At 51.2% G+C, this 69,321-nt stretch overlaps 4 protein-coding genes and 1 long non-coding RNA gene across 8 annotated transcripts in view; 2 read left to right on the top strand and 3 right to left on the bottom strand.

Moving 5' to 3' along the window:
- KLF16 (Kruppel like factor 16) overlaps positions 1-1,700 on the bottom strand; it is a 9,142-nt gene extending 7,442 nt beyond the window's left edge. Inside the window, exon 1 of the mRNA XM_036241527.1 lies at positions 1,167-1,700. Coding sequence (XP_036097420.1) covers positions 1,167-1,623 — 457 coding nt within the window. The 5' untranslated portion in view covers positions 1,624-1,700. The remainder of the gene's footprint in view (positions 1-1,166) is intronic.
- Positions 1,701-12,706: 11,006 nt separating this feature from the next.
- On the bottom strand, positions 12,707-21,452 carry ABHD17A (abhydrolase domain containing 17A, depalmitoylase). The gene is made up of 5 exons (XM_036240899.1): positions 21,377-21,452; positions 17,131-17,666; positions 15,714-15,908; positions 13,368-13,547; positions 12,707-13,280 (listed from the first exon to the last, which is right to left on the bottom strand). Exons 2-5 carry the CDS (start codon positions 17,598-17,600, stop codon positions 13,055-13,057), a joined length of 1,071 nt encoding a protein of 356 aa, XP_036096792.1. The 5' UTR covers positions 17,601-17,666; positions 21,377-21,452; the 3' UTR covers positions 12,707-13,054.
- Positions 21,453-26,142: 4,690 nt separating this feature from the next.
- Positions 26,143-42,814, bottom strand: LOC118616102. The gene is made up of 3 exons (XR_004956528.1): positions 42,435-42,814; positions 39,620-39,739; positions 26,143-26,546 (listed from the first exon to the last, which is right to left on the bottom strand). It is a non-coding gene; the product is annotated as an uncharacterized LOC118616102 (long non-coding RNA).
- A 138-nt stretch (positions 42,815-42,952) lies between these two features.
- On the top strand, positions 42,953-67,089 carry SCAMP4 (secretory carrier membrane protein 4). Of its 3 annotated transcripts, none has more exons than XM_036241534.1 (7): positions 42,953-43,026; positions 49,041-49,088; positions 51,590-51,718; positions 52,041-52,197; positions 53,231-53,332; positions 63,913-64,030; positions 66,400-67,089. In XM_036241534.1, the coding sequence occupies exons 2-7, from the start codon at positions 49,082-49,084 to the stop codon at positions 66,577-66,579; spliced, it is 693 nt and encodes a 230-aa protein (XP_036097427.1). In that variant the 5' UTR covers positions 42,953-43,026; positions 49,041-49,081; the 3' UTR covers positions 66,580-67,089. The 3 variants fall into 3 exon arrangements, with proteins under 3 accessions (XP_036097427.1, XP_036097428.1, XP_036097429.1); XM_036241535.1 differs by lacking the exon at positions 42,953-43,026 and adding an exon at positions 43,048-43,084; XM_036241536.1 differs by lacking the exon at positions 42,953-43,026 and adding an exon at positions 43,267-43,286.
- On the top strand, positions 42,987-48,634 carry ADAT3 (adenosine deaminase tRNA specific 3). Of its 2 annotated transcripts, none has more exons than XM_036241533.1 (2): positions 42,987-43,026; positions 46,521-48,634. In XM_036241533.1, the coding sequence occupies exon 2, from the start codon at positions 46,538-46,540 to the stop codon at positions 47,603-47,605; it is 1,068 nt and encodes a 355-aa protein (XP_036097426.1). In that variant the 5' UTR covers positions 42,987-43,026; positions 46,521-46,537; the 3' UTR covers positions 47,606-48,634. The 2 variants fall into 2 exon arrangements, with proteins under 2 accessions (XP_036097426.1, XP_036097424.1); XM_036241531.1 differs by lacking the exon at positions 42,987-43,026 and adding an exon at positions 43,325-43,425.
- Positions 67,090-69,321: the final 2,232 nt, after the last annotated feature.

The following is a 69,321-nucleotide window of genomic DNA, read 5'->3' as shown; positions in this document are numbered from 1 at the left end:
TGAACAGCAAATAATATCCAGTGACCACACAGAAAAAGATGACTCCTTCTAAAAAAAATGTAGACCCCACCTCAAGTCCTGTCCTGGCTGTGCTCACAGATGGGCAAAGACTCCATCCCTGAGAACAAGGGACAGTGTATGAAGGAGAGGTAGGAGGACTGGGAAGGGGGGCTGCCATCACCTATGTGGCATTTGAGGCCTGGCCATTGGCCTGAGGTTGCCCGCTGTGTCTCTGCCACACCACTGGAGCCAACCTGCTTTCCTGCACCCTGTCCATGTGTTCCCACAGTAGGAGCATGTCCACTGAGCCAAGGCCCGCCATACCGGGTTCCAGCCCAAAGTCGCAGCTTAGTGGGCATTCTCAGGGTGGAGAGTGGGAACCTATGGGGAGGAGAGGGGACCCACTGCGAGACAAGGGGAGAGGGTGACAGAATTAAAGTAGAGTGAAAGGGTGACCAGCACCTTCAGGCCTCCAGTCTCCCCTAGCCCCACCACCACTGAGCTGTGGGAAGGGACAGTGTCCCAAAACCCTATCCCTCAACCCTGTGCACGCTCGAGTTCCACAGCAAGTGGAAATACCCCTCTCAAATCTCTCCCCTCCCCAGACTCAGGCCTCAACCTTCACTCCTAACCCCGTTCTCTGCCTTATTAAAACACTCCCCCTACCCTGGCCCCCCGCCAGGCACTGCGCCACCCTCTGGGGAAATCCACAGGGCCATTCCGGAGACAGTGACTTGGCTTTTCCTCCCTTTCTACAGTTAAGGAAACTGAGGCAGAAAAAAGAAAAAAACAAGAACCTCATGACTGGGTGCTCCAACCACGGGTGCACGCCACCCAGATCCGAACGCAACAGAAAATAAAAGAGAAAAAAAACACCGGGAAAGGGGCTGCCTGGAAGCCCCAACCCCACTCCCCGGCTGCGCGGCACCGTGCGTCCAGCCAGCCCCTGTCGATGCCGCCGCGCCGCGCCCGCCATCCGCGCGCCACCCGACCGCGTGGCCGCCACGCCCCCTGAGCGCGCCCCACCCACCAAGGCCCCGCCCTCCCGGCAGGCGCGGCGGCGGCCCCGGCGCGCCCCCCCACCCCGCCCCCGACGCGCCACGCAGTTTCGGGGTCCCAGCGGGGGAGGGGGCCTAAGAGGCCGCCCCAGGGCGGGCCGGACTCACCTGTGTGCGTCCGCAGGTGCGATTTGAGATGCGAAGACTTGTAATACGCTTTGGCGCAACCCGGGAAGGGACAGCGGTGGCTCTTGGCGGCGGCGGGCGCGGCGCCGGGGGCGCGGCCGGAGGACGGGGACGAGGCGGCTGAGGAGGAGGAGGCGGGTGAGGCGCCCCCCGGGGCCGCAGCGGGCCCACCTCGCAGGTCGGCCAGGATGCTGGCAGCTAGCAGGTGGGGCGCGGCGGCAGCTCCGGGAGCCGGGCCGGGGGCAGCCCGGGAAGACGGCGTTAGCTGCCCGGGGAGCCCGGGTGGGGCGGCCTCGCGGCGCGGCGCGCGCACATCCAGGCCGGCGGCGGGGCCCGCGCCCTCGGGGCCCGGCCGCCCGCGGTGCACCACGGCGCCGGAGGAGATGGCCATGAGCACGTCGGCTGCGAAGTAATCCACGCACGCTACCGCCGCCGACATGCCGGAAAAGGGCGCGCGGCGCGAACCGAACAGAAGCAGCGGGAACGGCGCCCGTCCGGCCGGTGTCGGCTGCTCGAGTGCGGGAGGCGGAGGAGGAGGAGGCCGGTGCGCGCCGCCGCCGCTGCCGCCCGCGCTCGACCTGCCCCGCCCCGCTTGACGCGCCCTGACGCACCGGAGCCCGCGGGGGTGGCCACGTCCCGCCCCGCCCGGAGGACGCCCCCTCGGGGCGCTGCAGCCACGCCCCCAAGCCCGGCGCGCCCTCCAGCGCCCCGCGAGCCGCGCGCTGCCGCCGGGGGCGGGGCTCGGGTGTATGAGGCCGCCTCCCTGGCGCGCCCCCTCCTACCCAGGAGCGCGCTTCGGCCTCCTGTCCTACGCTCTCCTTCCCACGCGGGGCTCCAGGCCCTGAGCTCAACCCTCCTGGTGTGCCCCTTCCCCTACTGCAAGTTTCCCAGTCCCCTCTCCAGAGCACCCCCTCCACACGTCAGTAAGCTCTGCCCCCTCTCCTGGAGCGCGCCCCGCCCTTCCCGGCACGCCCCTCCCTCCCTAGGCGGCCCCCTCCCCCTCCCGGCGAACCCCCCCTTCCTTCTCGGCGCGTTCCTCGTCCCCTCACGGGCGCGCCCATCCCACAGCGTGACGCGCGGCTGGCAGGAGACCGCCCCTTCCCCGAACGCTTCCACCCGAGCCCCGGCGCGCCCCCGTTAGCGATGGGGGAGATCTCCACACCCCACGTGGCTGGGTAGGGGTATGGAGGCGGCCAGCCCCGCCCCCGGGCCACGTGCGCGACCCTCCCCCCCGCCCGCCTCCAGGGCCTAGTGCCCTGCTTGACAGTGCGCATCTGCGCCCACCTCACCGCCTTCAGTGGTTGACCCGCCTTGCCGCTCCCCGAGGTTCCCCGGGGCCTCCCCTTTTTAGGCACCGGGAAGGGTGGGCCGCCCTGCCCTGTTGGATCGAACAAGCCTGTGTTCGTTCCTCTTTTTGTGCCCCATTTGGGAGTCACTTGTGCGCGCCTCATTAGGGTTAGTAGGGAGGACTGATGTGCTTTTGGGGAGGGCGAGAGTAGAGGGATCAGGAAAAGGAGCCCACCACGGTCACTAAGGGCTGGGCTCTGGGCGCCTTGACGAGGCAAAGCCTAGTCCTCCGGGACACGCTAGTCGCGTACATCGCTCCACGGCGCAGAGTTGGGACAATGAAAGTGGAATCTCTCCCCGCAAATGGCCGGGGCTCACAGGCCCAAAGTGGTGGGTGTTCCCAAGTGGGCAACCACGCCCCCGCCCCTTCCTAGGCTGGCGGTAGGGGCCATGCAGTAGCCTGAGTGGCCTCCAGGGGGCCTGCACGGCTTCCCTGCCCGGGTTCCAGTCACTAAAGCTGGCTCGGTTACTGCCCTGACCTGCATGAGGGCAGAGGCCATGCCCCTGGCCCCAGCCCCAGCCTGGAATTCTTTTCTTATCCTTCCACCTGCAACTCCTGTTAAATGACCTGACACGACTGAGCCCCTCTGCCCCTAGGCTGACCACTGTCCCCTGGGGTTCCCCACCACGACCACTCTCCCTACTGTGCTTGATGATGCAGCTTGTGCCAGCTCCGTCTGGCAGCCCTGAAGGAAGCGAGGGGCATGGAGAGTTGACTTAAAGCTATAGAAACGAATTGCAGCTCAGTGGGCTCCCTTTGATAGACAGGCCCACTCTCCTAGACCTGGGGCTCTGAGCCACTATCCAGGTGGGCACTCATTGGACACTTGGGGTCAGCATTCCTGCCGACCTGGACGTCCTCTACCTTTGAAGATCTAGGAGGTGGATCACCTGGGCAGGCCCCAAAACCCCCCATCTCAGCAACCCTTAGGGTCCTCAGTCCCCCCAGCCACAGGTGCTGCTCAGTCCCTAGGACCCAGCCACTCCAAGTCCAGAAGAGGCAGGCAGCACCTTTGCGGGCTCTCCCCACCAGGCACATTGGCAAACAGCAGGATGAGAAAGAGGCTGGTACCATTCATTCCTACCAAAATTTATTGGGCCAGAGGGAGCCCCCAAGGGATGACCTCCAGGCAACTGGAAGTCTGAAGATGGCATGGGTGGACAGGCACACGCCTGACAAGTGGAGAAGTAGGGGTAGTGCCCCAGAGGCAGCTCCACCTGGTGCCCTGAAGTGTGAGAACTCCTAGTTGATGTGTCAGGAATACAGGACAGCCCTTTTCCCACAGGTGGAAGAGGGCAAGTTGTGGCAAGGCAGGGGTCAGGGCTGCCATATTGGCTGTGCTCAGCAGGCTGAGTGGTCTGGGCAAGTCATTCTCTTGGAGCCTCAGTTGTGCACCACTCCCAGGGATAATGAGGGTCTGGGACCTGTGGCCTTCATCTATGGGCCATGTCAGCTGCTCTGCAGGAAGGAGGCCCCTGCTCCACCTATGGAGTTTCTCTTCACACCCAGGCCCAGGCCCAGCAGCATGTCAAAGCCCAATGACGCCCCTGCCCCCTGCCCCCTGCCCCTATCTGACCCCCATGCTCAGTTCAGCCTTGTACCTGGTCACTTTGTCCTCACTACAACCCTTCAGTTGTCACCATTTCACAGATGCAGAAATCAAGGTTGTGAGAGGGCTGAGCAGCAGCCTGTCTGTGTGCAGAGCTAAGTGGCAGTGAGGATTTGGGAAAAATACAAAGGGACATGGCCTAAGCTTACTTTGGGCTGGGCACCCACCTGGCATCAGTCCCTCCTTTCTCCAGACTTGTGTCCTTACCTACAAATGGGGAACCATCTTTATCTTTCACTGATAGTACCAAGGGGCTCAGGAAGGGGAACAGATGCAGCTAGGCGTGGAGGTGGAGGGCACGCAGGTGCAGGTGAGGGGAAGGCTACATAAAGTGAGATGCACCCTGGGACCCTTGTGCCCATAGGAAAGGTCAGGTCAGAACCAAGGCTGCAAGTGTGTGTGTGTGTGTGTGTGTATAGACACGCGGGAATAGCCATATCTTCTTTTAAAACAGTGAAGCCTTAATTTTGGGTTTTTTTTTTTAATCCTCACCTGAGGATATTTTTCCATTGATTTTTTTAGAGGAAAGGAGAGAGAGAAATAACGATGTGAGACACATTGATTAGTTGCCTCCTGCATGACCCCAACCAGGGTCAGGGATCGAGCCTGCAACCCAAGTATGTGCCCTTGACCAGGAATTGAACCTGTGACCCTTTGGTCCATGGAGGCCAGTGCTTTAACCGCTGAACCAAACTGGCCAAGCTGTTTTTGTTTTAATACTATTTTCTGTACAATTCAACTTTTACCCGTGTGTATTTTTTAATTTTATTTTCTGCAAAGGTCAATAGTTGTCGTGTGGCTCAGTGGATTGAGCGTCGTCCCACGGACTGAGAGGTCTCAGTTCGATTGCCAGTCAGGGCACATGCCTGGGTTGTGGGCTCAATCCCCAGTAGGGGACATACAGGAGGCAATCGATGTTTCTCTCTTTCTCTAAAGAAATCAACAAAAAACATATAAAAAATAAATGTCAACAGGTGTCTAGTTAGTGCAATTATGGGCCATGTGTCCTTTGATTTTTATACTTTCTGTATGAAAAATTATTTTCTAAATAAATCCCCCCTTTAGTGTGGGCTGGACTTAGGGACTTGCTTCCAAAGAACAGGGCAAGAAAAGGAAGGACAGTAATCTGCCAGGGGGATACTTTGCATGACCCCACTTCAGCCAGGTGGTCAAGGTCAACCTCAGGGTGATGCCCTGTGGGTGTCGGGAACTCCTGATGGGATGTGACTTGAAGGGCACCTCACATTGGTGTGCCCTTCCCCAAAACCCATGACCCCAAGCTATTCATGAGAAAACATGCCAGATTAGGGGACATTTCACAAAATGCCACCCAAACTGTCAAGGTCATGAAAAACAAGAAAAGCCCTGGCCAGTTTGGCTCAGTGGTCTCTCTCTCCCCCCTCACACCCTATCTGAAGATAAGTGGGAAAATATCCTTGAGTGAAGATTTTAAAAAAAGAAAACCAAGAAAAGACTTATAAAAGACTAAGGAGATGTGATGACTAAATGCAATGTGGGAACCTGGGTTGGATCCTGGGACAGATTAGGACATCAGTGGAAAACCTGATGAGACCGACATAGTCTGGCATGTAGATGGTGGAAATGCATAGTCCATTTCTTGGCTTTAACACAATGTTAACATGAGAGTAGAAGGGAACTCTATATTGTCTTTGCAACTTTTCTGTAAACCCCAAATGATTCCAAGATGAAAATGTTAAAAAAAACGTGGACAGTGAACGTGGGAGTCATTTAGTACTAATGACCACATGGATAGTTAGCAGCTTATATCAGAGGAACTGAACAGTCTCATTGCTCTCTAGGTACTTTACCAAAACTGTAAATGTTGTGTCCTTTGAACCAGCAATTCCACTAAAAAAAAAAGTACCCCAAAAAATATTCATAAAGAAGCAAGTATGTATAGTTGTGCTATTTGTAATTGGAAAGAAAAAAACTACCTCAACATTGGTCACTAAGTTATGGAGAATGTGTCTTGGGAGGAACAGGAACAGGGTCAGGAGGGAGAAGCCAGCTCCAACCGTGGGGGAGGCCCATTCATGCTGTGATCTCTGTGTTTTCGCCTGTATCTGCAGCCTGTTCACAGTGGTTACCTCTGGAGGGGCCTGCAGGGATCTGGCAGGGACATGGAAGGAGTCAGACGGGACATGAAGGTTGAGGAGGCAGTGGACCAGCTCCTCAGAGGGGCATGCAGGATAGACATGTCTATCCATGTCCCTATTTTGCCACCTGCCTGACACTGGTTTGTCCTGCTTGCTGCTCTGGTACAAATACTGCCCTGGCTGGTGAGGCTCGGTTGAGCATCATCCTGTGCACAGAAAGGCCACTGGTTCAATTCCCAGTCAGGGCACATACCCAGGTTGCAGGTTGGATCCCTGGTTGGGGTGCTGGGGAAGACAGCTGATCAATGTTTCTCTCTCCCTCCATCTCTAAAAGTCAATAAAAATATATTTTTTAAAATACAAAGCCGCCCTAGCCAGTTTGGCTCAATGCTTAGAGCATTGGCCTGTGGACCAAAGAGTAGTGGGTTCAATTCCAGCCAAGAGCATGTACCTTGGTTGCGGTTCATTTTTGGTCCTGGTTGGGATCGTGTAGGAGGCAACCAATTGATGTGTCTCTCTCACATTGATCTCTTTCTCCCTCCCTCCCACTCTGTTTGAAGATAAATGGAAAAATATCCTCTGTTGAGGATTAAAAAAACAAAGCCACCACCCCTCATCAAGTTTATGTTCCAATAGTATGCCTGCCTTTGAGATTAATGCACACTTTGTACTCTCTTAAGGCATCCGTGTTTATTTCCAACATGTGTGAGAAACTACTTACCATGGTCCCGAGATCCCTCACACACAGGAGCAGCCAAGAACTTAGTGGGACAATAGACGTGGCCAGGACACAGCCAGCCCCAGGCCAGGCCTAGCCAGATGGTGGGCATGCGACTGACCTACCTCTGGCACGACACACAAAATACACTAGCGCCCTGCTCAGAGCCACTGGGGACAGACCCAGGTCCCCCATTCCTTCTCCACTTCCCCCATTCCTTCTCCAGAAAGTGGGAAGGGCAGGATCTAGCTCTAACCTGATGTTCACTTGCTTCCTTTCATGAGGGGATTCCCTCCCAAGAGCTCCTGCTCACCCTCACTCCTTGGCTGGCCTGGAATTCCTGAACATAGAGGCTCACAGAAGCACAAAGAGGGTTTTCATCTGTCCAGCTCTGAAGGACACCCATGGACCTGGCCTCCGGGCCACCTCTCACAGGCCCATGCTCCTCTAGTTCCCACCTGATCTGCTGAAGGAGAAAAGCCCTCTTCAGGATGCCCTCTTCCTCCAACATGGGTCAGGGAGAGCTCTGCTAGGCATGCTGGGCCTCAAAAAAACGACCTGGGTCAGGCCCAGTCCCAAGTGTCACCAGCACTTGCTACAGACACACAGAACTGTGGTCTGTGCTCTGTCAGTGCCAGGCACTGGGGTCTGGCAGCTTACAGTTCACTGTCCAGCAGAGGCATGCCTGCAGCTCAAGCCTGTGAGCATCACAAGAGCCTGAGGCCAAAGCCACCCAGGCAGAGTCCCAGTGCTTGTCTCTGGGGGCAGCTTTGCCTGCACTGTCTCCCCTAAGTGGGGACAGTGGGGATGATGAACCCAGCAGCTCAGAGTTGGTTTTTTTTAACACGTGCCCCTAGCGGGAACCAAACCCGGGACTCTCTGGTCCGCAGGCTGCCGCTCCAACCGCTGAGCCAAATCGGCCAGGGCTGCCCAGAGTTTTCATAAAGATCAACTTGGCACATGGCAGGAGCTATGAAATGTAAGGAACGGGGGCTCTGATGATGAGCCAGCAATCCAGTCAGATGAATCTCACAGCCAACAGGTTGGTCTTACATCCCAACCATGAACCAGACAGATAAATGCTGCCCCAGTGTGAAGGGTGGTGCCCAAGCCTCAGGCCCTGAGTGCTCCAGGCCCTGAGGGGTGGCACCCTCTGGAGACTTCATCTCAGATCTGGGCCTTGCAGCGGCCCATGTTTGAGGTATGCCAGGCTAGGACCAAAGGTTCCACGGAGTTGTGGACTGCCCTCCTGGAGAGGGTGGGGTTTGTGCTCAGGGGCCCACTGGGTAGCAGGAGAAGGCCACTGCCAGGAAAACTTACAAAATGGAGAACCGAAAGTTGGCCCTTCTCCCAGGCAGCCTGGCCCATGGGCCATACCAAATGGAAGGAAAAGGGGGCACATTCTGGAATGTACCACTGGCTTCCTCCATCACTGCCCCTGCATGGTAACCCCAAGTCTGGGGAAAGGCCAAGGGCAAGCCCTTCCCCTCACAGGCACCTAGCATGGAGAGCAGTGTCTCAGCAGGCTGTCTCACCAAGGTCATACACTGATGGGGGGCGCTCATACTTCAATTTTCAGAATGCTTTCTATCATGAGTGTGTCTTGTAGAACTAGTATTGCATGCTGTATGTGAAAAGGATCAACTATTTATTATAAGATGACAATTTTCTCTCGACTTAATATATAAATCTAAGCAATCCCACTTTCTGCAAAATAGGTCAGGGTGGGAGAAGTTGATAAGCCCATCTGAGGTTGACAAGAAAAAAAACCCGTAGGAGTGAGGAAAGGAGATGGACCTCCAGACCTCAGGGATCAAGACAGTGAGGCTCAGGTTAACTGGGATGACAGCCTAGAACAACCCACATGCAGGCCAGGGCTCAGCGTACCATAAAGATGGCACTTCAGTGGGGAAAGATGGCTTTTTCAGGACATGTAGTTGGAGTAAATGGTTTGGAAAAAGGCAGCCTGTGTTCCCCCCTCACTCCTGAGGAGTACTTTCTAGAATTAGAGAAAAATTTAAATGATTTTTTAAAAACAAGAAACCATCACCCTGGCCGGTTTGGCTCAGCGGTTAGAGCGTCAGCCTGCGGTCCAGAGAGACCCAGGTTCGGTTCCCGCTAGGGGCACGTACCTCGGTTGCAGTTTGTCCCCGGCCCTGGTTGGGTCGTGCAGGTAGCAACCACTCAATGTGTCCCTTTCACGTCGATGTTTCTCACTCTCTCTCTCCCTCCCACTCTATCTGAACAAAAAATGGAAAAATGTCCTCGGGTGAGGATAAAATAAATAAATAAAATAAAAAAAGAAAGCATTACATTTCCAGAAGAAAATATCAAATGTTATATAATCTTGGAGTACAGAAAATATTTCTGAGCATGACACAAAATGCAAAAGCCACACATGAAAAAAATAACTTTAAATGCCTGGCAAAAATAAATAGCCCTGACTGGTTTGGCTCAGAGGTTAAAGCGTCGGCTCGTGGACCAATGAGTCCAGGGTCTTGATTCCAATAAAGGGCACGCACCTCAATTGCATTTCTTCCCCCACCCTGGATGGGGTCGTACGGGAGGCAACTGGTCCCTGTGTCTCTCTCACATTTGATGTTTCTCCTTCTGTCTCTCTCCCTCACTCTCCCTCCCTCCCACTGCATCTGAAGATAAATGGAAAAATATCCTTGGTTGAGGATTTAAAAATAATAAAAAATAAACAAACACCTGGCAAAAATAAATAAATTTGAAAGACAAAAAAAACCCATAATCCAAGTCAAAGATAAATGACAGAATGGGAAAAAACACACTTTAACAGACAATGGGCTAATTGCCTTAATATTGAATGTGTGCCTATTAAAGAATAACACCAACAACCCAATAGAAAAATAGGCAAAGAATATGAAATACAAACAGCTTTTAAATATAGGCATGTTTATAATAAACATAGGTCTTCCCAGTTTCAAAATGGTAGAAGTGATCAACATAAAAAATAAATCTGACAAAAGCATTAAGATTCATTGTACTTCTAGGAAATACAAATAAAGCTACAATGAAACACTATTTTATGCCTACCAGTTCTACAAGATCACACAATAGGGGACACTAGCCCCTTCCTTTGTTGGAAAGGGGACAATTTGGTGTAACTGGTTAAGAGATTATGTACCCAGTTAGAGATCTATAAGGCCTTTGACCCAGGACTTCTGCACCAAGGAATTCAGCCGACAGAAATACAGTCATCTCTCGCCACCTGGCACTTCGATGTTCCTGGCTTCACTCTATCGCGATTTTTTCAAATACACTATACTATGCTATGCTATGCTTTGCTATACTATACTATACTATACTACACTACACTATACTAAATTTGATAAAACCGCAATAGAGTGAAGCTGCAAATGTCGAAGCACCAAGTGGCGAGGGACAACTATATAAATAAAGAATCCTACTTAGCAGAAATTCATTTTCGGGGTAGAGTCTGGAACTGATTAACCACGATAAACGAGGGCGACTGTATTCCTACTTGGCTATAAGTATAGTCAACCTAGCATCACTTGTTACAAGACTGGAAATGACTTAAATTTCAACCAACAGGAAACAGGAAGAATGCACAGTATTAATAAAATATGGTACAGCCATGAAAACAAATGAGTCCATAGAAAACACCCTCCAAGTCATATCACATGAACAGTGAGTGACACTTTGTACAAACACATTAGATATACGTGCATAGACGTTCTTTGTTGAAACATGAGAAACTGGCTTATCTCTGCCCCAGGGGAGGGGAACCAGGTTTTTGAGGTCAGGGGTGGGAATGACACCGAGTTTTACCCAATACCCTTTCATGATCAGAATTTTTTTACTCTTTATATCCGAAAACATTTTTGTTCAGTTGCTTTGAACTTGCTGTATTGTGGGGCCCTGTCTCTCAGTAAACTTATATGTTGATAGTTTGAAAAGACAACATGCTCTGTGACAAGTGCAGTGCCAGTGGTCAGTGGGAACACAGGGCTGAGGAGTCAGGAGGAGGGTTGCTTTGGGGAAGAAAACAACTGAAGCAAGAGAATAAGAGGAAGTCAGGCTTGTAAGAAAAGTTAACTATGCTGGGGGCCTGGACAGAAGACCAGGGCTTAGTGAGGGTTTGTCAGACTCAAAGACCAGTCTGTGCAAATGTCCTGAGGTAAGAAGGGCAACCGATAGCTAGTGCCACAGATGTTCTCTGCTCTAATGAGTACACATCTCACGTTCAATTTGGCTTCTAAACGTCCTGTATTGTCAAAAATGATCCCAGAATCCCAGCCACAGGGGCCTGTGGGGCTCAGGAGGGGCGAGGGCATCAGCACCTTCCCCGCCCATTCCCAGACTAGGGCACTTTCCAGTTATAGAGATGGGTAGAACGGGACTCCATGAGCTCAAGGGCTGTGTGGATGTCAGAGGAAGAGGTCGATAGAAGAGGTGTCTCCCATGTGACTGCCAGTTAGTCACCTCCCGTTGGATAGTGACACTCTTTATGCGCCTGGCTCTCTGAACACCCAAGTCCCTCATTTCCCATCACGAGCAGCAAAAAGCCCTGCGGAGCAAAGTACTAGGAGGTCAAACCCCGCCGGATTGACGGGGAGCAATCTTCCGCCACCTGATCCCGCTAGTTGTCAACACTGAGACTGGCGGAAGCGACGGGACACGGCGGAATTGCGTGCGGCCCGACCTTGTTGCAGCCTGTTCTGCATGTGGGGATGTCAAGGCGCTTGGGTACAGAAGGGAACCGTCGGGAAGGTCGGGAAGGTCGGAAAGGGCAGGGGCCGGGCGGGCGGTGTCCAAGCCACCACCACTTACCGGCGAGGCTGCGACCTCCTCGACCATCCGCCACAGCTTCCGGGCGAGCTTCACGTCACTTCCGCCACCGCCCAGACCATGCACGTGACTCAAGCTCCGGGTGGCTCCCAGGCTGAAGCACCGCCCTCTCCTAAAGGGGCCTCGCAAAGCCAGCGGCCTCGGTCTACAGCCGGCTGGAAACAAGCAGCTCCATGTCCTGGCCCGCCACTGCGCGATACTACAATACAAGCTACGCCGCCGCTGACCCCGGGGTGGACAGTAGACTCATCTCCGAGGCCTTCTCTACTCTAGTGCTTTGTCCCTGGAGGTCGCAGGAGGCACTCTGGGCCTGGTCTCCAGCTGGAGTCCAGAAAGATTCAGAACTCAAGGGCACCCCAGGCAAACACAGTTCAAAGGCCCGGAGGCGCATTACAGAAACCGAGCCCTAGGGTAAACCCTTTCCTGGGGAAGACCCCCGCAATACCTTAAGCCCTACCACTGCCTCCATACCGCGGGCTTCAGCCTCCCCATTTGCAAAGGAAGTGACCTGGCCCGACCCCTCAGGATCTGGATAAGCTATTTTGGCCCTCTGTAAGGACCACCTCCCAGGACGGGCGAGACAGGAAGAGCAGCCTCGTGACTGCAGCGTCCTTATCTACAGTCCTTACCCATCATGGGAGAGGAAGAGTACCTCACTGGGGCCCCAGAGCAAGTCGAGAACAGGCCCGCTGCAGCCACTCACCCCAGCCCCCTAGAGGTGTCTTGAAAAGACAGGGAGCCCACCACTCTCCCAGGAGGTACGCCCAATCTAGGCAGGTAGGTTCCTGGGTTCGCATGCTGCGGCCCCGCCGCCACAACTCAGAAAAGAGCAGGCTCAAAGGGTGCTCCAGTTGAGACCTGAACCCTACCCCCTCTTCCACAGGGAGAGTGATGATGGTATCTGCATTTGTGCTGAACTTTTCTGAGAGTTTGGGGGCAAGCCCAGAACCTTCTAAGAACTCACAGAACGCCGGGGAGAGCACACATGAGCTATGAAAGCAAAGAGAGGAACGTTAAAATTTCAAACCTTTAATTTTTCTTTCGTTTTGCTTCCAAAAGGAAAGAATAGCGTGGCACTGCCGCTTGCACATCGTCCACAGCCCCTGGATCAGGGCAGTTCCGACCCCAAAGCCAGCAAGCTACCTCAGGGGACTGGGGCACACATGCAGCCCCCAGGGCCAGGGCCGGCGCTGCCTTATTGCTGAGGTCTGTCCCGCCTTGGCTCGGGGCACAGCAGCTCCATTAGGCGCGCAGGCTGGGCAGCTCCTGGGAGATGAAGCGGCGCAGGCGCTCCAGGTACTGGCTGTAGAGCTCAATGTCGTTGTGCCCAGCGCCCTCCACCCACAGTGGCTCCACGGCCTTGGGGCAGCGCTCATAGAGCGCCAGCCCGTGAGAGAAGTCGATCACCTCGTCCTCCGTGCCATGGATGATAAGCACCGGCGATGTGATCTTGGACACCTTCTCGATGCTGCAGGGTGGGGCGTGTTAGGCCTCCACAGCCCGCCTCACCGAGGCCCCGCCCCCACCCAGGTTCCCAGGGCAGCCCAGCGCTCACTTGGGGAACGCATCGAAGCAGTAGGTCTTCTTGGTGTCGGGGAAGGCCACGCGCATGCCCGAGGTGAGCGGGGAGTGCAGCACCACTGCGGCGCACTCGTAGCGCGAGGCCAGGTCCACGGTGGGCACTGTGCCGATGCTCTGCCCGTACAGAACGATGCTATCCGGACTGATGCCGTACCTGGCAGCGGGGCAGGGTCAGCTGCAACTGCAACACCCCCCTCCCACAGTCTGCCCTCCTTGGGCAGTATTTCCTGGGACAGCCTCTAGGCAATTAGGCTGGTCCCAAGGGCCCTCCCCTGGCCCCCAACAGAGGTGGTCCACTTAGTAGGGAGGCAAGGCCCCCAGCAAGTGTGAAAATAACTGCCCGTGCCCCCACCCTCCCTACCCTGCCACAACCCCAGGTCACCTGGCCCTACCTTCAGTTTCTCCAACAGGATCTACTCATGGCTAGGAAGTGCACCTGGTAAGGGCCTACATGCCTGTTCCCAACCACACGGGAACCCAATTGTCACCCTCCCCATGTAGGTGGCCTCCAAGGCTCTCCTCCAATACATCCAACCCCAATCCCAAAGATATCCCTCTTCCTGGTAGATGGGGGCCAGGGCAGTTCTGCATTTCACCTGAGGAATATACCTGAAAAGCCAGACTCCAATTCCCTGTCTATAGGGGCATCCCTATCTGTCCCTGTCCTGGTAGCACTCCACGTTAACCCCTGCCTACTCCCAGGCCTCAGGGATGCCACCTGGCCACTCCTCCTCAGCCTGTGCCCAGGTTGCCATTGCCACTGCTGTGCTGAGCACCAGCACAGCCCTATCACCCAGCACCAAGTAGGGACCCAGCACAAGCAGTCCCTGGACATCAGGACATCGCCACCTGAATAAACTCAACAGGTGCCAGATGGAGCGGGGCTCTTGGACCCCAGGTCTCTCCAGCCCCAAGCACTGCTTGGGCCCAAGCCTCCTGCTGCTTCTAAGCTGCTGAAGCTGAGGGACCAGGTCTCTGGAAGTCAGTGCAGGTGACAGGACAGATGGACAATGGACAGAGCTTAGAACCCTCACCCCACAGTGGGGTGTGATTCTGCCAGCAACCCCCAGTGCGAGCAGAGACAACAGGAAGGGCTGAAGCAGTCAAAGGCAAGTATATATCTATCTATACCACACTACCCAAGACAGCTCCTTGGTACCAGGGGACCCTGCTCCCAAGGCCTGCCAGGTGCATCACTATGAGCCCCATCTCCCCAGAGCAGACTGACTTTGGGCCCTGAAGGAGAGAGTCCAGCAGGTCAGCCAGGCAGGGCTAAGGTAGGGCATCCTCCAGCAGACAGTGGACAGGGTGCCACCTCCAACAATGGCAGGACTGACCTTCTAGAGCAGAGCTGGGCACAGGGTGGCATGCTGAAAATGCTGGCTCAGAGACCAAGTGAATGTGCTTCAGTGAGTGAGTATTAGGGCGGGAGGGGTCTGCCCAGGATCTGAATGACCAGGATGGTTGAGGTCCAGAGAGGGAGTGAACATGTCTGAAGTCAAGCATGTGGGTATGTCCTCTGCTTGCTGACCTCCCACTGACCCCAGTGGCCAGCGGCATTCTCAGAAGCCTACTAGTGCCAGGGTGTGCCAGGCGCCCGCAGCAGCAGCAACAGCAGCAGCAGTACACTGGACAGCCTGGAAGCTTCAGTTCCTGCAGCAGCGGCAGCAACATGGCCTCAGTTGGTAATGCTGTGGAGCCCCAGGACTGTGGAGGTAGTGGCAGCTGCAGGGGGCTCCCCAAGACCTGTGCTGGGCAACAAGCTTCCCAACAAAACCCTCTAGGCCTAGAGGAGCCCAAACCACCATCCCCAGTCTAAGGCCAAGTTCCAAGGCCACAAGCGCCTCAAAGGCGTGCCCTGAGAATCCCACTGTGGCAGCCCAGCCCAGCCTCCTTTGGCCTTGGGGCTCTCACAGTTCATTCACAGAGCCCTTACATGCTACCTCCTGGACCAAGGTCCTCTGCCTAACGTTTCTTCCTGGTGAAACCTCCACTCCCCTGGGGACAGCCCCAACCCATTCCCCACCCTGCCAGAAAGGTTTGAGGTTTGAGGACTACCCACACACCAGCCTGCACACCAAGTATGCCTGCTACCATGCTGAGGAGACACAGGTCAGGCCTCATCCTCTGGACCACTATGGCCGCTGTCAGCTCCCTCTCCAGCAAGGCCACCCACCAGGACCTGGCCCGGGCTTCCTCCCTCCCCAGGGAGGTTGGCCCAAGTCCCTGGTGGGTGCCTTCCAACCCACCCTGTTTCACAGGGTTTGGTCCCTTCCAAGGGGACACTCTAAGATGACCAAGTCCCAGGCACACAGCTCACCGAGTGCGCAGGGCCTGCCAGGCGGCATCGATATCAGCATAGAGGTTCTTCTCTGAGGGCCTGCCTGAGCTGACGCCATAGCCCGAGTAGTCATAGGAGAAGATGTTACAATTGATGCGTGTGCCCAGGCCAATGTAGAAGCTGCTCATCTGGCCTAGATCCACAGCATTGCCATGTGAGAAGAGGACTGTGTACCTAGGGGGGTGGGAAGAGACAGGTCAGAGAGCAAGGGAAAGAGGGGACTACTCATGCCCCAACCCAGGAAGGGACAGGAGTGCAGGGGAAATACAGACCTCTGGGGACACAAAATTGCCTAGCTCCTCCCACCTGTGTGATCTCAGGCAGGGGATGGCCAGCAAAGCCTCAGGCTTCCCCTCTGTGAAATGGGGCACTGGGACTGAGCAGAGAGTGGGCCCAGCCGCCTTTCCTTGGGTCCATTTCTTTTGGAGGGACTCCAACAGCCCCTGAGGATGACAGGCTCATGGACCCGCTGTTTAGAACCTTCCTGGAGAATGAGATTGCTTCACTGTAGACATGGCTGTCCCCTTTCCTCCTGATAGCTGGCCCCCTCCCCTGCTCCACAAGTGATTAAAGCCAATCCCTGTTCATAGTGGTGCGGGTTTCCCTCTCCTGCAGAAAATGACCATGGTCACGGACTTATTTCAGTCCTCGTGTCCCATGACAGCCCTGCCAAGCTGTCATTAACAGGGCCTGCCAAGATCCTGCCAAGAGCAGGCAACCAGATGACTCCTTGCCAGTGGACTCTCACAGAGTCCTCTTCCTCCAGCACCACTGGGTCCCAGCTCCCATTTCCGTCAACCCAGCCAGGCCCAGAGGAAAAGTAAGAGTTCGCCCTTTGGACTTAGACCTGGAGTCAAAACCTGCCTGGTGTAAGGCAAAAGCATCCGGAAGGCCCAGTTCTGCCCCACCCCTCATGCTCAGGAAAAAGCTGTTTGCAGGTCCTGTTAATGGGAAACCAGACTGGGCTTGAGCCACCAGCCTGACTTGGGTACCAAAATTTCACTGGGCACCAATCACCTGAGAGACTCTGCTCCTTGTGGAACAGGTGCTGTGACATAGCTACTTGAAGCCATTTCCCTGAGCTTCAGGGTCCTCCTCTGCAAGATGGGTTCCTGAGAGGGCTCTTGGAGCTATACATGGAAGGGCACCTGGCAGTAAGGGCACCTGGCAGCTAGGCAGTGGCTGTGAGCAAAGTGAGGCCCACACTTGGTAGCTCTGGTCAGCCAGCCCTTGGCAAGAAGCATCCCCAGGCACTCACAACCCCTGGTGGACTCTCATACCGCTTTGGTATTCCAGGAACCCTGAAGATGAAGATGAGCATGAGACACTCCCTGGGTCCCGCCCCCTCCATCCTTCCTGGCTCTGGGTCTGTCCAGGTCAAGTCCTCAAGGCTCACCTGGCTCCAGGCACACAGCGCACATACATGCAGGCAATGCGGTTGCCCCGGCTGCTCTTGGTCAGGAAGACCTCAACAGTGTCCAGCTCACGCTGGCTATACTGGAAATCAGAACGCTCCATCAGGTGGAGCTTCCAGCGTCCAGGGGTGCCTGTGGAGGCCCGCAGGGTCCCTGAGGGGGCGGCCCCAGCCCCACCAGGCCTGGGCTCAGGCTCAGGCACCAGCGAGTAGGTGGGCTCCGGCGGCAGGAAGGCGAGCTTGGCGGCAATGCGACCAGGGCAGGGCGGGCAACAGAAGAGGCAGCAGAGCTCAGTCACCGACAGGCCGTTCATGGCGGGCACTGGGCCCAAGAGCAGGCCTCTCTCAGCAGTGGAGGGGTAGGGGTGCTCTGAGATGTGGGCAAGGGGAGGGCAACCCCCAGCCACTGCCCCAGACAAAAGCCCTGTTAGGAGGCAGCAGCCCAGCCCCATCTTGGTCCAAGCTGAGCCCTCGGGAGCCCTGGAGCCTCACGTCTCCATGTCCTGCACAGGGAAGCCCTGCAAAGAACAGCAACATGTGAGTTCCCTCAGGGCACCAACAGAGAAGGGGACCCAATCTCACCTGGCCTGAGCCTCTTGGCCTTCCCCAAAGCCCAGTCTCCCCTCTCTTGATCAGATTGCTCCACCCTCCACCCACAGACCTACAAGCCCAGCTTGCCCTCCAAGGGGACCACACACCTCCAGAAAGACCTCTGTGGGACCCAAAGCTGATCTGTCCCTGCCTGCTACCACTCTTCTTCAGCTTACAGTAACCAACTCTTGCCATTTACCCTGGCCCACCCCAGCTCTCCTCCCCCAGCTCAGCCCAGGGGAACCCTGTCACTACCACCCCCCATGCGTCTGTCCACAGGGCTGGCCCAGACTCCTCCCCACCCCTCGCCCTGCCTATCTGTGCTATCCTTCAAGGCTCCAACTGCCACCCTTAGGTGACACAGAGCAACTGAGGCAAGGACAGACCCAAGAGCACGCTGATGGGGGAGGTGGCTGGCCCACCTCAGGATATGAGGCAGGACAGTGAGTGAGGCAGGATAGTGATGTCTGGAGACAGAGGAGCCCAGGCAGAGGAAATACAACAAACAAAGGCTCTGGAAACAAAAGCAGGATACATCTAAGGCTATGAGCTGAACAATGGCTCGCCCCTGTGCTGGGGGCCAGGACCAGGGGCCAGGCTGCTGAGGGGGTGGGGTCACAAGAGCTAGAGCTCCAGCTCTGGCAACTTCAGGGTCTGGGACCTTGGGCAAGAAGCTTACCCTCCTGGGACCTGTTTCTTCACCCATCAACTAAGACACCATTCACCTCACAGGGGGAGTAAATGAAATGAAGGGTTTAGTGGTGGGCGGGGGCATGGCTCAGAGAAGCTCAAATGTTCTTCCTTCTGGTAGAGCGTTGTGAAACCCTGTATTAAATAGACTACAGCTAAATTGCTAAAGCAACTACAATCATATTCAGAGCTGGCAATGGAGAGACTAAGAAAAAAACAGGTTTGAGGAAACCTGACCACTTACTATGCTTTTCCTACAGACCAGACTGAGGGAGGGAGACACTCAGCTTTAGCATCAGAGCACCTTTGCACGTTCAGTTTTGAGGCCACAGCATTTGAAAACCACTGAGTCAGGGACCCTCAAACTCAGATTAGATCAGAGAAGTCTGAAGCCCAAAACACACCTGCTCCCTCCAGACCTGTGACCTGAGACTAAGGGCTGGAGAGAGCCACATCCTGCTTTCACCTGGATTCAGGTCACACAGGGGAGTGAGAAAGCTGCAAAAGCCAAGGTGGGGACATGGACGACCTCGAGGAGTCCCTGAATTTCCAAGCAGGATGCATACTTTATGTGCAAGCATTTTTCAGAAGAGAGGGTCTCTCATACTGGTTCTCAGATGCAGGAGAGTGTCCTCAATGGAAACACTTGCCAATGTCTGGAGGCATTTTTGGTTATGAGAATTGGGGGAGGGAGCTCATGGTATCAAGAGGGTAGAGTCCAGGGATTCTTCTTCTTCTTCTTTTTTTTTATCCTCACCTGAGGACATTTTTCCATTTTTTGTTCAGAAAGAGTGGGAGGGAGAGAGAGAGAGAGAGAAACATCGACGTGAAAGGGACACATCGAGTGGCTGCCACCTGCACGACCAACCAGGGCCGGGGACAAACTGCAACCAAGGTACGTGCCCTTAGCGGGAACCAAACCCGGGTCTCTCTGGACTGCAGGCCAACGCTCTAACCACTGAGCCAAACCAGTCAGGGATGCTTCTTAACACCCTACAGTACACCCACCCAAGAAATGATTATCTGTCCCCAAATGTCAACCATTCTTAAAGAGGTGCAGGCCCCAACAGGTGATAGTCCACTGCTGCAAGCAGGGACTGAAGGGTCTGAAGCCTGTGTGGCACTGTGTGAGCTGGTTTTGCGAGGAAGACCTGGCTGAGAGCCAGTGGACAGGTAGGAGGCCCACAGCAACCCTAAGGATGAAGGAGCACACCAAGGTGACCAAGCCACACTGACCAAACCAGGAACCTGGCTGTAGTCCTTGACTCCTCCATATTGTCTCTTCCTCTCTAACTGCCACTTGGTCTCTTCCTCTGTCATCACCTGGACTTAGTCTCCTTCCTTTCTGGTCCCCCCTTGACTACCATCACCCTACTCCAGGCCATTCTCCCCACCCCCAGCAGCTGAAGGAACTTTTCACAACACAAATCTGATCACGCCACCTCCCTTTGGGATGCCTGTGGCCTCCCTCCCACTACTTTCAGAATAGGGATCAAATCCCTCACCACAGACTGCCAGGTTGGCAGTCAGCTGGGGTGACCTCTCCAGCCTCATTCATCTGGTATTCCACTCCCCCTCATTCTCCCCAGATGAGCCACACTGCCCACACAAGCCTCAGAGCCAGAGCCCACACAGCTTCCCTCCTGGGGACCCCTTTCCCCAATCTAATTTGATGGTCCTTGCCCTTGTTCTTTTCACCACTCAGATATCACTTCAGTGCCCTCAAAGAAGCCTAAACTGGGACAGGTATCCCCACCCTCATGTCCAACATGCTCTCATAGTTCCTGGTTCCAACCAAAGAAAAATTCCACGAGGGCAAGACCCCTATCTGCTTTTGCTCAATAAACAATGGCTGAACGAATGGGCAAATGACAAGGGAAAAACAGGAAATGGGAAAGCTACAGAGTTTGCCAGGTTTGACAGGGAAGGGAAACAGTCTCTTCTCACGCCATACACAGCTGGGACCTCCTGCACATCCATGATGGATGTCACCGAGTGTGCCCCAAGAGCCAGGTCTCAAACTGGGCAGTGCACATCCAGGTGCCTCCCTTACTGGGCACACAACCCCGGCACTCAAGCACATACTGGGAACCCTGCTGCCAGGCCCCTTAGAGGCTGGAGGTCTTAAGAGGACCTATGAAGAACCAAGGCAACTGCAGGACTCTAGGACGACCTAAATACTGACGACTGTGACCGCACCTCACCCAGCCAGTCAGGGTGGGAAAGCTGTCTGGAAGGTGCGGTCTGAACGGTGGAGAGAAAGTGGTTATGTGACAGGGGACAGGGCAGAGAGAAGAGAATGGGTAAAACCCTAGAGCTGACAGCACGTTCCAGGAACTGCGGGTCCTGGCTACAGCCGACACTGGAAGAATAGGAAAGCAGAGGGGTCCCCGTGAAGGCCAGGGTCGTCGGGCCATGCCTGTGGGCCCTGCTGCTGCAGAGATTGGAGTTCATCCTGGGGGAAACAGGGAGCCCCAAAGGAGTCCTGGACTGGGGTTAGAGGCTGTGAATGTTCCTTGAACTGGAGCGGAGCCGGGGAAGCCTACGATGGGGCAGAAGCGTCTGGGAGGTTTAGGAAGCAGGGCTCGGCTACGAGCTGCTGTGGCGGCGGGCCTGAGTGTTGGAATGGAGAGCCGGTTCTGGGGCAGGGGCAGAGTCTGCGGCTCGGGCCGCGCACTCTCGAAAAGCAGGGGCCACATCCCGGGGGTGGGGGGGGGGCGTTAACCCCACATCCGAGGGCTTAGTGGAGGGAGCACAGGGCTCTGCCGGAGTCAGGAAACTGGCCCGCGGTCCTCGCTCCAGGTCTGGGGTACCTCGAACCAGTACCGTGGCTACCTGGGGAGTGTGGGGTCGCGGGGGAGTCCAGCCGGGCTGCTCGAATCTCGCGGCCGGGCCCGGCGCCCCAAACGGCCAGGGGCGGCCACGCCCGACGCTGTTAGGCACTCACCGCCGCGGCCCACGCACCCCCGTCCCGGGGCCACACTCCATGGCTCCCAGCCTCCCGCCCGTGCGTCTGCCGGTCCCTCGGCGCCGCGGCCCGGCCTCCTGCACCGCCGCCGCTGCCGCCGCTGCCCTGCGGGCGGAAGTTAGTCTCGCTCCCGCCACCGTCCCGGAAGTGACACACAGGCACGCGCGGAGATGGGAAAGGCAGGAGCCCAGACCTGGGCCCCCGGCGCCGGAGTGACGCACGTACAGGGGCAGGACTAGGTTTCTGGGGGCGGGGCCTGCTGATGGATAGCACCGGTGTTGGGGCGGAACTGAGCTGGGGTGGGCGGGACCGAGTTGTGGGTCTTGGTTGTGGGCGGGGCTGGCTCGTTGCCGTGAAGGGGCGGGGCCGTGATGGGCGGGACTGACACGGGGGTGTACAAGGCCCGAGTTCCAGGTTTCAGCTTCAGTTTGCAGGAGCCGAGTCTCCCTATAAAGCATTCGTTCCTCGTTGTTTTAGTCATTCCACGGTGAGGACTAAGGTGAGGCGAGTGAGACAAGGCTGTCAAAATGCAGGGTCGGATTCTGCCTTTATTTAAAATCATATTTTGCTTCTCCTGAGTTCTTTTGCACGTGTTTCATCTTTTAAAATATTGAATGAAAATACTATGAATTTTGGTAGCTGGTTTTCTGGCGTCCCTTGAAGTTTCGTGCCTGAGGCAAATGCCTCGCATTCCTTACCCTAGCCCATCCCAGCTCTGCTCTTGCTGCATGGAGAGGATAAGGATTGGGAACAAAATGGGGGTATAACTGACGGTGACTGAAGTGGCCAAGCCAGGCCTTTCTGAGGAGGTGACAGTGACTGAGGCAGAAAGGCTGCCGAGGCCAACCGGGCCCAGCTGGAGGCAGGACTGTGAATTAGTTGGACAGTCTTGCCCTTCCAGGCCTCCTGCCTTTGTATATACCTTTCCCCCAGCCTGTGTGCCTTTTCCAGCTCAAAATGCCCCACCCCAGCAGACAGTCCCCAACCCACCCCGCTCCTCCGCAGAGACTCTATAATCGTTAGCTTCATTTACAAAGATAAACTTGAGGCCCTGGGCTTCCCTGCCAGCCCTTCTCCAGGGCCCCATTCCTCCTGTCACTTACGTGGAGAGGACCCAGGCACAGGAGTGGTCACTAACCAGAGCTGGTTTCCAGCTGGTTTCCTCTGGCCTCCAGCTCTGCCCCCTGACCTGGGTTCAGCCACCACTTCCCCCACCTTGTGCTAGAGGGTTGCCCAGGGGTGCTCCAGAGTCCCCCTGCCTCTGCTGCCCCCACCCCCCTCAAGGCTCCCAGCATCAGCTGAAGTTCTCCTGAGGCCCAAAGGTCACAACCTGGCCAGGTTCCTTCTGATTTCCTTGTGACTTCAGGCGCTGGAGCAGAAAGAGGCCTGTCCACAGCCTCCTTCCCCAGCCCCATCTTCCCATCCAGCCCTTCTCCCCATGGGTTGGAAAGGGCCGGAGCTGCAGATGCATCAGAAATCCCAGCTCCACCTGTACTAAAGGGAACACTGGCTGACACTATGAAGGGGGTGGGCCCAGGAAGTGGAGAGAGGGTTTAATTCCCATCCAAATGTTTCTTGTCTCTACCCTAACCCAGTTCCCCCACCGACCAAAGGGGACTCTGCAAAGATAAAGGCACTGTTGTAAACTTCCCAAAATATCAGGACAGTCACCTTTTCTCCTCCTCTCCCAAAGGCCCTGAAAGGTCCAGCCACTGGCCCATTTTTACCCCTTCACCTCCCACCCCTTTTCCCCTTGCTTTCTCTCCCCTAGCCACACTGGCCATGCCAGTTTCATTCCTACCTGAACAATTCTGCATGAGCTGTGCCTCCTGCCTAAGTGTTCTGTCCCCAAATAGCCACATGGTTGGCTTCTTTTTTTTTTTTTTAATCCACACCTGAGGATATTTTTCTATTTATCTTCAGATAGAGTGGGGGGGAGGGAGAGAGAGAGAAACATCAATGTGAGAGGGACAATCGACAGGTTGCCTCCCACATCATCCTGAGCAGGGCTAGGGACAAACCGCAACTGAAGTACGTGCCCTTGACTGGAATCAAACCCTCGATTCATTGGTCCATGGGCCGACGCTTTAACAGCTGAGCCAAACTGGCCAGGGCTTGGCTTATCTTTATGCGTCCTCTCTAATGTCACCTCTTCAGAGAGCCCTCCCTGACCTCCTCCAAAGTCCCTACCACATGCACCCCTGTCCCATCACCTACTTATTTCCATCAGAACTTGCCATCTGATATCATTTTATTGAGCTGTTTCCCTGTTAATTATGTCTTCCCCATATTTCATCCGATTCCCAGAGCAGTGACCCAGGCTCTCATCCACCATGTTCCCAGCTGTCCCCCATGCTGTCTGATGAATTGATAGGTGCATAACAAACGGGATAAAAATAACTCCCCACCCAGGGGATGGCTTCTGTGAGGGTGGATGGAAGTTCCAGCACAGACCTCAGGCGGTCCTTCACTTTCTCCCAACTTGAGATGCTCAACCTGTCTGGAAAGTAACTTGGCCACAGGAATTAATGGTTCTTAAAAACGCTCACGAGGGGGCCATGAATTCCAGCCCCTAGCTGTACAATATGGAACCATTAGCCCCACATGGCTACTTATTAAATGTAAATTAATTGATTAAAAAATCAATAAAATTTGCCCTGGCTGGGTGGCTTAGTTAGTTGGAGTGTCATCCCGTACACGAAAAAGGATGCAGATTCAATTTCCAGTCAGGGCACATACCTAAGTTTTGGGTTCAATCCCCAGTTGAAGTGCATACGAGAGGCAACCAATTGATGTTTCTTTCTCACATGGATGTTTTTCCCTAACCCTTTCTCTCTCTAAAAGTCAATAAAAATATATCCTCGAGTGAGGATTTTTTTTTTTTTTTTTTTTTAATCCTCACCCGAGGACATTTTTCCATTTTTTGTACAGATAGAGTGGGAGGGAGAGAGAGGAAGAGAGAGAGAGAAACATCGATGTGAAAGGGACACATCGAGTGGCTGCCACCCGCACGACCAACCAGGACCGGGGACAAACTGCAACCGAAGTACGTGCCCTTAGCGAGAACCGAACCCAGGTCTCTCCGGACCGCAGGCCGACGCTCTAACCGCTGAGCCAAACCGGCCAGAGCTCGAGTGAGGATTTTTTAAAAAGCCAATAAAATTTAAAAGTTAGTTCTTCAGTTCCAGTGGCCTCATTGCAAGTGCTCAAGAGCCACATGGGACTGGTGACTTCCATATTGGACGGCACAGATGGAGAACATGTAAAGAACCATCACCTGGATGGTTCTAGAAGCACCAGTCTATACAGTGAGCTCCACCAAGAAAGGCAACTGTTGTGTCCCCAGTACCCAACTCAGGGCTTAGCATTCAGTAGGTGTTCAATAAATGTTGATAGAAGGAGAGAAGAAAGGGAGGGAGAGAGGGAGGAATTCTCCTTCTAAGGATCCAAGTAAACAACATGAAAGACAGCAAGATCTGTTCATAGATGTCCATCCCTGCATTAATTATAATAGTGAAAAACAAAAATATCCTTAAAGTGCAGCCAGAGGAGACTAGATATAAAGATTATGGTCAAGCCCTGGCCAGTGGGGATGAATTGGTTAGGCATTGTCCCATATACCAAAAGATTGCTGGTTCAATTCCCAGTGAGGGCACATGACTGGGTTGCAGGCTCAATCCCAAATAGGGGCATGCAGGAGGCAGCCAATCCTATGTTATGCTCTCACATCAATGTTTCAATCTCTCTCTCTCCCACTTCCTTCCTCTCTCTCTAAAAATCAATAAACAATTTAAAAAATTATGGTCAACCTGGTGCACGCCCATGCCTTTCCCGTTCCACCACCCCCCCCCCCCCTTTTTGTTAATCCTCACCTCCTAAGGATATTTTTTCCATTGATTTTGAGAGAGAGTGGAAGGGAAGGAAGGACAGGGAGAGAAAGATAGAGAGAAACATCCATGTGAGAGAGACATATCGATTGGTTGCTTCCTGCACATGCCCCAACTGGGACCGGGGATCAAACCTGCAACCCAGGTACGTGCTCTTGACCAGAAATCAAACCCGAGACTCTTCACAGTGCAGGCCAATGCTCTAACTACTGAGAAACACTGGCCAATGCCCATTCCCCTCTTCTCCCCCACCTCAGGCACATTAACTTTGCCTTTGCCTCTCCTCTGTAACTCTAAATAAATTTGCTCTTTTTAAAATCTCAATTTTTGCCTGGCTTTTGTGGCTCAATAGTTGAGCATTGACCCATGTACTAAGAGGTCACCAATTTGATTCCCAGCAGGGCATATGCCCAGGCTGTGGGCTTGAATCCCAGTGCGGGTCATGCTGGAGGCAGCCAATCAATGTTCTCTCTCATCAATGTTTCTATCTCTCTCTCCCTCTCACTTACTCTCTCTCTCAAATCAATAAAGAAAAATTATGTTAAAATAATCATTTATAAATAAAAAAAATAAAATCTAATTTTTATAAATTTTTAAAAAATTATTGTTTATTTTAGAGAGAGAAACATCAATTGGTTGTCTCACCTCTCTTATGCTCCTGACCAGGGATCAAACCCACCACCTTCTGGTGCACGGGAGGATGTATGGTCAACCCTTGATAGAAAAAATTGCAGCCCTGAGGTATGAACATCAATATGAGGCTGTTGGTTTGTTTTTTTCAAAATAGTTTTACTTTTATGATTTTATAGGAAATATATTTACATGGCTCAAATTTCAAAACATCTTAAAGGCTGTTCTCCAGGAAGCAGATGATCCCAGCAAGGCTGTCACAATTCCCAGTAACTCCTGACACAGAGCTGGGAAACCCAGCATATGTGTGGCCAAAGAAGAGACCCTTCCACCTTTTAAACTTTTTTTTTTTTTAAACTCACATAATAGCTTTCAATAAACACCATGCAGATAGTTACTTCTTCTGCCTTGGCCCATCTGCATGGCTCTCATGGAACCCCCAGGGCTGGCCCACCGCTTACCTCTTGTTGGACGTGGAGGTTAATTCCCGATGTGGCCAGAACAGAAATGGCACATGAGGCATTTCACCACTGAGGGCGGGACCCAGAGTGAAGATTCCTGAAAGCAGAGGCTACTAGGGAGAAAGTCCACCCAGCTGCATCCAGGAAACAAAGCAGTCGTAGGTCTCCCCTCTGTGAAAAACATAACACAATGGGAACAGGGATGATGTCGGGGGATGAGAAAACAGGTGAGGTTTTCTCTTCGTCACATTTTGACATCTTCTGATTTTGTTCTGGTTTTGCTTGGCAAAGGATGTATTGCACTGTTATGATCAGGAAGAGGTTGAAATAAAGCTAGATGGCTAAAAGAAGACTAGCTAGCCTTGGCTGATGGTTCTTTCTCTTCTCTTTCATTCATGTTTCTCTCTCTCTCTCTAAAATCAGTAAAAACAGTCCTGGCTGGTTTGGCTCAGCGGTTAGAGCATTGGCCTGTGGTCCGGAGAGACCTGGGTTCAGTTCCCACTAAGGGCATGTACCTCGGTTGCAGTTTGTATCCGGCCCTGGTTGGTCGTGCGGGTGGCAGCCACTCGATGTGTCCCTTTCACGTCGATGTTTCTCTCTCTCTCTCTCCCTCCCACTCTATCTGAACAAAAAAATAGAAAAATGTCCTCAGGTGAGGATAAAAATAAATAAATAAAATAAAATCAGTAAAACATTTTAAAAAGTAATAAAAGAAGCCCTGGCAGGTTTGGCTGAACAGTTGGAGCATCCACCCATGGACCAAAGGGTCTCAGATTTGATTCCTGGTCAAGGGCATGTACCTCGATTGCAGGTTCAATCCCCAGCCCTGGTCGGGGTCAAGCAAGAGGCAAACAACTGATGTGTCTCTCTCACATCAGTGTTTATCTCTCTCTCTCCCTCCCTCCCTTCCACTCTATCTAAAAATCAATGGGGAAAAAAATATCCTTGGGTGAGGATTAACAACAATAAATAAATAAAGACTAGCTATTAAAAAGTATGCTTATGGCCTTGACCCAGTGGCTCAGTTGGTTGGAGCATCGTGCAGAAGGTTGCCAGTATGATTCCCAGTCAGAGCACATACCCAGGTTTCAGGTTCCATCCCTGGTCACAGCTCTTTCGGGAAGCAACTGATCAGTGTTTCTCTCTCTCTTCCTCTTTCTCTCACTCTCGCTCTCTCCTTCCCTTACTCTCTTCTAAATAAAAATAAAAATAAGAAAACATATGCTCAGGGGAGGATTAAAAACATTATGCTTATGCTTCTCAGTAGGTACCCAAAAGAATTGAAAGCAGGGACTTATACATGAATATTGGTAGCAGTGTGATTCACAATAGCCATGGAGAGATGAACGGATAAACAAAATCTGGCCCATCCATACAGTGGAATATTATTCAGCCTTAAAAAGGATGACATTTTGACACCTGCTACAACATGAATGAACCTTGAGGACATTAGGCTGAGTAACATAAGCCAGGCACAGAAGGACAAATACCGTGTGATTCCAGTCACTGGAGGTCCCTGGATGAGTTGGACCCATAGACACATAAAGTGGATGGTAGGAGCCAGGGGTGGGGAGAAAGGGATGGAGATTTAGTGTTTAATGGGGACGGAGTTTCAGTTGGGGAAGATTTTGGAGATGAGAAAGTTCTGCACATGAGAAAGTTTTGGAAATTGATGGTGGGGATGGTTGTATGACAATGTGAGTGGACTTAATACCACCAATTTGGGCATTTAAAAATGGTTAAGATCGTCTGGCCAGCCCTGGCCAGTTTGGCTCAGCGGTTAGAGCGTTGGCCTGCGGTCTGGAGAGACCCGGGTTCAGTTCCCGCTCAGGACATGTACCTAGGTTGCAGTTTGTTCCCGGTCCTGGTTAGGTTGTGCGGGTGGCAGCCACTCACTCGATGTGTCCCTTTCACGTTGATGTCTCTCTCTCTCTCTCTCTCTCTCTCTCTCTCTCTCTCTCTCTCCGCCCCCCTCCCACTCTATCTGAACAAAAAATGGAAAAATGTCCTCGGGTGAGGATAAAAAAAAAAAAAAAAGATCATCTGGCCAGCGTGGCTCAGTGGTTGAGCATCAACCCACGCACCAAGAGGTCGCCAGTTTGATTCCTGGTCAGGGCACATGCCCAGGTTGTGGGTCCAATCCCCAGTAGGGGGCATGTAGGAAGCGGTCAGTCAATGTTCTCTCTCATCAATGTTTCTATCACTCTCTCGCTCTCCTTTTCTCTCTTTCTAAAATCAATAAAGGCAAAAAAATTTTTTAAGTGGTTAAAATTATGTTCATAGCAGCACTATTTACAATTGCTAAGATCTGGAAACAACCCAAGTGTCCATCAATAGATGAGTGGATAAAAAAGCTGTGGTACATTTACACAATGGAACACTATGCAGCTATAAGAAAGAAAGCTCTATTATCCTTTGAGACAACATGGAGAGATCTGGAGAGTATTATGCTCAGTGAAATAAGCCAATCAGAGAAAGACAAATACAACATGATCTCACTTATTTGTGGAACATAATGAACAAAAAAAGCTGATGAACAAAATAGACCCAGAGATATAGAAAGAAGTATGGTTCAGACTGACAAATATTAGAGGTGGGGGGCTAGGGGAGGGATGAGATAAATCAAAGAACTTATATGCATGTATGCATAACCAATGGACACAGACAACAATGCTTGGCTTGGGGGGTGTGGGATAGGGAGGAGGGCGTCTGGGTGGGAAAAGGAGAAACATCTATAACAAAATTAAATTTATTAATGAAAAAAAAAAATGGTTAAGATGGCCCAACTGCCCTGGCCGGTTTGGCTCAGCGGTTAGAGCATTGGCCTGCGGTCCAGAGAGACCCAGGTTCGGTTCCCGCTAAGGACATGTACCTCGGTTGTAGTTTGTCCCCGGCTCTGGTTGGGTCGTGTGGGTGGCAGCCACTCGGTGTGTCCCTGTCACGTCGATGTTTCTCTCTCTCTCTTCCTCTCTCTCCCTCCGGCCCTGTCTGAACAACAAAAAAAGATGGCCCAACTGGTGTGGCTCAGTGGACTGAATCATGGACTGAGATGTCCCGGTTTGATTCCCGGGTTGCAGGTTCGATCCCCAACCCAGACTGGGGTCATATGGGAAGTAACCAATAGATGTGTCTCTCTCACATCCATGTTTCTCTCTCCCTCTCCTTCCCTCCCTTCCACTCTATCCAAAAAAAAAAGTCAATGGAAAAAATATCCTCTGGTAAGGATTAACAACAAAAATGTTAAGGAGGTAAAATTTATGTTATATATATTTCACCATAATAAACTAAATGACAGTTTATAAAACCATGAGGTAGGGGGAGAGACGCAGGTGCTTGGGGAAGTACCAGCTTCAGGCTCTGAGACCTGTGCAGTCACCCAGGGCCCTGAGTTCAGAAGAGCCCACCCATGACTTAAGGCCCTGTAGCTGCTGTCTTGAACTTACTAATGATTTTTTGTTGTTATTAATCCTCATCCAAGGATATTTTTTTCCATTGATTTTTTTTCTTTAGAGAGACTGGAGAGAAAGGAGGGAGGGGGAAAGAGAGAGACATCTATGTGAGAGAGATACATCAATTGGTTGCCTCCCGCACTCATTCCAGTGGGCTAGGGATTGAACCTGTAATCCAGGTATGAGCCCTACTGGGAATCAAACCTGCCGACACTCTAACCACTGAGCAACACCGAAAAGGGCCCTAATGATTTTTTAACAAGGGGTCCTGTGTTTTCATTTCAAACTGGGATCTGTAAACTATATGGCCAGTCTTGGTTTGGGGAAAGGACAGGGAGGCCCAAGGTCAGGGTCTCAGTCCGCGGGGCTGGTGGAGAAGCACCTCAACTTGCAAGTTGTCTGCCCCACCCCCAAGGCAGAGAATGAGACCCAGTCAGGAAGTGGGTTCCTGGCACAGCCAGGAAGGAAGTGGGGGCGGGGGTCTCCTAAAATAGCAGCAGTTGCTAGCTGGTTGGGTGGAGGGTGGGGAGGGGTGGTTGAACTGGAGTGAGCCAGCCCCCCAGGAGGCATGGGGGCTTTCCTGCAGAATCCCCTTCCCCAACCCAGCCCCTCTCCTTCCATCTACACAGGTAGAAATAACTTTTAAAAAATTAAAATATAACTTACAGACCATAATGTGCACAAATTGTATTTGCACAGCTTAATTAAACTGCACACGTACAGGTAAAACCATGGACACAGTAAAAACACCAGTGGATTCTGGGGGTTTGAGGGAGGGGTGGATGAGCAGAGCACAGAGGATTTTTAGGGCAGTGAAAATGCTCTGTATAACATTATAATGATGGACACATGTTATTATACATTTGTTCAAATCCATAGAATGTACAACACCAAGAGTGAACCCCAGTATAGATTATGGATGTTAGATGTTAGGTGATAATGATATGTCAGTGTAGGTGCATTCTTGTAACAAATGTCCCACTCTGGTGGGAGAACATTGATAATGGGGGAGTCTGTGCATGTATTGGGGCAGGGGTATATGGGAAATCTCTGAACCTTCCTCAAACTTAAAAAAAATCCTCACCCAAGATTATGTTTATTGATTTTAGAGAAAGGAAGAGGGGGGAGAGAGAAACATGGATGTGAGAGAGAAACATTGATTGGTTGCCTCCTGTACATGCCCCTACCAGGGACTGAACGCACACCTAGGTAAATGCCCTGACTGGGAATCGAACCCAAAACCTTTTGGTGTACTTTCTGTAAAGTTACATTATGTTTTTTCTGTTCTCTTTTGTGTTGGCTACTTTCACTCCACATTGACTCCGTGAGATTCAGCTGCAGGGTTGTGTGTCTGAGCACTCATTTACCTTTTCTTTTTTTCCATTGATTTTTAGAGAGAGTGGAAGGGAGGGAAGGAGTGGGAGAGAGAGGGTGAGAGAGAAATATCCATGTGAGAGAGATACATCAATTGGTTGCCACCCGCACGTACCCAGACCAGGGCTGGGGAATGAACCTGCAACCCAAGTGCGTGTCCTTGACAGGAATCCAATCCACTACCCTTTAGTCCATGGGCTGATGCTCTAACCATTAAGCAAAACTGGCAAGGGCTTTTACCTTTTTCATTGCTGCATAGCATTCCACAAACATACCACTTTTCTTGATGCATTCTCCTGCAGATGGACACTTGGGTTGTTTACAATTTGGGGCTATTATGAACAAAGTTGCTGTGAACATTCATAGGTCTTTCACTGGACAAAAACACTCATTTTATTGAGCACTATATTAGTTTGCTGGGGCTGCCATAACACAGTAGGATGGATGGGATGTCTTAAACAACAGTCATTAGTTTTTTCCCAGTGCTGGAGGCTGGAAGTTCAAGATAAGGTTTCAGAAGAGCTGGTTTCTCCTGAGTCCTCTCTCCTTGGTGTGTAGTCAGCCATCTTCTCCCTGTATCTTCATGTGGTCTTCCTTGTACTAGTCTGTATTCTAATCTCCTCTTCTTATAAGGACACCAATCATGTTGGATTAGGGCCCACAGCAATAACTTCATTTTATCTTAATCACCACTTTAAAGACCCTGTCTCCCAATACCGTCACATACTGAGGTCCTAACAGTTAGGGCTATCCTTTCAGGAGCTGATTTGCTGGGTCATAGAATATACATGAGTTTAGCTTTAGTAGAAATTGGCAGAGGGTTTCCCAAGTGGCCAAGTTCTCAAGCTTCATCTCCTCCACAAACCCCAGTGCTCCCCAAACTTTACCCTGTGGTATCTTCCTGGTTTGCATATGTCCAGCCAGGGCCTGCCTCAGGACTTTTGCACGGGCTATTCCCTCTGCCTGGAACGCTCTTCCCACAGAAAACCTCTCATCATTCTAGGCTCAGGGAAAGTGTCATGTCTGCAGAGATGCACTCCCTGACCACTCCATTTACAGCCACTTGATCACCGTCACCATGAAGGCAACACCTGCATTCAGCTCTCCAAAGACAATTTACTCCATTGGAAATTATATCATCTTTATTTTATTTTACTTGGTGCATAGAAGGCATGCAATAATTCTAGTCTCCTCAGCATCCAAGCCATTAATTAGGAAAATGCTAATCAAAACCACAGTGCATGGCACATCACCCCACTAAAAAGGATAATGACTAGCATTGGGGAGGAAATGGAGACATCAGAACCCACACATGAGGTAAGGGGATTGTAAGGGGCAGCTGCTGTGGCAAACGGTGCAGCAGCTCCTCAAAAGGTTAAACATAGTCATCCTCTGATCCAACAAGACCTTTGCCCAAGTTCCCCCACTATGGTTAGCATAGGGCAGGATTTCTTTCCCTTGGCACTATTGACACTTGGGGTGGATGATTCAGTTACCTGCGAGGGCCAGGGGGTGGATGATTCTTGGTTGAGAGGCCATCCTGGGAACTGTGGAGGGTTGAGCAGCGTCTCTGGACCCTACCCACTCAATACGGAAACACTCCCAGTCGTGACTACCACAGATGTCCCCAGACATTGCAAATGTGGGGGAGCAAAGTCCCTGCTGCCCCCAGGACCTGCTCCTCAAACTTGAGCATGCACCAGAATTCCTTGGTGGCCAGGCCTAGCCGAGTTTCTGATTCAACGGGTCAGGAGTGAGATCTAAGAACCTGCATGTACAAAGGAGCATTTATAAAGGACCCCAGCTGCTGCTGGAGCCCACATGGAGCCCCACTGCTGACACACTGCCCATGACCTGCAGGAACCTGCAGCCCAGTGACAGTATAACTCCGAGAGGCAAGTGACAATGTCTGTGGCTGTTTGGGGAAGTGCTCAAATAATTGTTGCTTATCCTGTCTGAAGCCTAGGATTCAGTCATGCCATCTTTGGTCAGTAGGTGGCGACACTGACTGCTTGATATTTGGAGGGTTCTCGGAAGAAAGGGTGGCAGGGCTGGGGTGGGGGGATGCATGGGTAATCCCACTGTCTTACCAAAACAACAACAACAACAATAATAAAAAGAACAACTTTGTTTGTTCATATGCACTGAGCGCTCACTCTAGGCCAGGCAGTGGAGATCCACAGTCAATAAAATGTCTAGCCCTTGTGGACGTTCTTTTAAAAAAAAAATTTTTTTTCCTTCATTGATTTTTAGAGAGATAGGAAGTAAGAGGGAGAGAGATAGAAACATCGATGAGAGAGAACATCTATTGGCTGCCTCCTGCATGCCCCCCACTGGGGATTAGGCCCACAACCTGGGCATGGGTCCTGACTGGGAATCGAACTGGCGACCTCTTGGTGCATGGGTCGACGCTCAACCACTGAGCCACACCGGCCGGACTGAACATTCTAGATAAATAAGACATCACCAGGTAATTATAAGTACTGGGAAGACAAAATAAAGAGTGGGCCAGGAGAGAACAGGACTACTTGGGTGGGGTGGCTCCCCCTACACCCCAGTCCCACATGGCCAGGGCTTTTGGGAGAATCTGCTGTGAAACTGTATGCCCAGTGGGGTGCATTTCCAGCCCCCTGACCCATGAAGGCTGCTGCACTTATACTGTCCTATAGAATTGTTGTAAGGATTAAATGAGATAATGTAAAGTGTTTAGAACCAGAATGGTGTCTGATTCCAAAGAAGTACTCAGTAAATATTAACTATTTATTAGTTAGCAATAATGGCTATTATCATTGGCTACATTATATTATTATATCATTAGTGTCAGCCTCTGGGACCTGGGAAAGCAGAGAACCAGCTTGGTTACTATTGTGTGCAAACTAAAGGTTAAAGGGCTGTAAGCAAAGAGGTTGGATTTTAGAATTTGGTGACACTTGAGTTTGCTTTTTGGAAAATTATGTTTTCAGGCCAGGGGAAGTGATGATGCTTGGTGGATGATGAACTATGTGTGTGTGTGTGCACATGTGTGATGGGTTTGTGGAGCCCTCTAGAGTTTGGGCAGGCAGGCAGGAATTCATTTATTAAGGGGCAGCAAAGTGTCCTATAACCTCCAAGATACAGGCAATGGCACTTTCCACTCCTTGTCAGGGTCCAGCTGGCTTTGACTGGCCTTGCTGGGCAGTTATAGGAAGTCCCCCCTCCCCCCACCTCAATCTCTTTCAGGAAGGAGTCTGGCAAGAGGATCACCACAGAAGTGGGAAACACCTGGGGCCCACATGACTGCCCCTTGCAACCTCAGAAAGTCAGTAGGATGATAAGCTCGGTAAAAACAGGCTGCACAACTTGTTGGGAAGAACATGGAGCTGGTGAAGGCTTGTAGGGAAGCCTCCACCTCCCATGGACTCATTTCTTGATTGCCTTGCAGACATGGACAAGCTTATGGCTACCCAGCCGGTCAGCAGATGACCCAAGCTTCTGACTGACTCCAGGGCACTTTCCGCTGCCATTAAGCTTACAGTTAATTTGGGAAACCAGTTCCACATTTTTCCCAACCTTTTTTTTTTTTTTTTCATTTATTGATTTTAGGGAGAGAAGAAGTGAGAGGGAGAGAGAGATAGAGACATCGATGAGAGAGAACATCGATTGGCTGCCTCCTGCATGACCCCCACTGGGGATCTGGCCCACAACCTGGGCATGTGTCCGGATCTGGAATTAAAATGGCGACCTCTTGGTGCATGGATCAATGCTCAACCACTGAGCCACACCAGCGGGACCCAACTTTTTTTTAGCGGGAGGGAGAGAGGGAGGAAGAGAGAGAGAAACATCGATGTGAGACAGACACATGGAATGGCTGCCACCCACATGATCCGAACCGGGGCCGGGGACAAACTGCAACCGAGGTACGTGCCCTTAGTGGGAACCAAACCCAGGACTCTCCGATCCCCAGGCCAACGCTCTAACTGCTGAGCCAAATGGGCAAGGACTTTCCCAACCTTTTGATGCTGGACACAAATCTGTTGCCATGACTTTTGAGCGTCATGTTACTTGTGAAAGGTTCTGGATGATGAACATCAAAACAAAAGGGACTCTGCCCTGCCTGGGTAGTTCAGTTGGTTAGAGTGTCAACCCAATATGCCAAGGTTTTGGGTTTAATCTCTGGTCAGAGCACATATGAGAAGCAATTAGTGAATGCATGAGTAAGTGGAACAACAAATTGATGTTTCTATCTCTCTCCTCTCCAAAATCAATCAATCAAATTTCTTTTAAAAAAAGGGACTTTAGCCCTGGCCAGTTTGGCTCAGCGGTTAGAGCATCGGTCTGTGGTCCAGAGAGACCCGGGTTTGGTTCCCGCTAAGGGTGTGTACCTCGGTCGCAGTTTGTCCCCGGCCCTGGTTGGGTCATGCGGGTGGCAGCCACTCGATGTGTCCCTTTCACATCGATGTTTCTCTCTCTCTCTCTCCCTCCCACTCTATCTGAACAAAAAATGGAAAAATGTCCTTGGGTGAGGATAAAAAAATAAATAAAATAAAAAAGGGACTTTATCAGTGGAAGCTTTTGGTTTACAAAGGACTGAAATCATGACTCAAATTAGCTTAAAAAATATAATAAAGCAGAGGAGAGGTCAAAGGCATCTGACTCAGGTACGGCTGGATCCAAGTGCTTAAACAATGTTGTCAAGGCATTGACCATCTTTCTGGGATCTCCTCTCTTCTGTTTTGGTTTCATTCACAAACAAGCTCCACTGCTGTGTGGCAAAAATGATTCCTGGCAGTTCCAGGCTTACACCTTATAGCACATGGAGAGTAACTCTGCTTATATTTCAAAGTCCCAGGGATGACTCTCATTGGTCTCACTTGAGCCACATGTCTATTTCTGAAACAATCACCATTGACAGGGGGAGGAAAATGCTCTGATCAACAGGGCTGAGTTGGCCCTGGGGTCCTGGCATATGAACTGGGAGTGGGGGAGGATCCATCTACCTCAAAAAACTGAAGTGCCACATCCAGAAGGGAAGCTGGATGCTGAGTGGGCAGAATGTAGATGCCACTTGTAGCAGGGCTTCCACTTTAGGGGATGTCAATCCACTTCCATTCCCACCCCAATTCAAGTCCTAGAAACAGAAGCTTAGGTGGTTCCTTCGCCTCTTTCTGATCAGGGCCAAATGCTGAATAATTTTCTGCTGTGCAATGAACGAGAGTGTATGTTTTCACTCATCTGTTGGTAAATATTTAAGTTTCCACCCTTTGGCTGTTGTGGAGAATGCTGTTGCGAACATGGGTTGGGTGTACAAATCTCTGAGTGCCTGCTTTCAATTTTCTTGGGTATATGTTTAGAGTGGAACTGCTGGGTCACAGCAATTTAACTTTTTGAAGAACCACCAAACTGTTTTTGAAAGACTGCTGCACCATTTTACATTCCTACCTATATGTCTTTTTGCATTTTGAGAAATGAAAAACAGGCAGAAAATTACATTGAAGAGATTCTTTTTTTAGGGGTGGGGTTCATTTTATTACATGCAGAAAATTTAGACATTGTTTTTAATTACATGCTAATCAAAGATCATCATCAATTTTATTTTTTTTATTACTCAACAAATAGGTCCCTTTATATATGTTTTTATTAAAATTTTTTTAATCCTCACCCGAGGATATTTTTCTATTTATCTTCAGATAGAGTGGGAGGAAGGCAGAGGGAGAGAGAAAGAGAAACATTGATGTGAGAGGGACACATCGACTGGTTGGCTCTGCACGACCCCGACCAGAGCCAGGGACGAACCGCAACAGAGGTACGTGCCCTTGCTGGAATCGAACCAGTAACCACGGGCCAACACTCTAACCACTGAGCCAAACCGGCCGGGGCTGATTTTTATTTCTTTAGAGAGAGAGGAGGGAGAGATAGAAACACTGATGTGAGAACTATCCATCAGCTGCCTCCTTCACCAACCCCCTGGGGATCCAGCCTGCAACCCAGGCATGTGCCCTGACCGAGAATTGAACCAGGACCTCTCAGTCCATGGGACAATGCTCAATCCTCTGAGGCACACTGGATTGGCAACAAACGGGTCCTTTTAGACCTGGATTTTTTTTCTTTACTTAGAAATGGGGTTAAACCAGGGTTTTGCATCTTCTGCACTGTGCACGTATTCGGCTGGTTCTGTTTAAGGGGAGCATCCTGTGCATAGTAGGGGGCTAAACGGCATTCCTGGCCTCCAGGTTTTGATGCTAGGTGTACCTCCCAGTCGGGATAGCCACAAATGTCCCCAGACATTGCCCAGTGGCCCTTTAGGGTGGGGTGGGATAACTGCTCCTGGTTGAAAAGTCACTGGTTTAAATCTTTTAAACTAGAATGAATAACTGGATTTGTTCATAAAATAAGCATGTTTTGTTTAGAGAGTCAAGAAGTCCCCTTCGCCTACTGTACAGATAGGAAAACTGAGGCCAGGAGTCAGCCAGAATTAGAATCTAGCTCCATCCAGTGGGGCAGCCCCTCCAGAACTGCGTGGCAACAGCAAATTAAGCTCGGTGAATGACTGCAGCGGGTGTCATTTGTCCCTCTGACTCAGTCTCATTTTCTTTTCTTTCTATCCTCACCCAAGGACATTTTTCCATTTTTTGTTCAGATAGAGTGGGAGGGAAGGAGGGAGGGGGGAAGGGGGGAAGAGGGAGAGGGAGAGAGAGGGGGAGGGAGAGAGAGAGAGAGAGAGAGAGAGAGAGAGAGAGAGAAACATCGACGTGAAAGGGACACATCAAGTGGCTGCCTCCCGCATGACCAACCAGGGCCGGGGACAAACTGCAACCAAGGTACGCGGGAACTGAACCCGGGTCTCTCTGGACCACAGGCCGATGCTCTAACCACTGAGCAAAACCGGCCAGGGCTCAGTCTCCTTTTCCACTGACTACCCAAAAGGCTGAGTGTCATCGACCGGGGGTTGCAGGGAAGGTTTCCACTGTGAGATACCCAGGGTAAAGAAAGCTCTCGGAGCCGACATCAGGAGGTATCAGCATCAGCTACTTTATTCCAATACCTTTTATATCATCGAGCAGTGGGATGATATAAATGGGGCGATGCATGGCACATGTGTCCTAGGTCTTGCAGTATCAAGCTTATGTAAGGGTTCTGTTACATAAGAAAATATGGTCTGCGCTTGTGCAGCCAGTTCCGGAGTCATGGACTGAACCACCGCCTCTATCGGCAACAAGCCAAGTTCCTGGGTCCTCACAGTCCACCCCCTAGATGCTGGGGTGTTGGGACTTGACCATAAAGTATTTCCCAATGCACAGAGCACACAACAGTAGTAAAGGGTGCAGCACATAACCAAGAGACCACCAGCAAGGCTCACCAAAGTCACTAAGAATTCCCATCAAGGAATTCCCCAATTTGGTCCACCATTGTGTCAGGGGTCTTCCTGGAGAGCCTGTATTGCTGAAACTTCAGCATCCATTGCTCTTAAAGATTCCTGTATTTGCTGCTGGTGGTCTGGGATATAGACACAGCATTCTACATGCAAAAGGGCACAAGTTCTTCCCTGTATACTGCCCAACTATCAGTGCACATGACTCTTTCATTAACACTATCCACATAGCTCATAGTTCAACCCATTGACTCCAGAGTCTGGCTCCCGTATCATACCAAAAAGCATCTGTAGCCAGTTGCAAGCCACTGCTGCCCACGTTGGCAGTTGGCCCCGGCAAGAACCATCAGTATACCAGATGTCTGCCAGAGGGGGAGACTTTCCTTCTTCAAAGGGGCTGGGGCTTTCTTCTGCTTCTGCAGAGGGCTCTTCCCATTCTGCTTTAAATTAGATAGGTCCTAGCAAGGAGTGCAACTCCTGTATTAAAGGGTTGGTAGAGAACCGGGCTCTCTGTTCCAAGTACGTTCCCCACTTTTTCAAAGCGGGGTTTGGGCCACTCCCACGCGTGGTTGGGTAGCCCACGACCGGAGCCACCCCTCCACTGGGTAGGCTGTTTGTACTGTGTCAGGACAAGGACCAGTGATACTTTCACTGGCCAATAGGCCTGCATATACCACTGTCAACAGCTTTCCAATAAGAGAGTACCGACTTTCAGCTCCCTTCCACAATTGGGACCAAAACCCAATAGGGCTTTTCCAAGCCCCTTGTTTCTGCCAGAGGCCCCTGTACAGTCAGGAGAAATGGCAAAGCTGGATCCACAACTCGTAATATCTGCGCTTGGGCCACTGCCCATTTTGTAGCCAGAAACGCTTGCTCCACCTCGGGGGACCAGTCCCAGGCCTCCCTCTTATGGACCACGCAGTGGAGGGGTTTTATCAGGATGGCTAAATGGGGTATAAAGGTTAGCCAGAACCCTAGTAGTCCCAAGTATGTCTGCAATTGTTTCACTGTTTCTGGTCGGAGATAGGCTTGTATCTTATCCATAATCACCTCTAGCATGACCTTCATCTTACCTGACCAAACAACACCCAAGGACTTGACAGAGTTTCCAGGCCCTTGGACTTTGTCCTTGTTGATGGCCCACCCCTAGCCTGCCAGGGCATCTCGAAGGCTGCGTGCTCCAGCATCTAGCTCTGCAAGAGAATCAGAAATTAACATTATATCATCAATATAATGGAACAGGTATACATGTGAAGGTTTGTCCCAGGACACTAAGTCCTGGGCTACCAAACCATGACAGAGCATTGTACTATGTACTTGGGGTAGGTAGTACTCGGGACCATCCGTTGCTTTCCTTCCCAGGTAAAGGTGAACTGTTCCTAGCTCTCAGGGTCAGTGGGTCTATGAGAAAAAGGTATTAGCCAAATCCACAACATAATGAAACCATCTGATTCTTGTGACAAGTGGTCCATCAATTCAGTGATATTGGGTACTGCCGCATGTAAGGGCAGGGTAACCTTATTCAGTTCATAGTAGTCCACAGTTATCCTCCATGCACCATCAGGCTTTTGTACTGGCCACACTGGGGAATTATAGGGGCTATGCGTCGGGCGAATAATCCCTGCTTCTTCCAGTTTTAGAATGGTTCGTCCGATTTCTTCATGGCCCCTGGGATAGTCGGTACTGTTTCATGTTGACTACCCAAGTTTTGCAGGAGCCTCAAGGGAGCGTGGTGTGGGTGGCCTCTAATAACTGTCTTTACCACACTCACCTATAGACAAAATTCACCCTGCGTAGTTTGGACTGCAAGGCCTTGTAGAACATCTACTCCCAGTATATATTCAGCAAATGGCGAAATATACACCTCATAGTGGGTTGGTGGCAAACATCCGACACCCAATGTAAGGGTAACTTAACGTACTCGGATTTGCCTTCCACCATATCCCCCTATCATGGCACTAGGGCCCTGGAAATGGTCCAGATTCCCATAAATCAGGGTAGAATCCGCCCCTGTATCCATGAGGGCCAAAACGCGTTGACCAGTAAACGCGTTCCGGGTGGACCAGTAAATAGTCACTTCTACATAAGACCTCCAGTCATCTGGCTCCCCCACCAACTGGGTGCCTTGGCCCAACCCCTAATGAGGCAGGTAGTTAGCCTCTCATTTCTTAGTTACAGAGGGCAGGGGAGTGTATTGTTTTTCAGGGCGCAGCTTCCACCAAAGCTAACAGCTATCTTCTCCTTGGCCAGCCCAGCTGCCAGTAGGTCACACCACAGCTGACACTGGCTTAGCTTCATTGGCCCATTCTTGGGTCCGCGGCAGGTCCCCTTACCTGTGGCATTTGTAGCCAGCCTGGCCCAAGATTGCTTAGTCTTGCCTTCCGTAAGCCCCGTAGCTGTGCTACCTGGCCTTGTTTTCACACTTTCTTTCTTTTTTTAAAAAAATATTTTTATTTATTGACTTTAGAGAGAGGAAGGGAGAGAAGTAGGGAGAGATGGAAACATTGATGAGAGAGAACATCGACTCGCTGCCTCCTGCATGCCCCCTACTGGGAATTTGGCCCACAACCTGGGCAAGTGCCCTGACTGGGAATTGAACCGGCAACCTCTTGGTGCATGGGTCGATGCTCAACCACTGAGCCACATCGGCTGGGCTTGTTTTCATACTTTCACATCCCCCAGCTGCGCCAAGGCAGTGGTTACTTCACGGACCAGGCGATCCGTGTAAGGGGCGAACAAAGTTGTCATAGTCCCAAAAGTCCCTGAAGGGCCATTCGCTAGCACCATGTCCTTCACGCGAGCCATAAACAGCTCTTCATCAGGGCTGCTGTACTGCTGTGCAATCATCTGGCTCGTACCCATCTCCCGTATGACTTGTACTAAATCCAAGTAGTAGTCCACTTACTCACGTGCTCTGGGAGATCTCCAGCATTTTCCCACACCGTTCTGGCAGCTGCCATCAACCAATTGACCAGTGTCCTGTTACTGGTTACTGCTGCCGCAGCAAGGGCATGGTGGTAATACTGGCCAATTGCCTCATCTCCATGGGGCTGAGCTCAGTATTGTTTGTACCATCATCCCATAAGCACAACAGCCAAGGTGGAACAGACTCCCCCAACCACTGCTTACACTGCTTCGCTAAGTCCCTTAACTCCATGGCAGAATACGTTGTATAAAATGTATGCCGGGCCCTGGCCGGTTGCCCAGTGGTTAGAGCATTGGTCACAGGACCAAAGAGTCACAGGTTCGATTCTGGTCAAGGACATGTACCTCAGTTGAGGTTCGTCCTGGGCCCTGGTAGGGGTCGTGCAGGAGGCTACCAGTCGATGTGTCCCTCTAACGTTGATGTTCCTCTCTCTCTACCCCTCCCTCCCACTCTATCTGAAGATAATATAGAAAAATATCCTTGGGCGAGGATTAAGAAAAAAAAAAGTATGCCAGGTCGACTGCCGAGGTCCTGCCAGAGGTCCTGCCAACCCCGCTCCCGTTGCTAACCCTTCCGGGCAGGACTGCTAGGGGTTAGAAGTCACAGCTGACTCAGCCGGATCCAGAGCATGCGCTCAGCCACCGCCAGGCGCTGCTCCAAGTCCTCCTCCTTCCACTGTAGCTGCTGCACTTGATTCGTGAGGTTCTGGATGTCTCGACTGGCATGACGCAAGACTGCCAGGAACATCCAGGCGACTCGACCTGCGGCCTCACCATGCGCCCTGGGAACATTTGGTTCCAGCATTTCCAAAGCATTCCGAACCTCTTCAAGCCGGGAAAGTGAAGCGTCCCAATCTTCCCAGCTCGTCCAGGCTATTAAGTACGCGGCCACCGGGTACCAGAGGGATGCTGGGGCCACATCCCATCCACCTGGAGCTGCTCCTCTCTAGGGGCTGTACTCACCTCATCCTGCCGACTATGCCAAGCGTCATGCACCGGGGGTTGCAGGGGAGGTTTCCGCAGTGAGATGCCCAGGGTAAAGAAAGCTCTGGGAGCCGACATGAGGAGGAATCAGCATCAGCTACTTTATTCCAACAGCTTTTATATCATTGTGCTGTGGGATGATCTAAGCAAGGCGGTGTGTGGCACATGCGTCCTAGGCCTTGCAGTGTCAAGTTGATGTTACATAAGAAAACGTGGTCTGCACTTGCGCAGCCAGTTCCAGGTCGTGTCCTGAACCACCGCCTCTATCGGCAACAAGCCAAGTTCCTGGGTCCTCACACCAAGTTTCGCCACCTGACCCTTTGGGTCTCGAGCCCACAAATCCAAGCACATACGGCACTCCTGCGGGACACGGGACTCGCGGTCGGGATAGGGGTGAGCGAGGCGGCGGGCGGCCCTGTGGGGATTGTAGTCCCGGCGCCGCCTCCCCCAGGCGCCAATCCCGACCCTGGAACTACGCTCCCGTCGTGCCCCGCGGTGCCAAGCGGAGGCGGAGAGGGCAGGTCGGTTGCTAACGCTTGGGGAAGTGCAGCGCTCGCGCCTGTCTCATTAGGTAAGCGCGCGTCCTCGGGATCTTGTTCTCTCCTGCCCTAGGCTCCCGCGGAGGGCGGGTGAGGACGGCCGCGGGGGTCTTGGCTTTGGGGGACGCCGGCCGCGCTAGGGCGAGGGGGCAGCCGATCCGCATTTCCCGGCGTCTCGGGCGGGCCGGACAGCAGTGAGTACGCGCGTGCGCGCGGCGCGGCTGCGCCTCGGGACTCGGCTCCTTGGGCCCACCGCCTTTCTGCGCGTGCGTAAGCCCCTGAAGCGTGGCAGGTAAACCCCGTGCGTCCATCTTTGCCGGTGCACCCTACCTTCGGGTCATCGGGACCAGCTTCCGCGAGCTTTATGGGAGGGTCGCAATTTTTCTATTAGGCCTAAACATTGATGATCCTTGTTGATACTTATGGAAAGTGTGAGTTTTCAAGGCCTTTTCTTATCCGGATCCCGGGATAAGGGGTCTGTCCCACACCTCATGAGCCCAAGGTTCTCGAACTTTCATGCACAGAAGGCCCACGTGTAGGGTGCCAGGTCTAACAATCTAGCAAATAAACACTCAGCCCCCCAACCCCCCGTTAAATTCTAATTCCACAAACAACGAATAATATATATATTTTTAGTATAAATATGTCCTAAAGATCGCAGGGGACACACTTTTACTCAAAAATTCTCCACTCATCTACAATTCGAATTTAACGGGGTGTGTTATGTGTTATGTGGTGACCGCTTGTTAGAAATGCAGATTGTGGCCCCCTCCCCTTTGTGGGGCCAGGTCCTAGAAACTGCATTAGAAATTGTGGGTGCCTCTGAGGCTCTGGCACTGGTTGCTCCTTCTGTTTAGGTCTCCCTACTCTTTGCCTGCCTTCCAGGCCCTTCTGTGGGTCACTGCCTCTGAAGAGCCCTCCTGCTGCGGCAGACGGGGACTGGGCCCCAGAGGGACTGTGGGGTTGTTTACCAACCCAGGACAGTTCTTGGCTTCACTCACTTTTGGCCCCTACCACCCTGCATGGTGGTTGGTGATGGATTCCCATTTCACAGAGGGGAAAGCTTCAATGGGGGTCAGTCAGGCAACCTAGCCAGGACACTGCCAGGTGCAGGCTCTGGCCTTCCTAATCCAAGGATAAGTTAGGCCTTCTACCTGAGATTTATATTTTTGCTTGCAGAACCTGACTCAGCTCACTGAATAAGCACCATTTCTCATGTCCCTCCCAGAGTCAGAGTCCACTCTTGTTGCCCTCCCCTCTCCCAGCATGCTGCTGCCCAGTGTCCCCAGGAATTCCAGCACACACCTGTTTGCCAGTTTGGTGCCTTGGGGGAACAGGTGGTCTTAAGCTGCTGAGGGGACTTGCAGATAGGGGTCCATCTCCCTGGTCTACCAGACCTCCAGGGGCTGCCAGTGTAGTTGAGCCTCTCTCGCCCTGGACAGTTGGCACTCAGGGCAGAGGCACCACCACCACTATAAATGTGACCAGGTTGTCTGAAGAGGCTGTGGCCTACCCCTGGAGACCAGCGCACAGGCGTTTTTATGAGGCAACTATAGCTGCAGGCAGAGGAGATGGATATACCCAGAGAAGGGACCAAGCTGAGCAGGACCTTGGAGAGCTCAGAGGAGAAGGTCGAGGGGGCAGATCCCAGATGTGTTTAAGCAAAAATGTTTGTGCAGGTTCTGTTTGCAGGTGGACTGGTGCTCCCTGTTGGTCTTTTGGGGTAGGGGACTTGGGTAGATCACCCTCTGCAAAACCTGTTTCTCATCTGTAGAGTGGGCTCAGGACCCCTGTCTTGCAGAGGGACTAAGAAGGCAGAGTTGGTAAGCTGGTGAGCACCAGCCATATGCCCTGGTCAAGATCCTCCACTCAGGGAGCCTGGTCTTGTCCTGTGGAAAGGGGAAAGTCCCAGATTCTTCCTCCCAGGTTGTTGGGAGGAGTAGGGGAGCCCATTCACGGAAATATGAGGACACATGGTATTACATAAAGGTAACTGTCATCTGAGGTGCTGGGCCTTGTTTGGGGTCTGCTGACCTAGTTACTACCAGATATCCTTTCCCCTCCCCATTTTCTTTCATAGTAGCTTTACTGAGATACAGTTTATATACTGTGCAGTTCACTCATTTGGCGCATATGTGTTAGCAGTTTTTAGTACAGTCAGTGTTGTGAAAATGTCATCCAGAACATTCCATCACCCCAAAAAGAAACCTGTCCCCATTAGCAGTCACCCTCACCGGCCTCTTTCCTCAGTTCCTGATAACCACTAATCCACTTTCTGTCTCTCTGGATTTGCTTGTTCTGAACATTTCACAGAAATGGAATCTTACACTGTGTAGCCTTTTGTGTCTGATTTCTCTCACTGAGCATCATGTGTTCAGTGTCATTCTGTTGAGTGTCAGTGTCTCGTTTCTTTTCATGGCTGCATAATATTCCAGTGTATATGTGGACCACATTGTGTTTGTCCATTGTCTGTTGATGGTCACTGGTTGCTTTCACCTTTTGGCTGTTGTGAATCCTGCTGCTGTGAACATGCATGTACAGGTTTCTGTGTGGGTGTGGGTGTTCACTTTTTCTGGGCAAATACCTAAGAGTGGAGGGGAGTTGCTGGGTCAAATGGTGACATCTGTGATATTTATTCATCCTCCCTAGAGCCCAGCCAGACATCCCACAGGCAACCTCCATTATTTGTTGCTTGTTTTGTTTTGGTCAGACAGAGACTGCAGTTTTAGAGGGACAAACAAGACTGTATCTGTCTTTTGCCCTACAGACAGTGAAGCTTTTGTGGTCTGGGCAGGTTGTGTGAGGCATGGGGTCCTAGGCATGGTGTGTTCCGGGAGCAGATTCAGAGTCAATGTTGTGGACTCTCCTGTGGGCCCTGCCCAGCACAGGCATTGTGGGCACATGAAGGGTACCCTTCACGTGTTCCACTTCTCATGGTTGCCATTGGCACCCTGATTCAGTATGTTTGTTAAACTTGTATTGTGAGCCTAGGACACATTGTGGTGGGCAAGGACCTCATGTGCCCTCTGAAGGACCTGGCCAATAAATAAATGGGGGCACATGGGGCTTAGGAGCAAGCATGGGGCACTTCATGAGTAGTAAAAGCCCACAGTTATAAAATGATTTCAACACTTTCTTGTCAGCCCCTGGACTAAAGGGTCATGGGTTCGATTCCTGGTCAAGGGCAAGTATATGAGTTGCTGATTTGATTCCTGGCTGATTGATGTGTCTCTCTCACTTCAATGTTTCTGTCTCTCTCTTTCTGTCTCCCTTCCTCTTTCTCTAAAAATCAATAAAAAACTATTAAAAAAGAAAAAGGAAAAAAAAAAGTCAATGGCGGTTTAAACTCTGCAAACCAGGAGTTGGTGGGACCTGAGTGAGAGCATGACCGGTGATGCATTTTACTTGGGCTGGAGCTCTTGGATGAGCCCTCAGATTCGGCACACTCCTAGGATGGACTCCTCGGCTCATCCGGGCCTCCTGTGGCTGACAGATGATGCTGTGCTCCGATCTCTGTCTCCCACAGTCAGAGTCCTGCCAAGGATGGACCCCCTGGGTGGCATGGAGCAGCAGTGTGAGGATGAGAAGGCCCCGAGACCAAATCGAGAGCCCACGCTGTGGCAAGCCCTTCCTGTTCTGTCGGAGCAGCAGTCTAGGGACGTGGAGCTGGTGCTGGCCTATGCAGCGCCCATCCTTGACAAGCGCCAGACCTCACGTCTCCTCAAGGAGGTGTCAGCTGTCCACCCATTGCCTGACCAAACTCACCTTAAAAGGGTTCGGCCAAGCCGTGATGCCAGCCGTCCACACTTGTTGGAGATACTGCTATGCCTGGCAGAGCCAGCTGCAGGCAAGCGATCACTGGCTGAGCTCCTTCCACAGCCAGCAGTGGATCCCCGAGGCCTGGGGCAGCCCTTCCTGGTGCCTGTGCCTGCCTGGCCGCCCCTGACCAGGGGCCAGTTTGAGGAAGCACGTGCCCACTGGCCCACATCCTTCCACGAAGACAAGCATGTGACCCGTGCCCTGGCTGGGCGGCTTTTCTCAGCACAGGAGCAGGTCGAGATGCAGGGCCACATGGAGCGGGCTGTATGGATGGCGCAACAGGCAGCCACCGGGGGCCTGAGGGCTGTGGGGGCTGTGGTGGTGGACCCGGCCTCAGGCCAGGTGCTTGCCATGGGCCATGACTGCAGTAGCTCAGCCAACCCCCTGTTGCATGCCACCATGGTGTGCATTGACTTGGTGGCCCAAGGCCAGGGTCAAGGCACCTATGACTTCAGGCCCCACCCTGCCTGCTCCTTCGCCCCAGCCTCGACCCACCAGGGCATCCAGGCCGTCTCTGTGCGTACACTGAATGAGGACATGGACATGGACGAAGACGGCCTCCCCTATGTGTGTACTGGTTACGACCTCTACATTACCCGTGAGCCCTGTGCCATGTGTGCCATGGCCATGGTGCACTCCCGTGTACAGCGTGTCTTTTATGGGGCACCCTCTCCTGATGGTGCCCTGGGCACCCGCTTCCGCATCCATGCTCGGCCTGACCTCAATCACCGTTTCCAGGTGTTCCATGGCGTGCTAGAAGCCCAGTGCCGCCAGTTGGACCCCGACACATAGATGCTATGCTTGCTGGCTCCAGACTGTCCTTTGTTCTGCCAGCCTCAGCCTCCTCTCAGATCCACTTACGCCCTGGCTCCCTCATTGTTGTCCAGGGGCTGCGATCCTATCTGTGGATTTCAGGGACACACCTGCCAGCCCTGGAACCCGTGCCCATACCTTTCCCACTGGTGTGTGGGCTGCATTTCTGCAAGATTTTTCCTGGGCTGGAGCTTAATGGGGGCCCAGCTGGGCCTTGTTACTGGGCACTCAGGCCTCCCTCCTTCAACTGCCTTTACCCTGAGCCCACTGGTCCACTGGGATTGTGTCCCCTGTATCTCAAGTCTGACCTGTGAAAATAAACACAACCCTCAAACCAGGTTGGTGTCTGTTGACAATTGTGGGGCTGCTTCCATTGAGGGCCTGGGTGTATACAGCAGGAGGGGAGCTTCTGAATCAAATGTGTATGGCTGGCTAGGGTGTGTCTGGACTCAGCTGATCAAAGGCTCCTTTGGGACTATCCCTTTTCTGCTCTTTCTCAGGTGGCCAGAGGGGTCTCCAAAGGCTGATGCCACATAGCATTCAGCACTAGAACCAACTTGTTTGTGTGGGACTTGGAGTAGGCTGTTTGTCCATCCAGCAACCATGCACTGTCTGACCACAAAGGCACTGTAGGGACTTCAGGACATCCCTGTCCCAAGCTGACCCTTATGTCCCTGGGGATGCTCCAGCCTGTGGGGGCAGGGCAGGTGGGGCTCTACCTGACAGCCAGTGCACTGGACAGACAGACATTGGTGGGGCATGAGCCTGCCAGGCCTGCAGGGAGAGCCAGCCAGGGCAGGACAGAGGGTCTCATTGGGGACATCGATAAGCAGAAGGGTGGGCTCCATGGAACTCACCATCACTGGAACCTTCTAGCCTGGACTGTAGGTGAGGAAGACGTTCCCAGTGCAGAGCCTAAAGCATGGCTCCTGGCCCCCTTTGGTGCCAAGGGTTCCTTGGAGCTTCACGTGAGTTGCAGTGGGGTCCTTGGCCTTGCGAGGCTCATAGAGGTGAAAACTAAAGACTAGAGAGGTTGTGTGAGCCCAGTCTTGATTTGGAGGTTGGGCACCGCAGCCATAATTAGGCGCTCATGAGCTATCTGTGGATAAAGGGTGGGAGAGGATGATGTGGCAGGAGGGCAGTAGGGGTGGTCACTGGGATCCCAGGAATGTCCTGACTCCAAGCTGGCCTATGGATGGCCCAAGGCTGCAGCCTGACCCTTCCCCTCCCACCATTGCAGATACTGCTCAAGGGGTTCTGAGGTGAGGTGATGACTGGGGTCACATGTTTAAAGTGGTCTTTTGGGCAAGAGCCCAGATACCCCTGTGGATAGTCTGGAGCTTAGTCCTGCAGCTGGTGTCAGGGTCAGCTGGCAGCCATGGAGACCCCCTGACTGTTGCTGTTTCCCCTCCAGGTGGCTGCAGGCTTCAGCCTCTCCGGGTCATCACATTGGAAATGTCAGGTGAGTCTTTCCTGGGGGCCCTGGGGTTTGTGTCTCTGTTCCTCTGAGAAGTTTCCCTAGGTGGCCAGACCTATTGCGACCTCTGCAAGTATCTACCTCACATTCCTCTCACATTGGCTATTGGAGTTGCCTCGTGATACTGGAGGTGCTCAGTTTCTTTCTTTCTTTTTTTAAATATGTTTTTATTGATTTTAGAGAGGAAGGGAGAGGAAAAGAGAGATAGAAACATTAATGAGAAACACTGATCAGCTAGCTGCCTCCAGCATGCCCCCTACTAGGGATTGAGCCTGCAACCTGGGCATGTGCCCTGACTGGGAATTGAACCAGGACCTCTCAGTGCATGGGACAACGCTCAATCCAGTCAGCCACACTGGCTGGCCAGGGCTTTTTTTTTTTTTAACTTTATTTTTATGGTGCTCAGTTTCCACATGAGTTGTCAGCTGATGTTTGGCCCAGCCAGATCTTCCGCCTGGGGCTTGCTTTATTGTTGACACCACAGGTAGACAATGAGGTTTGGTCACCTTGGTTCATGCCTATACACCTAAGGCATTTCCTTATGAAGGCTGCAGTGGTGCCTGCCTTATCCTGCTTGGAAATGGCAGAGTGTACAAGTGAAGTTGGTTATTCCATAGTCACCCTGGTGGCAGAGTTGGGATTTGAACCCAAGACAGCACAGAATGTTTTGCCAAGAAAACAAGGTTTCAAGGGACCTTGAAATTCAGCTGGTGGTTTTCAACCTCTTTCCTGTCATAGCGGGTGCTGGTGGGACTAACTGTTGGAAACACCTTGTTCTTGCTGTGGTGGTTGGACATCAGGCAAGGAGAGGGGTGCTGAGGGAACAGGACTCCGGGATAGGTGACTGGGTGGGGACTGTTGTAGGGGCCTTGTGTGCATGGCCACAGGGCCTTGTTGGGCACTATGAGTGTGGTTTGTGACCAGCAGCAGCACATAGCAGGCTGTGTCCATGCGGGGGAGATCCCTCCAGGCTGCCTCATGGGAAGGTGGAGAGGCCGGAAGCCCTGCCTTTCATGGTCTCCCAGTGACTTCCAGTGGACAAGCTCGGGACACTCCTGGCTTCCTGTGTTACTTGGTAAATGCCTGAGGCTTTTTCAGTGGTCAACACAATGTGGCTGCCCCCACCTCCTCCTTTCTCCAGACCCTGCTCTTGCTGCTCCAAGATAGGTAGGACCTCACCCCAGGGCCTTTTCACTGACAGCATCCTCTCCCAGAATCTGCTGGGCTCCCTTCTTCACCTTGAGTCTTTGTTCAAATGCCACCCTTTAGTGAGGCCTACCTTGATCCTGCTTTTAAGTCACAGCTAACTGACACCCCTAGCACTGTCCCTGGCCTCCACTTTCTCTCCTGGTTCCTCTTTACAGCACTCAGCACTCCACATAGTTACTCATCTGTCACAGTGATTGTTGGGCGCCCCCTATTGGGATGAAACCTGAGGACAGGGCTCCATGTGTGTTATTCTTTGTTACCGTGCCATGTACACTGGAAGCAAGCCCTGAGGTGGTGGGGATAAGAGAAAACAGGGAAGCACTGATGTTACCCTGCTGTTGGTCAAATCATGTCTCCAAAAAGAATGTTCAATTCCTGATCCCCAGTAGCTGGGAATGGAACCAACCTCATTTGGAAATAGGGTCTTTGCAGGTGTATTAGTTAAAATGGGGTCACACTGGAGTAAGGTGATCCTAATGCAATGACAAGTGTCCTTATAAGAAAAGGGAAATTTGGACACCAACACACAGTAAGAGGCCATGTGACTATGGAGGCAGACACTGGGATGATGTGGCCACAAGCCAAGGACACCTAGAGCCTCCAGAGTCTGGAAGAGGCAGGAAGAACCCTCCCCTGGAGCCTTGGGAGGGATTGGCCCTGGAACACCTTGATGTCAGATCTCTGGCCTCCATATTGTAAGAGGAAAATTCTGTTGTTTTAAATCCCCATTGTGCCATTGTTATACGATGCTCACAAATTCCAAGTGCCAGAACCTTCCCTGGAGACAAGTGTTAATAGCATCTGGGTTTTGGCTATGAGTCTGTGAGTTTCCTATGATGGCTCTAAGAAGTCACCACAAATGTGACTTAAACAGGATTTATCAGGAGTTCAACACAGCCTCACAGGGCTAAACCTAGGTGTTGGCAGGACTGATCCTTCCCAAGGCTCTAGGGAGAACCGTTTCCAGCCTTTTACAGTTTCTAGAGGCACTGCATCCCTGGCTCGTGGACCTTCCTCCATCTTCACAGTGCATCCTCTTCCACCTCTGACTCTGGCCCTCTTTCCTCCCTCTTAAGAGGACCCTGTAAAGACACTAGTCGCCCTGGGAATCCAGGGTCATCCCCATTCTAGGGACTTTGACTTCATCCATCTGCAAAGTTCCTCTGCTGTGTGAGGCAACATGTCTACAGATCCCAGGACAAGGACGGGGACATCTTTGGGGCTTTTGCTTTGCTGCCCCCAGCATGGCTTAGTCCCATGGTACTCTGTCCCCATAGAAAAGGAGAACAACTTCCCGCCGCTGCCCAAGTTCATTCCTCTGAAGCCTTGTTTCTACCAGAACTTCTCTGACGAGATCCCCATTGAGCATCAGGTCCTAGTGAAGAGGATCTACCGGCTGTGGCTGTGTGAGCAGTGGGGTGGGGTGGGGGGTGGGGTGGGGGCCTCCCTACAGCACTGCAGAGACCCAGGCCAGACCCAGGTCATGAATCTGCCCCGTCCTCAGGCTGGGAAAGTCTGAGGTTTTGTAATAAATCTCCTTTCTGATAAAGTTCTTTCCCAGAGGCAGCATGGTGTGGTGGATGGAGCAGATGGGGCCGCTGGGTGGGAACCTCTGTCCCCCTGAGTCTTCTCTGGCCCGTGGTCCCTGTGCAGTGGGACGCAGGTATCCTGGTGCTCGTGCCCTAATTCTCAAACCCCAGCTCAAGCCTCCTTGTCTCCTCTGTCCAGTCTACTGCGCCACACTGGGGGTCAACCTCATCGCCTGCCTGGCCTGGTGGATCGGTGGTGGCTCAGGAGCCAACTTTGGCTTGGCCCTGCTCTGGCTGCTGCTCTTCTCCCCCTGTAGCTACGTGTGCTGGTTCCGGCCTGCTTATAAGGCCTTCCGGTAAGTGGGGGCCTGGCTGTACCCTTGTGGGGCCTCGGGGTGTCTGTGCTGGCAGTGGGCTCAAACCTGAGTAGCCAGAATGCCCCCCAACCATGTGTGCACATCTCAGTGCCGATTCCGGTGCTCAGGACCTGTGCCTGCTCTGACCTGTCACCCTAGCCCAGGTCTTAGTAATCCTCCCTCTCTCTTGTCCAATTTGGATGACAGCTTATATCAGGTTCACACTACAACCCACAGATGCTTGTTGTTGTGTCTTTTAATAACTCTATTGAGTTATACTTCACATTCCACACAACTCACTTACCTAACATTTGAGTGTTTCTAGAGTCTTTACAATGTTGTATACCCATCAGAACATTCTCACTACTCCAGAAGAAGCTCCATCTCCCTTAGCAGTCACCCCCAGCCCCTGGCACCCATCATGTGAATCTACTTCTTGTGTTGATGGATTTACCTGTTCTGAACATTTCATGTAAATGGACTCACACACTGTGTGGCCTTTTGTGTCTGGCTTCTCTCACTGAACATCATGTGTTCAAGTTCCTTCCACATTGTAAAGAGTGTCAGTGCTTCTCTCCTTTTCATGGCTGAGTAATATTTCAGTGTGTGCATGGACCACATTGTATTTATCCATTTACCAGCTGATGGACACTTGGGTTGTATCCACTTTTGGCTGTTATGAATCCTGTTGCTGTGAACATTTGCCCTCAGCCAGCCCCCTGCTACTTGGGTGTGTGCCATATTTGCCCCTAGATGGTCCCTAAATCCCATCTTTAGGAGGCAGGAGAAAGTCTTAGACTTCTTTCCAGTAGGGAAACCATCAGTACGGCATCTTCTCAGAGGGGCTGTGTTTAGGTCCCTCATGGTCAGAGCCTGGTGTGAGTATGTGTGCAGTAATTCATACAGGTAGATGCATTTGTCATACCTGAAAAGGGGAGAACAGTCCTGTTGCTGTCCCTGCCTCATGTCTTCCTCTGGGTCGTAGTCACTGAGAGGCTGGGGCAGCCTAATGGTCATTCCTCTCACTCTTCAGGGCCGACAGTTCCTTCAATTTCATGGCGTTTTTCTTTATCTTCGGAGCCCAGTTTGTCCTGACCATCATCCAGGCTGTCGGTTTCTCAGGATGGGGTGCCTGGTAAGTCAGTGAATATGGCTGCTGTGATGCATGTTAACTACGTACATGTGAGTGAACGCGTGTGTCATTCAGGGCAGGCTGAGACTATAACATAGACCCCAACTTCTGACAGCTGATGGAGAACAAACATTTGTTTTCTGCTCTTACAAATGCTTCAAGGAGGTGCTGGGTTGTGGGGTGGGGTGTTTGTTCCACTCTGGTACCCAGCGCCTGTGTGTGGAGGCTCCGCCCATGCAATGCTGCAAGTGCTTGGTCGCCAGCCACGTTGGCCACAGGGGAGAAACCAGTAGGTGTGGGCCAGCAGTGTGTCCTAGGAGGGAGAGTTTGGAGAACAGCAACCTGTCACCCCCACCATCTAGAGAGGTCCTGTCTCTGCTTGATTTTAGGGTATCATACAACATTTCCATGGCTGCTGTAACAAATTACTTCTAACTTGGTGACTTAAAATAAAAAAACTTCTCATTTTCAGTTATGGGGAGTCCAACATGGGTCTCATGGGGCCAAACTCAAGTGTGAGCAGTCTGGTCCTTTCAGAGGCTCCGGGGGAGAATCATTTCCTGCTTTTTGCAGCTTGTAGAGGCTCCAAATCCCTGGCTTGTGGCCCTTCTTCCATCTTTGCAGCCAGCAGTGCAGCCTCTTTTATCTCTGACTGTCCTTTCTGCCTCCCTTTTTTGAGGACCCTGTGATGACACAGCCCCTGGGTAATCCAGGGGCATCCCCATTTCAGGGACTTAACTTAATCCTACTTGCAAAATTCCTTTACCACATGAGGTGTCATGTCGACAGTTCCCGGGACCAGGACATGGGCACCATCAGGGCTGTTACAGACCACAGGTGATATCTTTGGCATCCAGTGTTGGATAGGAGGCATTTGGGGTGGCCGTCTTAACACGCACACTGCCTAGGAGTGTCCTGATGTGGTTAGTCTCTTGGTTGATTGTTCTCCGAACATCAGAAGCTCATCCTGTCTGCAGTTACAGCTCCTGATTCAGGGACATTTTCTGTGTAACATCCTCAACTTCTCTTGCTCCACTTTTTCTGGGTCTTGTTTTAGGGTGCCTTGTTGCCATCATTTCCATGCTTTTCCTCCCTGTCACTTCCCTGTGTACACCAGGAGAGCACTGTGGCCCATCCTCCTCAGCAGTGAGAAGTCATGCAGTCTCGTTTGTTCCTCAAGGCTTGTGTGGGTTTCCACAGCCGCTTTAGCCCTCTCCTCTCAGGTTCTTTTTTTTTCCTTTTTTTTTTTTTTTTTTTTTATCCTCACCCAAGGATGTTTTTTGTTCAGATAGAGTAGGAGGGAGAGAGAGAGAAACATCGATGTGAAGGGACACATCGAGTGGCTGCCACCCGCACAACCAACCAGGGCCGGGGACAAACTGCAACCAAGGTACATGCCCTTAGCGGGAACCGAACCCGGGTCTCTCCGGACCGCAGGCCAACGCTCTAACCGCTGAGCCAAACCGGCCAGGGCTCAGGTTCTTTTTTATTGTTGTTGTTGTTGTTTTTTAATCCTCACCCGAGGACATTTTTCCATTTTTTGTTCAGATAGAGTGAGAAGGACAGAGAGAGAGAGAGAGAGAGAAATATTGATGTGAAAGAGACACATCAAGTGGCTGCCTCCCGCATGACCTAACCAAGGCCGGGACAAACTGCAACCGAGGTACATGCCCTTAGCGGGAACCAAACCCGGGTCTCTCTGGACCACAGGCCGACGCTCTAACTGCTGAGCCAAACCGGCCAGGGCTCAGGTTCTTCTTTATAGGCCATTTCCTACTGTGTCTCTGCCCTCCTCTATAGAGTCTTGAAGTCATCTGCTTTTCATCTGAGATAATTTCCAGAATGCATGTCCCTACATCTTCCTGTTGTTGCTCCTTCCTGCTCTTTGTGGACCCTGAATACTGGGTTTCTTCATGGTTGATGCCCTCCCATATCTAGGTCTGGAGGGCTGGTAAGGTGCTGTCCCGGGATCTCCCAGGAGCGGTGATTCGAAGGGAGGACCTCAGACTCTGCAGACAGTTGTTCTCTTGGCTGTGGTTTATACAGATACAGGACAGCAAAATGAACTGAGGGAAAATGTGTGTGGGGCAAGTCAAGGGGGGATCAGGCACAGACTTCCAGAGTTTTCTCCCGGTAGGGTCCCACAGAATGCACTTCATTCCCCCAAAACAAACGTGACAGTGCAGAAGGTGCGGTACCAAGAGTTCTCATGGGGTTGGTCATGTGGACCCCTCTCTGCCTGGCAGGTACAAGATCCTAGACTCCAGGGGGAAAGCAGGTGCTCAGCGTGAACCATGTGTTTGCACAGGTATTTTAGGGCCAGGAGTCAGGGAGGGTGGTAGGAGCCCCCAGAGTTCAGTTCCCAAATGTCCCCCACCATCCTGGTTTCTACTGTGAGCATACACAGGTATCTTTTTTCCCCAGGGCTGAACAGGACAGAGGGAGGGGTGCCAAACAACTGGGGACCTCGGGGAAGGGACTGTGAAAGTGTTTTCCTCTTCTGCGAGATTGAGAGGAGAAAGGTACTAATGATAATGGGTGCTTGTTCAGACAGGGTCTGAGCACCTCTGTGTGTTGACTCATCTGCTTCTCCTAAAGGGATGTCATTACCCTCATTCTGTAGAAGAGGACACTGAGACCCAGGACAGGCAGGGGTGGTGGGAGATGATACCTGAGGCCCTGTCACTTCCTTTGAGTGTATGGCCAGCAGCCCCTCTTGGCTTCCAGTATTCCTGTACTCAGACCTCTGGACTCTGCAGAGGGACATGAAGGACATTGTGCTTGGTCCCTTGGTCTCCTCTGGGCCTGGAGCTGGGACCCCAGGGTGCTGCAGCTCCAGAAACCTGTAGTCCCTTTCCCAGAGACTCTCCCCATCCTCCTGGATTCTGGTGGCTGGCAGCCCCCAAGCTCACCACCTGGGGACATGTAGACTTCAGGCTCCCATGGGGACTTTCTGGTATGGTGAGAGCAAGGACCAGTAGGGACAGTTTCCTGGAGAAACTTTCAGCTCATCCCCAAGCAGAGGGGATACTCTCAGGAGTGCCCCTGTCACAGTCACCCACTCCAGCCGGTCCTATGTCATATGGACCTGTCACTCCCTACACACTCTGTGATCTTCTCTGCAAATGCATTCCTGTGAATCTATAAAAGAGAGGGACACTAAGAATATATGAACATATATATAAATATGACCACAATGCTGTCTCACACGTAAGATTTCCACAGTTGTTCCTTAACACTCTCAGGTGCTCAGAAGTGTTCATACAATTATATGAGGATATGATTATTAATTTTTTTAGAGAGATAGGGAGAGAAACACTGTGAAAGAGAAACATCAATCAGTTGCCTCCCTTACGTGCCCTGACCAGAGATCAAACCTGCAACCTAGGTATGTGCCTTGACTGGGAATCAAACCCACAACCTTTTGGTGTACTGGCCACCCTGCCCAGTTTTCCTGTTTCTTTTTACTTATTTACTCTTTAACTTGTTTGTTTATTTTTTAGTTAATCCTCACCTGAGGATATTTTTTTCATTGGTTTTTAGAGAGTGGAAGGGGAGAGAAGGGGAGGAAGGGAAAGAGAGAGAGAGAGAAACATCTCTGTGAGAGAGACATGTCAGTTGGTTGCCTTCCACTCGCGCCCCTACCAGGGCCAGGGATTGAGCTCGTAACCCAGGCAAGTGCCCCTGACCAGCAATTGAACCCTTGACCCTTCGGTGGAAGGGCTGACACTCTAATCACTGTGCCACACTAGCCAGGATCTCCTGTTCCTTTTTATTTTTATTTTTTTGGGTGAGCTACTCTGGAATCCAGCCACACAATCCAAGTCCCAACCTGAGTCACAATCCAAGTTACGACCTGAGTTGTGGCACCATAATGTTGGAGGCCGCATAAAGGCATGGGGAGTTAGACCGCTGGGGTCACACCTGGTTTCAGCGATCTCAGTACTTGAGTTCTGGCTAGGAAAGAATTCAGAGCCAAGACACAAATTAGAAGTGAACATTTATTTGGAAAATCACAGAGGTAGAAGTAATTTGTAGAAGAAATGGGCTTAGGAAATAAACGACAGAAGGGCCCTTGGAGCTTGGGAGTGAGGAAGGTAATGGTAATGGGCCTGAGTGGAGGGAGAGGGAAAAGGGGAAGGTGCAGGCATGCTCCCAGGAAGGAGAATGCTCCTGTTCCTGTGTTTTTAGGGGCCATGCCAATCTTCTCTGTGTCGTTCCAATTTTAGTATGTGGGCTACCGAAGTGAACACTCTGTTCCTTTTTATTTTTATTTATTTATTTATTTTTATTTTTATTTTTTGGTACATGCCCCCCAGCGGGAACTGAACCCTGGACTCTCTGGTCTGCAGGCCGATGCTCCAATCGCTGAGCCAAACCGGCCAGGGCTCCTGTTCCTTTTCAAATAGTCTTTAGCCCTGGCCAGTTTGGCTCAGCAGTTAGAGTATCGGCCTGCGGTCCAGAGAGACCCGGGTTCAGTTCCCACTAAGGGCGCGTACCTCGGTTGCAGTTTGTCCCGGGCCCTGGTTGGTTGTGCGGGTGGCAGCCGCTCGATGTGTCCCTTTCATATCGATGTTTTTCTCTCTCTCTCTCTCTCCCCTCCTCTCTCCCTCCCACTCTATCTGAACAAAAAATGGAAAAATGTCCTCGAGTGAGGATAAAAAATAAAAATTTTTTAAATAGTCTTTAAACCTTGGTTACTTTGAGGTTTACAGAAGGTGTAGAGACAGGACAGAGCACTGCCATCCACCTGTCACCATGACACCTTTGCTCCCACCCAGAGTGCAAAGTCCATTTGCATTTCTGCAGGATATCCATGAAATTCCCTTTTCTTTCAATATTTATTTATTTATTTATTTATTTATTTATATTTTTGTTACAGATGTTTCTCCTTTTTTACCCCATTGGCACCCTCCTCCCCCTTTTTCTTGAATATTTTTATTTTTGTTAATCTTTTTTTATCCTCAACCAAGGACATTTTTCCACTTTTTGTTCAGATATAGTGGGAGAGAGAGAGAGAGAGAAACATTGACATGAAAGGGACACATCAAGTGGTTGCCACTCGCATGACCCAACCAGGGCCAGGGACAAACTGCAACCTAAGTACATGCCCTTAGCGGGAACCAAACCTGGGTCTCTCCGGACCGCAGGCCCACACTCTAACCGCTGAGCCAAACCTGGATTCTGGTGGCTGGTCCTCTCCTTTTCTCTCCTTCACACTCTATCTAAAGATAAATGGAAAAATGTTCTCGGGTGAGGATTTAAAAAAAAAAAAAAACACCTCTTTTGAGGTTATGCTTAGAGAAAGGAAGGGAGAGAGAGAAACATCAACATGAAAGAAAAACATCGATCGTTTGCCTTCTCTACACTCCCTGACTGGGGATTAAACCCACAACCCAGGTATGTGTCATGACTGGGAATCCATCCAGCCACCCTTCAGTGCACTGGACAATGCTCAACTAACTGAGGCTCCAGTGGGGCTCTTGTGCCATTTATTTGTAGCTTAAGCAGTGTGTTCACATCATACCCAGGTGAGCTGTGCCTGTTTCTGTGGGTTGGTGTCTCTCTGGCTCCTCCTGATCTGTGGGCTCCATTGTCCTGTGCAGTGTCCCACAGTTGGGGTTTTTCTTTTTTTTTTTTTTTAATCCTCACCCGAGGACATTTTTCCATCTTTTGTACAGATAGAGTGGGAGGGAGAGAGAGGAAGAGAGAGAGAGAGAAACATCGACGTGAAAGGGACACATCAAGTGGCTGCCACCCGCACAACCAACCAGGGCCGGGGACAAACTGCAACCGAAGTACATGCCCTTAGCGGGAACCGAACCCGGGTCTCTCTGGACCGCAGGCCGACGCTCTAACCGCTGAGCCAAACTGGCCAGGGCAAGGGGTTTTTCTTTTTTTATGTTTTTATTGGTTTTTTTATTTAGAGAGGTAGGGAGAGGGAGAGAAACATCAACAGAGAGAAGTATCAACATTGATTGGCTGCTTCCTGTACGCCCCCTAGTGGGGATTGAGCCTGCATCTCCAGCATGTGCCCTGACCGGGAATCGAATCAGCAACCTCTTGGTGCATTGGTCGATGCTCAACCACCGATCCACACCGGCCGGGCCCACAGTTGGGGTTTTTAGAGTAACAGTTTTATTGAGATACATTCCATAGACCAAAAATTCACCCTTTAGGTATACAAAATAGTGTTTTTAGTACATTCACAGGGTTGTACAATCATTACCTCTATCTAATTCAGGAATGATCCATCACCCCTAAAAGGAAACCCCGTTCCCATCAGCAGTCACCCTCATTCTCTCTCTCAGCCCCTAATAACCATTAATATATTTTCTTTTTTTTTTTAAGATTAAAAAAATGTTTTTTTCTTTGTTGGTTTTAAAGAGAGAAGAAGGGAGAGGGAGAGAAGATAGAAATATCGATGAGAAAGAACATTGATTGGCCACTTCCTGCATGCCCTCCACTGGGGAGTTGGCCCATAACCTGGGCATGTGCCCTGATTGGGAACCTAACTGGTGACCTCTTGGTGCATGAGTTGACGCTCAGCCACTGAGCCACACCTATACTGGCCAGGCCATTAATGTACTTTCTGTCCTTGAAGTTATGCTTGTTCTGGACATTTCACATCAGTGGGATCACACACTATGTGGCCTTTTGTGTCTGGCTTCTCTGAGCATCATGTGTTCAGGGTTCATCTACATTGTAGCCTGTGTCAGTACTTCACTCCTCTTCATGGCTGAGTAATATTCCAGTGTGTGGATGAACCACAGTTTATCTGTTCATCAGCCAATGGACACTTGGGTTATTTTTACTTTTTTGTTATTGTTAGTAGGGCTACTGTGAAATTTCTGTTTTTGTTTTGTTTTGTTTTAGGGAGAGAGAGATAGAAACATCAATGAGAGAGAACATCGATTGGCCACCTTCTGCGTGCCCCCCACTAGGTATTGGGCCCACAACCTGGGTATGTGCCCTGACCGGGAATTGAACTGGCAACCCCTTGGTACCTGGGTCAACGCTCAACCACTGAGCCACACCAGCCAGGCTGTGTATTTTTGTGTGGATATGTGTTTTTGTTTCTTTTGAGGGTATATCCAGGAATGGCACTGCTAGGTGACAAAGTAACTATTTTAATTTTAACCTTCTGAAGAGCTGCCAGATTCTCCCACAGATTTTGAAGGCTGCATCCCCCTGCTGTCCTTCCTCGTGTTCTGTCCCCCCTCCCTGGTTCTGGCCCCTTGAGCCCCTGGCTGAGTGGCTCTTGGGGAGCACCTCGAACTTCCTGGCTCTCCTGGTTTCTACCCTGTCCCTGTCCTCTGTGCCCAGGCTTCTCTCTGTCCTCCTGTTTCCCATGCTGCTGTCTTGGCTTCTCTTGATATGGTTGGGGTGTAGCAGGCTTACTCCCTTGTCTGTTTGTAGCTGATTGAGGCCTGTAGATCACCCGCTGTTCTGAGTGACATCATTCTGGGTCGCAAATGAGCTTGTTCTTTGGGAAGCTGACAGTTGCCTGCTTACTCCTTGGTGAGTCTGGAAGGCAGTGCCTCAGATCAGGCTTTCCATTCTATAGTCCCACCTGTGGGTATGTTCACCCTCCTCAGAAACCATGATCCTCAGACTGGGGCCCCCCCACTTAATCAATCTCTTGTTCTAGGGCCCCAGATCTGATGGGAGATCTCCAGCAGACAGTGCCTCCTCCCCTCCCAAGGGCCTGAAGATGCTGCCTCCTCCCTACAGGACAGTGTCCAGCCGCCTTACCTGGCCCAGCCTTAGCTGCCTGTCCATTTTGATCCTCACCCGAGGATATTTTTCAACATTTTGTTGAGATAAAGTGGGAGGAAGAGAGAGAGAGAGAGAGAGAAACATCGACGTGAAAGGGACACATCGAGTGGCTGCCACCCACACGACCCAACCAGGGCCGGGGACAAACTGCAACCGAGGTACATGCCCTTAGCAGGAACTGAACCCGGGTCTCTCCGGACCACAGGCCGATGATCTAACCGCTGAGCCAAACCGGCCAGGACTGCCTGTCCATTTTGCCCAGTGCCCACCTGAGCCCTCTGCTGCCCAGTTTGCTCACAACCCTTCAACTGCAAAGTAGTTGGGTGTAGAATGTTCTCCCTTCATTCACAGATTGGGAGCAGGTACTGTGTTTACATATGCCTGTAATATACATATGCCCACACATGCACATTTTCATAAACATTCTGTGGAAGGATACATAGTAGATAGGTCACATTGGTGCCTTCTGGGCCAGGGAGTAGGGTTGGCAGAAGAGAGACTGTTTATTGTATATTCTTTTAAGTTTCCTGAACTTTGAACCATGTGGTTTCACTACTTGTTAAGAAAAAATATTCTCAAAAATACTATCTTTTTTAAAATTTTTATCCTCACCTGAGGACATTTTTGTCATTTTTTGTTCAGATAGAGCGGGAGGGAGAGAGAGAGAGAGAAACATCGATGTGAAGGGACACATCGAGTGGCTGCCACCTGCACAACCAACCAGGGCTGGGGACAAACAGCAACTGAGGTACGAGCCCTTAGCGGGAACCGAACCCGGGTCTCTCTGGACCGCAGGCCAACGCTCTAACTGCTGAGCCAAACCGGTCAGGGCCAAAATACTGTGTTTCTTGCCTTTCCTTCCCAGAGGCAAGCATGGATAAACAGATGGACATTCTTCTTCATGTGGGCCATGCTGCGTCCTCTTCCAACTATATTGTCTGACAAAGTCTGGATATGGAGAAGAAAGCTTCAAGGAATGCATCTTCTAGGAAGAGGACGTAGCATGGGGGTGGGATTAATCAGTATTATGGGAATTATAATATTGGGAATTATTATTCTACTATATGACTAACGTGGGAGTAACAAATGGTATCTGAAATCATGCCTCTTCAATTAAATTCTGAAGAAACTCCAGCTTCCCCTGAAACAGTCACCACTGCATGTCCAGACTTTCTTAATAATTTACTAATTCAACTAGGTAAAAATTTTTCCCCGAAAGTCCCTAATAAACAATTCATGGATGAATTATAACAGGTAGAACTAATGGAGGTACCTTATACTCCTGTGCCTCCTCCCCAGATAGAGTATTTCAAGAGAATAAAAGAAAATTGTATCGACCCCTACCCACTGTTCAAGAGTTTCCTTATAAAGCTAATTGGGTAAAAGGAAAACTATGGTACCCACCTAGAGGGGCTAGAAGTATACAAAGGATTTCTGACCCTCCCTTGCCCTTTACAGGAGCATATAATGAAGATAGAATAAGAATAGTTAACAAAGATGGGCTACATGTTCCTTACGCAAGCTTGCCTTCATGGAATGATTGACATGCCAAGGTCCCCCTTGGTGTTTACACACATAGGAACAAAAGAAATCTCAATCATTGCAATTGAATAGGTTTTATAAGAAATGTCCTGAGTTATTTAGGGAGGTAAATAAAAAACTAGCTGATCTAAAAACCCAGAACTTGATTTTAAATAAAGGTCAACTATTAATCTCAAAGGGCCTATAGAAAACTCTGTCTCACCTTACAGGTTACTCCCTTCTTTGTATCTATAAACACAAAAAGTTATAAATTAATTCTGATAAAAAATGAAACTAACATTCTGGTACTATGGAATGTAATTCCCTGCTTCTTTAACCTCAAATGTTAAATTTATGCCAAAAAAGAAAATATATAAGCACATAGAAATTTGCAATAAATCGGAACAGTGTCACACTTCCTCCAAGTCGTATAGTCATCTGTCTCCCAGCACCAACGCCTTACCACCTTCGGATCCTGCTGCAGCTGGACTGCGGCAGGGCCAGTGATGTGTTTGTGTTGTAGGACCTTGCTGTGCTGCTGAGCTTCAGCTTCCTTTTTTTTATCCTCACCCGAGGACATTTTTCGATATTTTGTTCAGATAGAGTGGGAGGGGGAGAGAGAGAGAGAAACATCGACGTGAAAGGGACACATCGAGTGGTTGCCACCCACATGACCTAACCAGGGCCGGGGACAAACTGCAATCGAGGTACATGCCCTTAGCGGGAACCGAACCTGGGTCTCTCTGGACCGCAGGCCGACGCTCTAACTGCTGAGCCAAACCGGCCAGGGTTCAGCTTCCTTTTTCCCTCTTATTTTTTACCATCTCTTTAGTATTCTGTCATGTGGCTACAGCATAATTTACATTCTTCTTGTCCCTAGCCAGTGGGCATGTAGGGTAATCACAGCTTTTCATTATTCCAAACAACTGTAGCATAAATTCCTAGAGATAGAATAGTTGGGGTAACTAGGTCTTTTTATGGATAACGCCCCATTGTTCTCTAGAAAGGGTGTATACCACTAACAGTGGTATTCGTGTCTTCGTTCCCTCATACACATTTGCCCATATGATGACAGGAAAATGATATTTGTTCTGACTTACACTTTTTTTTGGTGGGTTTGAGTATCATTTTGTGTTTATTGACCCCTCAGTAGGCCTTGGGAGAATTGCCCATTGCTCTGCAGGTTGTTTGCCTTTTCTTTTTGAGAGCTCTTTACAGATCAAGGGTGGTCGTCCTTTGTCTGACAGATGTGCTGACACTCATGCTCTCTCTTACCCTTGTAGTGGTTGGCTGGCAGCGATTGGGTTCTTCCAGACCAGTGTCGGGGCTGCCGTGATCATGCTGTTTCCAGCCATCTTGTTCACAATGTCAGCTGCTATGATGGCCATTGTGATCATAAAGGTAAGTCCTCTGGGTCCTGAGACATCTAGCTTCTTCCAGTGCATCCTGTCACCTGACATTCCTAGCCCTGGGGACTCGTTTTATCCCCTTTTCAGGAGCAAGAGACAGTGTCCGGGAAGTGATGTGATTTCCATCAGCAGGGAAGTCCCTCTCAGAATCTGGACCCTTAACTGCTCAGCTCAAGACCCCACCTATCCTGCTCACAGGGGCCTTCCAAGGAGGAAAGATTTAGGGAAATGGCATGGTGTGGACTGCTGTTGACTACACCTTCCTTTGGGGGTGCTCCCAGGACACACAGGTCCCAAAGTATTGTCCATGTTACGCTGCTCTAGCTGTCCACACTGGTTATGTGTTGCCCTTTATAGCTAAATTCAAATTAAGTAAAAGGAAATAAAACTTAATATTCTGTGTGTCCATCGTGCCCAGCTCATCCCATGTGCTCAGTGGCTGCATGGGGCTGGTGGCTCACATCAACTGTATGCAGCATTATGGAAAACTCCCCTGGATTGCACCGCTCCTGTATGTGGGAACTTCCAATGAGAAACATTTTCACTGTAGTCCTGGAGGCATTGGCCTATCCAGGCTTGTCCCGGAACCATGTGAAGGTTGACAGGTGATGACAAGGTTGACAGTGTGTCCGCCTTAGCCCTCCTGGAGGTGGCCATCTGTGCTATTTGCACAGGGACGCTGCTCAGGAAGGCTGGCCATGTGCTGGGCTGCAGGATTACCACGATTTTTAGAACTGGGTTTAGAGTCCCTCCTAGCCTTCTTTCCACATGGTTCTAGCACACTTAAAGGCTGGGCTGTTTAATTGGTTCATTTGGCTGTCAGTGAGGAAAAAAAATGCTTGGCTCCCCCATTTGCGGCACAACATCTTTTTAGCTATATGGATAGTCTGAAGGGTAAAAATCAACCCTAATTATGAATGTACTTAGAGATACCACAAATGAGTCTTGGCAAGATTCCGGGGTGAGATCCACGGGGAAACTGAGGATGCATCCACCAGGAACTTTTGCTTAGCAGCAAACATAAAACAAGAAATACAAGCCAGGAAAAATACCTGCACGGTACAAGAGAGAGAAAGGGTTTAAGGGGCTCAAAGCAGAGTGAGTTTCCCCAAAACAAAGATACAGATGACTCCCTCTGTTGTGGTCCCCAGGGCCACCCCAGGTTTGGAGATTTGTTGGGAAGACAGTTGCACAAAAGAAGAAAGGTACATTCCCATGCAAACGACAAAACTGTTCACTTTCACTAGTAATCAAGAGCCTCATGTTAAACAAAGTGCTATTTTCTTGGTTATTGAATTTGCCAGGATTTCTAGAAATAGTATAGCCAGGTGTTCCCAGAGGCGCAGCCGGGGGGCAGGGTTGGCATAGCTTTTCTGAATGGTGGGGAGTCAGTGGTCTGTCCCCAGGGGTCTCTGCTGAGAAGATCACTGCTAGCACCAGGGATGGCTTTGTGTGATTTGCAGGGTCTAGGGCCTGACGCTCCCAGGTTGGGAGGCCATTAAGTGATTGTCATACAAGTTTCTTGTGGGGTTTTCCATGCTAAGTACTGCCCATGAGTACCCAGAGCCATCCTTGAGGCACTGGGTGTCAGGTGGGGGCAGTCCATAGGGAGAGACAAGCCCCAAATCTGTGACAGGACAAGCTTCTCTCCATGAGAGATGTGCTCTGGGCTTCACAGGGCAACAGAGGTTGGCACCAAGAGGCACCAGGGGTTGTGGCTCAGGGCTGGGTCTTCTGAGTTCACGATCTTGGATTCTATACATTTTCTTTTTTTTTTAATCCTCATATATTTTTTCCCATATATCTACAGATAGAGTGGGAAGGAAAGAGGGAGAGAGAGAAACATTGATGTGAAAGAAACACATCGACTGGATGCCTCTTGCACGACCCCGACCAGAGCTGGGGACTGAACTGCAACCAAAGTACGTGCCCTTGACTGGAATTGAACCTGTGACTCTGGGCACAGGCTGACGTTCTAACCACGGAGCCAAACTGGCCAGGGTAGATTCTAAATATTTTCTAACATTTCCACAAAGACCATTCTGTGGCTTTTATAATTCCTTTAAGAAAATCATAACTTTACCCAGCCAGTGTGGCTCAGTGGATTGAATGTCATCTATAGTTCAATTCCGGGTCAGGGCACATGCCCAGGTTGTGGGCCCAATCCCCAGTGGGGGACATGCAGGAGGCAGCCGATCAGTGTTCTCTCTCATCGATGTTTCTATCCCTCTTTCCCTCTTCTTTCCCCTCTCTCTCTAAAAATCAATAAAGAAAGAGAAAAGCACTTTAAATGTGAGAAACCTCCACACCACTCACAGAAGTACTGATCTCTGTTCTCTGCTACCACCCTCTGCCCTGCAGGTACACAGGATCTACCGGGGAACTGGTGGAAGCTTCCAGAAGGCACAGACAGAGTGGAGCAATGGCACTTGGCGGAACCCTCTGTCTCGGGAGGCCCAGTTCAACAACTTCTCAGGGAACAGCCTGCCTGAGTACCCCACTGTGCCCACCTATCCGGCCAGTGGCAGCCAGTGGCCTTAGAGGGAGCTGATTGGCCTTACCACTCGCCTGCCACCTCCAGCCCTCCTCCTCCTTCCCATCCACTCCTACAGCCATGCTGGGTCTGATGAGGCCCTAAGCATCTGTCCCCTGTCCCTCTCAGGTAGGGCGACAGCAGGGGTTGGTGGCCACCAGGAGCTCCCCAGGTGGGACGCAGACCCCAGCAGCTCTTTGGCACTGTGCCCATCTCACATCCAAGAGCAGAGGTCCTTGCAAGTACTGCCCAGAAACTACTGGCCCCACCAGCCAGCAGAAGGACCCCCTCTTGCTCCTGAAAAGTTTTGGTCACGTAATGTCCAGTGCAGCAGCCACACCCTCTCCCCTTGGGGTCTGAGAGGGCTGACTTCTTTGGGCCTCCTTAGGAAGTCAGAAGCAGGCTGGCCGCCCTCTCTCCCAGAGCTGGTGACACTAAGAAGGGCTTCTGAAATCCACCTCACCCCTGTCAGGGCCATCACCCTCACCCAGTACCCAGGAAGAGGAAGGCCTTCTCAACACCAGGTTCCTTTTTTTTTTTTTTTTTTTATCCTCACCCAAGGACATTTTTTCTATTTTTTGTTCAGATAGAGTGTGGGAGGGAGAGAGAGAGAAACATCAACGTGAAAGGGACACATCGAGTGGTTGCCACCCACAGGACCCAACCAGGGCCGGGGACAAACTGCAACCGAGGTATGTGCCCTTAGCGGGAACCAAACCCGGGTCTCTCAGGACCGCAGGCCGACGCTCTAACCGCTGATCCAAACCGGCCAGGGCACCAGGTTCCTTTTCTCTGCTGGTAATGCGGGCACTTGATGTACAACTAGGTGCTCAACATTTTTGTCCTGAATTTGTCCGTCTGTAGCCAGGGGCTCACCAGGATGGCTAGAGGCTAGTTCACCGTCTGGGTGCCATGTTTATCTGTCCCAGTTGCTCCACACTGGGTCTTCAGCCGCTGTGCAGGGCCATTGGGCAGCTTGCATCCAGCCTTCCTGTCCACGGTCACTCTTCCCCACAGATTCTCTCTTCTCCCATAATGGGTGTTAGAACCCCAATACTTAGGCTGGTTGCACCTGTGCAGGGAACCTCAGCAGGATGTTCATCTAGATCTGAAACCTGGGATGGAATCCTTTGATGGGGGTGTCAGCTTCTCCCCCAACCGTGCAAACAGGAAAACAGATGCATCTCATCAGAGTGAATGTGGCCCTGAGGTCATCATCATCCCAAGGTGCGAGTGATCCACACTGCTGTTTTCTGGGTATGTGGAAGCAGATCACAGGAGAATAGCCTTTTAGGAGGAAACAAGATGTGACAAATCTCCGTGCCTTGCTGAGGAATCTAAACACCGTCACTTCTTTTCTCTCCTCAATTCTTCTAGCTCCTTCTGAGTTGGAGGAACTAGATGTCGGTTGGGCATCACCATAGCACCTTTGTGAATGGACTGGCCAAGGGAGGTGTCCTGATGGCCTCTCAGCCTGTTGGCCAGGCTTCCAGTAATGCTACCCCTTGGCTCCTGACTGCCAGTCCCTGGGGGCAGGCAGGGATCCATTCCTGTCACACCATGCTCTGCTGGACTACTAGTCTCTCCAGAAGCTCCAGCATAGCCAAATGTGTTCTCACACCTGTGTTTGCTTGCTTTGGTTTCTTGTGCTGAATGCCACATGATATTCAATCCCTGAGGAAGCACCTGGTCCTGGGTCCCTGAAGGGCAAGGCCTCCTGGACAGAAAACAAAAGCCTTGGGTTTCCTGGGTTCTCAGTAACATCCTCAAGCCAGCTTCCTGTGACTGACAGGGGGCCCACATTGTGTGAATTGTGGACTGAATCTCATCCTGACTAGGATGCTGTTAGTAACAGCTGGTTAACCAAGTGAACACCTGTAAGCACTGCCCCCCCCACCCCGTACTTTGCACCTTTGTTACATGGTAGTAGTTTTTGTTCCATTATGTTACTTTATACTGTAGTAGTTTTTGTTACTTAAAAATTTTCTGGAAATAAATACATTCTTTCTATAGCAGACCAAGCCTCCCAGGGGCTAGGGGTGTATGTGTGTGTGGTTTTTCCTCCAGCTGAGCCTTCCTCCTATCAAGTATCCCAATGTGTATGGCCTCAGGCAGAATAACACTAGGATCAGTCTCTGCACCTGGACCTGGGTTTCTGGGTTTCACTGATGGGCAGACCCTGCCCTCCAGGCACCAAACCTCTTTGTGCACCAAGGATGGAGCCCAGTTAAGCCCAGCACTGCACCCTCCAGGTATCTTTGCCCTAATGTCCACACACCACTGTAATGTGGTTTCCGTCAGGTTTTTCTTTTAAATCAACTTGTTTTTTCCATGTTCAACAGTTTTCATTTGAAAAAGGAAACAGAAAATGAAAAACCAGTTTGCTTATCATAAAGGAGAAATAATGGTGGATGTAGTTGGACTAGAAGCGACTGTCTTATAGAGACCCAGGTGGAGGACCTCCCCCCAACCCTGGGGCATGCAGGGGCCTGCTGGTGGCAGAGTGGACACCCACATGCAGACACAGTACAGAGTGTGGCAAATCTGTTATTCCATAAGACACTTTGCTATCATGGAAGGAAACTAGACCTACAGATAGGAACTGGACACTTGTCCTCCCAAATTCACAAGTGGAAGTCCTACCCTCTGGGACCTCAGAATGGATCGTTTTTGGAAAATAAGGTCTTCGCAGGTGGAATTAGTTAAGGTGAGGTAGCCCTAATCCAAGTCAACTGTGTCTTTGTATAAAG

The sequence above is a fragment of the Molossus molossus genome, unplaced genomic scaffold, assembly GCF_014108415.1.
Source record: "Molossus molossus isolate mMolMol1 unplaced genomic scaffold, mMolMol1.p scaffold_m16_p_4, whole genome shotgun sequence".
In the NCBI taxonomy this organism is placed as follows: domain Eukaryota; kingdom Metazoa; phylum Chordata; class Mammalia; order Chiroptera; family Molossidae; genus Molossus; species Molossus molossus.
Note: the sequence above shows the minus strand (reverse complement) of the source record. Positions and strands in the feature narration are given on the sequence as shown.

Excerpts from the sequence above, each read along its gene's own strand:
- ABHD17A (XM_036240899.1), bottom strand. The coding sequence starts at position 17,600 with ATGGGGCTGGGCTGCTGCCTCCTAACAGGGCTTTTGTCTGGGGCAGTG. Across the intron at positions 15,909-17,130 it reads CGCTGTGTGCCTGGAGCCAG|GTACACAGTCCTCTTCTCAC; the intron begins GTGAGCCTTGAG and ends CCACCCCCCTAG. Across the intron at positions 13,281-13,367 it reads TGCTTCGATGCGTTCCCCAA|CATCGAGAAGGTGTCCAAGA; the intron begins GTGAGCGCTGGG and ends CCCACCCTGCAG.
- ADAT3 (XM_036241531.1), top strand. The coding sequence starts at position 43,398 with ATGATCCTTGTTGATACTTATGGAAAGT. Across the intron at positions 43,426-46,520 it reads TGTTGATACTTATGGAAAGT|TCAGAGTCCTGCCAAGGATG; the intron begins GTGAGTTTTCAA and ends TGTCTCCCACAG.
- SCAMP4 (XM_036241534.1), top strand. Across the intron at positions 52,198-53,230 it reads CCTGCTTATAAGGCCTTCCG|GGCCGACAGTTCCTTCAATT; the intron begins GTAAGTGGGGGC and ends CTCACTCTTCAG. Across the intron at positions 64,031-66,399 it reads TGGCCATTGTGATCATAAAG|GTACACAGGATCTACCGGGG; the intron begins GTAAGTCCTCTG and ends TCTGCCCTGCAG.